We start from the raw sequence: 72,089 nt of genomic DNA, 5'->3' as shown, positions 1-72,089 counted from the left end.
GTACATATTGTTAGGATTGTAAGAAAATCCATGTGTGAAACATGAACATAAACGTGAAATTTCATCCATGAACATACAAACACCACATTACGATTACGGACTAACATTTTAGACTTGAACAAATCTGTTGCAATTCTGACGGACAATAAAACCTTTCCGAGTTTTGACAGTTTCATCTCACCAACAAATAAAAACATACACCAAATGACCTGTGAGGAGTGCTACCCGAACAAGCGTAACACAATACAAAAAGTCAGGGAATCCGGAAAGAGGTATCCTGCATGTTTTCAAGTTAAACGTCTCCATTCTCTATTTCTCCTCAGTTGAGTTTACTTCACATTTAAGTAGCTAATGTAATGGATTTGTTTGCCAGTGTAAGTCTAGATAGCACTAGCTGTATTATGCCTATACCAGTGAAGTTTCAGTCCGCTAGGTGTATCTCTACAGCATGGACATACCTCTGGGTGACGTGGACATCCCCATGCATACACCTTATCAAAATATGACCAATTCAGTATTGCACCACCCCATTCTATGGGCTCTGTCTGCAATAATAACCAATAGTATATACCAGGAATAATGAAACATAGAATAATAACAGTTGTTTGGGGAATCTATGAATTATATATGACCACTGGAGTCTTTGCCACTCAAAATATTTTTTTTATTGAATATTTTGATATTTATTTCATATCTCCACATTTTGCCAAATCATATTCTGTAGGAGTGGTTAATATGAATTTAAAATGTAATAATTTGACATCATTTTTATGAATCGGCTCATGAACATATGGACTTTGAAATGAACAAGGGAGAGAATAAACATAGGCTAAATCTCGACATGAGCTTATTCCCACACTTTACAATAACTCTGCTTCATTGGTCTTAATTAGTCTCCGTGTAGGCTATTCCCTACATCGTGACACTGCTGCCCAGGTGATGAGCTTGTGACCGCCATGCAGCACCACAGCACCATGCTCCTTCGGAAAAGCACCTCTCAGCCTCAGAAGATGCCCTTCTGGAGTCATGCAGACCAAGAGTCATTATACCCTCATGTAGACCTATTGACCTACTAGCCAAATAAAGGGCAGTGCATGCATGATGCGTGCAACTCGTCATTCCAACATATTTGAACATTCAATTCATCCTTCAGTCAGTCAGTACGTCATCCATTCAGTCATTTGTCTGAGTTGCAATAGGAACTAACTCAAAGAGAATAGAACAATCTTACCCATTTGTTTATTGAAGTGTGTATTCAAAATTATCTGAATTCTCCAAAGTCCTTTGGCCTATCACTTTAATAATTCAATGTTTAATTTAGGCCTATCCAAATAAAACATAGGCCTTCAACTTGTAAGCATTGTAATCTAGGCTATCATGTTGGGTACTGGTGTCTTGCGGAATAATTGTAGAACTCTATTTGTGTTTAATAACTGTTTTTATTATAGGGGTCCCTTTAAAAAGAGGCCCTAGCTCACAGGCCTCTAAATATATCCTCTAAATATATGTTAAACAAAATAGTTGAAGAAGCACGTGCAGTGGCTGATGGGGAAAACAGATCTGGCAATAAGAAAAGGCTATAAATAGCCTTGAACATTTATGACCCCTTGGCTATTTTACTCAGGACAGGTTATAGACCATACGTAATCAATATTTTGTTATGTCTCATTTATTGATATGGATATAGCCTCTGCGTGATGAGGTTGTGCAACGCAAACAGCTATAACAAGCCTACATATACAGTAGAGTGGAATTCACTAATACAACAGTCAAAATGCCTAATAGAAGGCCTACAGTCAATGCTCCCAAATACTGCAAAAAGTGTGATTCATTAGGTTACATGATCACCACAGTAGCCCCACGCGGCAATACAAATAAATTATGCAATTATATGGCCAGTAAATAACACACAACAACATGGCATATTTAGGTAGCTGCCCTCAGGCGGTTATTCTAGACGAGGCTCTTCTGTGTCTTTATCATTCTCACACAAGTCATTTGCTGAAGGCCCAAGACTATACACCTCCTATACACTCCTCCCTTCATATAGGCAGAAACTCAAACAGGAAGTACCAGAGGTGGGACCAAGTCATTGTTTTACAAGTCACAAGTACGTCTCAAGTCTTAGCACTCAAGTCCCAAGGCAAGTCCCAAGTCAAGACAGGCAAGCCTGAGTCAAGTCTCAAGTTAAGACCGTCAAGTATCAGGTCAAGTCTCTAAAGAGTCCTAAACTTTGAGTTTTGAGTCCTAAAGAAGTCATAATGTGCTCTTCACCAAATTTCATATTTTTAACAAGAGTAAGTTAGTATATTACATTTATGCAAATCATGAATGCTTTTAAAAATATCTATGTATTTATTACTTTCCAAATAAATGTTATGTTTCCATGGAAATACATGGGTAGCCATGAGAAAGACCCCCGCCCTCAACTATTGAGGACCGCTATGGGGCGCAATCGATGTAGGCTTGTACACAATCGCCCAAACTTAACCCACACACACACACTCTGTGTGGTTACAGTAGGCTAACGTATGTCAATGGTTTTAGGAACAGCAGTAACATCAGGAAGGATTTAGGCTACCAACTGCCTAGCCAGTTGTAGCTCAATCTTGGGTGCAATTATCACGTTCCTGCACTGACTGACCGTGTGGAGGCTCATTGATTTAGCCTACTTGCTACACTAGTAAATTATATAGCTGTTGGCTATATTAGCCACGACTTACCGTTCTTTGTGCAGCTTCAAATGTTGAACAAAGTTGGAAATTGTTGCGCCTCCGTCTGTAATTTTCTTCCCGCATGTTTTGCAAGTTGCAATCCGTTTTTTTTGTTGATACAGCGTTGTCTTTATATCTGAAAATTATAATTTTGGGTAGCATCTTTCCAAGGGCTTCATCTGAATTCACCCGCAGACGTTCCTCTGCACTGCCACGCACAACTTTTTCTCACCTGGCACAATTTGATTGGCTGCTGTCCGATTCAAACTGTAATCCATTAAATGAAGAGTTGATGTGCTGCACACTTTTTTTAATAACATAATTTTAAATATTTGGGTTTGGGGAGTGTATCAAGTCAGGTTGAGTCAAAAGGCTCAAGTCCAAGTTAAGTCACTAGTCATTGGTGTTAAAGTCAAAGTCGAATTGCAAGTCAACACCTCTGGGAAGTGCCCATGCTAAGCACTATTCAACGCTGGTCTGACCAATCGGAATTCACGCTTCAACATTGTTTTGATCACGCGGACTCAGAGAATAATATTGACGTATACGCCTATTCGGTGAGTTTATAAGGAAGTGTAAAGAAGATGTTGTACACACTGTGACTATTAAAACCTACCCTAACCAGACACTGTGGATAGATGGCGGCATTCGCTCAAAACTGAAAGCGTGAACAACCTCATTTAACCATGGAAAGATGACTGGGAATATGCCTGAATACAAACAGTGTACTTATTCCCCCAGCTAGGAAATCAAACAAGTAAAATGTCAGTATAGAGACAAAGTGGAGTCGCAATTCAGCAGTTCAGACACGAGACGTATGTGGCAGGGTCTACAGACAATAACGGACTACAAAAGGAAAAGCAGCCAAGTCACAGACACTGACGTCTTGCTTCCAAACAAACTAAACACCTTCTTTGCCCGCTTTGAGGATAATACAGTGCTACCGAAGCGGCCCGCTACCAAGGACTGTGGGCTCTCCTTCTACGTGGCTGAAGTGAGTAAGATATTTAAACGTGTTAACCCTCGCAAGGCTGCCGGCCCAGACAGCATCCCTAGCCGCGTCTTCAGAGCAAGCGCAGACCTGCTTGTGTGTTTACGGACATATTCAATCTCTCCATATCCCAATGTGCTGTCCCCACATGCTTCAAGATGGCCACCATTGTTCCTGTACCCAAGAATGCAAAGGTAACTGAACTAAATTACTATCGCCCCGTAGCACTCACTTCTGTCATCATGAAGTGCTTTGAGAGACTAGTCAAGGATTATATCACTTCCACCTTACCTGTCACCCTAGACCCACTTCAATTTGCTTACCGCCCCAATAGGTCCACAGATGATGCAATCGCCACTGCCCTATCCCATTTGGACAAGAGGAACACCTATGTAAGAATGCTGTTCATTGACAATAGCTCAGCATTCAATACCATAGTACCCTCCAAACTCATCATTAGGCTTGAGGCCCTGGGTTTCAACCCCGCCCTGTGCAATTGGGTCCTGGACTTCCTGACGGGCCACCCCCAGGTGGTGAAGGGAGGAAACAACATCTCCATTTCGCTGATCCTCAACACTGTGGCCCCACAAGGGTGCGTGCTCAGCCCCCTCCTGTACTCCCTGTTCACCCATGACTGCGTGGCCATGCACGCCTCCAACTCAATCATCAAGTTTGCAGATGACACAAAAATAGTAGGCTTAATTACCAACAACGATGAGACAGCCTACAGGGAGGAGGTGAGGGTTCTCGGATTGAGGTGTTTGCAAACAACCTCTCACTCAATGCCAACAAAACAAGGATATGATCATGGACTTCAGGAAACAGCAGAGGGAGCAGCCCCCTATTCACATTGACGGGACAGCAGTGGAGAAGGTGGAAAGTTTTAAGTTCCTCGGCGTACACATCTTGGACAAACTGAAATGGTCCACCCACACAAACAGTGTGGTGAAAAAGGTGCAACAGCACCTTTACTAGAGTAGAGAGAACAGATTATTTAGATATCTAACTTTATTTAGGTTTCTATGCGACACAAAGTGCATCTATTCGACAGAGAATTTGCGATAACGTTAGATGAATTCAAAATACAAATATAGCCACATCGTTAAATCATCTAATAAAAAGATTAATCGGGTTTCTTTCCTTCTTCCTAAAAACCAACTCATCACTTGACGCAGAGTAATGCCATCATAGGTAAATAGTGATATGTAGTGTTTCATTATTTTTTTTAACTAGGCAGGTCAGTTAAGAACAAATTCTTATTTACAATGGTGGCCTACCAGGGAACTGCCTTGTTCAGAGGCAGAATAACAGCTTTTTACCTTGTCAGCTCAGGGATTCAATCCAGCTACCTTTCGGTTACTGGCCCAACACTCTAATCCCAAAGTGTCAGCGAGATTGAATTTAATACAAGCAGTGTCCAACAATTTATAACAACAACAACATTTGTTACAGCTAGGGGAGGATCATGCAAAAACAATAAAACATAGTTTGTCTGTTTTGTGTTTCTTTAGAAACACACATTACAAGTACTTCTAATTGTTTCTTGACGAAAACATACAGTTGAAGTTGGAAGTTTACATACACCTTAGCAAAAAACATTTAAACTCAGTCTTTCACAATTCCTGACATTTAATCAGAGTAAAAATTCCCTGTCTTAGGTCAGTTAGGATCACCACTTTATTTTTAGAATGTGAAATGTCAGAATAATAGTAGAGAGAATGATTTATTTCAGCTTTTTTTCTTTCATCACATTCCCAGTGGGTCAGAAGTTTACATACAATCTATTAGTATTTGGTACCATTGCCTTTAAATTGTTTGACTTGGGTCAGACGTTTCAGGTAGCCTTCCACAAGCTTCCCACAATAAGTTGGGTGAATTTTGGCCCATTCCTCCTGACAGAGCTGGTGTAACTGAGTCAAGTTTGTAGGCCTCCTTGCTCGCACACGCTTTTTCAGTTCTGCCCACAAATCTTCTATAGGATTGAGGTCAGGGCTTTGTGATGGTCACTCCAATACCTTTACTTTGTTGTCCTTAAGCCATTTTGCCACAACTTTAGAAGTATGCTTTGGGTATTGTCCATTTGGAAGATCCATTTGCGACCAAGCTTTAACTTCCTAAATGATGTCTTGAAATTTTTCTTCAATGTATCCACATAATTGTCCTCCTCATGATGCCATCTATTTTGTGAATTGAACCAGTCCCTCCTGCAGCAAAGCACCCCCACAACATGATGCTGCCACCCCCGTGCTTCACTGTTGGGATGGTGTTCTTCGGCTTGCAAGCCTCCCCCTTTTTCCTCCAAATAAAACAATGGTCATTATGGCAAAAAAGTTATATTTTTGTTTCATCAGACCAGACAGACATTTCTCCAAAAAGCACGATCTTTGTCCCCATGTTCAGTTGCAAACTGTAGTCTGGCTTCTTTATGGCGGTTTTGGAGCAGTGGCTTCTTCGTTTCTGAGCGGCCTTCCAGGTTATGTCGATATAGGACTTGTTTTACTGTGGATATAGATACTTTTGTACCTGTTTCCTCCAGCATCTTCACAAGGTCCTTTGCTGTTGTTCTGGGATTGATTTGCACTTTTCTCACCAAAATACATTAATTTCTAGGAGACAGAACGCGTCTCTTTCCTGAGCGTATGACGGCTGCGTGGTCCCATGGTGTTTATACTTGCGTATTATTGTTTGTACAGATGAACGTGGTACCTTCAGGCGTTTGGAAATTGCTCCCAATGATGAACCAGACTTGTGGAGGTCTCCAATTTTTTTCTGAGGTCTTGGCTGATTTCTTTTGATTTTCCCATGATGTCAAGCAAAGAGGCAATGAGTTTGAAGGTAGGCCTTGAAATACATCCACAGGTAGACCTCCAATTGACTCAAATGATGTCAATTAGCCTATCAGAAGCTTCTAAAGCCATGACATCATTTTATGGCTGTTTAAAGGCACAGTCAACTTAGTGTATGCAACCTTCTGAACCACTGGAATTGTGATACAGTGAATTATAAGTGAAATAATCTGTCTGGAAACAATAGTTGGAAAAATTACTGGTGTCATGCACAAAGTAGATGTCCTACCCAACATGCCAAAGCTATAGATTGTTAACAAGAAATTTGTGGAGTGGTTGAAAAATGAGTTTTAATGACTCCAACTTAAGTGTATGTAACTTCCGACTTCAACTATATGTCCCCTCCTCTCAATTTCAAAACTAATTTTCAAAGAATATCATTCCCAACCTTGGTCTCACCCTATGTGATGGTAATGATATACCAAGTTAAAAATGGACCAACAGATGTTTCGTGTGCTCAGTGGCACAGCTAGCGTCATTAGTTCAATGCCTCTTTAGGTGCCGAGGGTCACATTCGTTCATTCACAGAGGTGAACTTGGAGTGGCTGGCAGGCAGCGGAGGGCTCTGGCCTTTTTAGAGTGTACATAGGGGCCAGAGAGACGTACACATAATTCACTTAGGGAGGGCAAGGGAGACACTGAAGAGCCACTGAGACATTAACATCATTCACAGAGTAAAATGGGACGTTGGTGTTTACTGTTAATAGTGTGAGTGATGGTGTGCGTGCCTGCAGGCACAGGTTCTTTCTGTTTTAACAGGGTTTGTACATGCATACAAGTGTGTAAGATACTATGTTTTTGTGTATATTAGTAGAATATGTGAATATTTGACTCCAATTGTATGTTGAGTACTGAGCCTGAGTATATAAAATTGTCAAATAGTATTTATTACAGACAGTGAATGTGAGTACCCCTCTACAAATGCATTTGCAATAGTGTGTGAGTACGTTTGCCTGCATCTACCTATATATATTAATATATCCCTTTGTTTACGAATATATGTTTCTGTGACTTGTAGTGTAGTTGTCTGTGTTACCTCAGTGTGACTAGCCCTGTGCATGTGTGCCTCAGTGGGAACGACCGTGCTGGCGTTTCTCAATGTGTTTCTCTGCCAGCTCCTCTTCCTGTACTCAGGGAACCTGTGCTCCAGCAGAGAGGGCCTGGCAGACACAATAGCCTCCCTGGGAAAGGGAAGAGGGACGGGAAAGGCAGTGGGGAGAGATGGAGGAGTGACTGGGAGGGAGGTAGACAGTGGAGCGAGAGGTTAGGAGGGAGAGAGGCAGTGGAGAGAGAGGTTAAAGTGAGAGGTTGGGAGGGAGAGAAGCAGTGGAGAGAGAGGTTAAAGTGAGAGGTTGGGAGGGAGAGAAGCAGTGGAGAGAGAGGTTGGGAGGGAGAGAAGCAGTGGAGAGAGAGGTTAAAGTGAGAGGTTAGGAGGGAGAGAAGCAGTGGAGAGAGAGGTTACAGTGAGAGGTTGGGAGGGAGAGAAGCAGTGGAGAGAGAGGTTAAAGTGAGAGGTTAGGAGGGAGAGAAGCAGTGGAGAGAGAGGTTAAAGTGAGAGGTTAGGAGGGAGAGAAGCAGTGGAGAGAGAGGTTAAAGTGAGAGGTTAGGAGGGAGAGAAGCAGTGGAGAGAGAGGTTACAGTGAGAGGTTGGGAGGGAGAGAGACAGTGGAGAGAGAGGTTAGGAGGGAGAGAGGCAGTGGAGAGAGAGGTTAAAGTGAGAGGTTGGGAGGGAGAGAAGCAGTGGGGAGAGAGAAAACGGGGAATTGAGTTTGTGGAGTGGAGAGGGGCCGAGAGAGGAGGAGAGGAGGGAAGGGAACAGGGGAAACAGAGGCAAAATGTTGAGAAGATAGGGGGTTAAAAGGAAGGGAATTTGCACGTTGAACAATTTGATGACCTGAATGGTGCATTAAATCTAGATGCTCATCCAGACTTTTCTTCAATCCCCCAACACCCCTGACTGCCTCCCACATGCAAACAGAACCCCTGCTTCCCACAGTGTGAAGTTACAGCTTGGAGGGAACATCGTTTTTTTTTCTCTTCATTTTACCTTTATTTAACTAGGCAAGCCAGTTAAGAACAAATTCTTATTTACAATGACAGCCAACCCCGACCAAACCCTAACCCGGACGACTCTGGGCCAATCGTGTGCCGCACTACGGGACTCCCAATCCCGGCCGGTTGTGATACAGCCTGGAATCAAACCAGGGTCTGTAGTGACGCCTCTAGCACCAAGATAATGTTTGGGCTCCCAACTGCTGCGCCACAAGGGGGCCCAAAGATACCGAGAGAGAAAGAAAGTTTGTGTTGACAAAGAAGATAGTGTATGATTCAGTCAGAATGGAGAAGTGACTCATGACTCCAGGGAGAGATAAAAGCTGAAAAATGTGTTTTAGAGATTTATGTTGTATGTGTGTGGACAGGTCAATATCAGTCGAGTGAGAGGTCCAGATTAGAGATTGGGGTCTAAAAGAGTATTGAACATTTTGGATTGAGAAATATAGACATACAGTAATATAACTCAAATTCTTTGTAACACGAAGAAAGACAGAGAGAAGGGGAAAGAGAGAGAGCGACTCACTGAGCTGAGAGTGTATATAGTATAGGAGAGAGTCAGCTAGGGTAACAATAGAGCTTGGCGAACAAACAGGAACCCTCTGTTTCCTGAGCCGAAGACCTAGTCCGTCATGTGTTATGTAGCCATGAGATGGTTGTAATGAGTGTCTGTGTGAGTAGGGTGACTAACAGTGTGTCGTAGTGTGTGTGTGTGTGTGTGGACATTTTGCGTATAATGCGTGTAGTTGGAATATACAACTGGGGTGTGTGAGGTGAGTGAGTGTGTGGCTGTGTGTGTGTACTCAGTCAGCGTGACCTGTAAAATGGGACAGCACTTCTGTACCCTCATTGCCCTAAGTCAAAGCACACCTGTTTCAGCTGCTGCTGTGAGGGAAGAGCAGAGCAAAAGTGGCTGCAATGAAAAAGAAAAATGTGCTTCTGTCATTCTCTTTCTTTCGGCCTCCCCTCCCGCCATCCTGTCATAATATATCACATCAGTAGGCCGATGTGATGTACAGTGGCCTGCTTTTTTTCACTTGGGTATTGTTTGTTATACCTTAATAGCTGTCATTACAAATGGCCTTTGTGGAGTATCATGTTCCCCTAGTACACTACGTCGTTCCCCCTCCAACCAAATCCATAGTTGTTGTTGTGTGTTTGATCAAATGCCTGGTGTCAGTGGAACAGCATAGCCACATCAGCTCGATGCCCTTCCAGAGTGCAGTGTCCTTTAACATTATAATGTTTGACGTGAGAACTAATTGGCACATGATGCTACAAAAACCTCTGGCTGAACAACAGTGCACGAGATCAGGTGATACAATGATTTTAATGAGGGGAATGTGGGTCACTTCACTGTACCAGAACAGCATGGGTTTGATGATGTATGTGGGTGTGTCCCAAATGGACCCCTATTTCCTACATACTGCACTACTTTTGACTAGAGCCCTATGGGCTCTCGTCAAAAGAAGTGCACTATATATCAAATACATTTTTTTGTCACATGCGCCGAATAAACAGATGTAGACCTTACCATGAAATGCTTACTTTACAAGCCCTTAATCAACAATGCAGTTCAAGAAATAGAGTTAATAAAATATTTACTAAATAAACTAAAGTAAAACATGTAATAAAAAGTAACACGATAAAATAACAATAACGAGGCTATATACAGGAGGTACCGGTACCGAGTCAATGTACAGGTTAGTCGAAGTAATTTGTGCATGTAGGTAGGGGTAAAGTGACTATGCATAGATAATAAACAGAGAGTAGCAGCAGAGTAAAAATGTAAATAGTCTGAATTTAAATAGTCTGGGTGGCCATTTGATTAATTGTTCAGCAGTCTTACGGCTTGGGGGTAGAAGCTGTTAAGGAGCCTTTTGGAGCTAGACTTGACGCTCCGGTACCACTTGCCATGTGGTAGCAGAGAGAACGGTCTATGACTTGGGTGACTGGAGTCTTGGACAATTTTTTGAGCCTTCCTTTGACATCGCCTAGTATATAGGTCCTGGATGGGAGGAAGCTTGGCCCCAGTGATGTACTGGGCCGTTGCAGCGCCTTACGGTCGGATGCCGAGCAATTGCCATACCAGGTGGTGATGCAACCGGTCAGGATGCCCTTGATGGTGCAGCTGTAGAACTTTTTGAAGATCTGGGGACCCATGCCAAATGTTTTATGTCTCCTGAGGGGGAAAAGGTGTTGCCGTTCCCTCTTCATGACTGTCAGGGTGTGTTTGGACCATGATAGTGTGTTGGTGATGTGGACACCAAGGGACATGAAACTTTTGACCCGCTCCACTACAGCCCCATCGATGTTAACGGAGGCCTGTTCGGCCCTCCCTTTCCTGTAGTACATAATCAGCTCCTTTGTCTTGCTCACATTGAGGGAGAGGTTGTTGTCCTGGCACCACACTGCCAGGTCTCTGACCAGGTTGTCTCATTGTTGTGGGTGATCAGGCCTACCACTGTTGTGTCGTCAGCAAACTTAATGATGGTGTTGGAGTCGTGCTTGGCCACGCAGTTGTGGGTGAACAGGGATTACAGGAGAGGACTGAGCAAGCACCCCTGAGGGGCCCCAGTGTTGAGGATCAGAGTGGCAGATGTGTTCTTGCCTACCCTTACCAACTGGGGACGGCCCGTCAGGAAGTCCAGGATCCAGTTGCAGAGGGAGGTGTTTAATCCCAAAGTCCTTAGCTTAGTAATGAGCTTTGTGGGCACTGTGGTGTTGAACGCCGAGCTGTGTCAATGAATAGCATTCAAAAGGTGTTCCTTTTGTCCAGTTGTGAAGGGCAGTGTGGAGTGCGATTGAGATTGCTTTATCTGTGGATCTGTTGGGGCGGTATGCAAATTGGAGTGGGTCTAGGGAATAGTGTGCCAATTGGATATGGATGGAATTGTCTGTCCTGATAATCTTTATATATATTTGTATTTTATATTTGTCAGTTCTTTTTTTAATTAAGTAGAAGCTCAGGTTTGTTAATATGACCATTGTAGGACAGTGATTTTTTTACCACTTGGATAATGTGCAGTATTCTGACCTGATGGCTAATCATATATACAATCGAACATATCGATTTGCAGCCTGTTCTCATAGACTAGACGTATTATAGTAAACGTAAATTTGGGGCACTCAAATTAGAAAGTATTCACACCCAGGGGTTGTAAACAAAATAACTTTCCAATCGATCCCACTATTTTTTTCATTTCGTTCCACTTTTCCCTACAGCAAAATAAAGTTCTGAAACAGTTTGAACCCCAAAAAAGTACCTATTTACATCGTTCCCTTCTGTTCCTTTTTAACCTGTGAAATCAATAGTTTTTTACATTTAGCTCATTCACTTCACCAATCAGTGCAGATGCACTCTTAGAAAAAAAGGTTACTTGGCTGTCCCCATTAGAGAACCCTTTTTGGATCCAGGAAAATCCCTTTTGGGTTCCATGTAGAACCCTCCGTGGAAAGGGTTCTACATGGAACCCAAAGGAGTTCTACCTGGAACCAAACATTGTTCTTCAAAGGGTTATTCTATGGGAACAGCCAAAGAACCCTTTTAGGTTTTAGATAACACCTTTTTTTCAAAGAGTGTAGAGCAGCAGTCAAGCTAGTTGTTTACATGCGTGATGGGACAAACAAGTGTAGCCTGAGAGAGAGTGAGAAGGAGAGTGAGAGAGAGTGAGAAGAGAGTGAGAATGAGGCTTGAAGAGCTAGGCATCTTGTTATGACATGCCTTATCTGAATTAGGTCCACAGAACTATACCTAGGAGGAGCAGCTTCTATGGAGGAACTTTGAACTTTTGTGGAAATTCTGAATCCAGATGTGTTTTTTAGACATACATAATATTGGGATTACTCCGAATATCACACCTGGACATTTCCTGTGGCTGGATATTTTATTTATTAAACCATTGTTTTGAACAGGGAAGACATATTGAGACCTATGTCTCTTTTTCAAATACACACTGTATAATACAACATAAATATACACATCATATACCTGTCAAGCCCTGGCCATAGAGAGGCGTTTATTCTCTATTTTGGTTAGGCCAGGGTGTGACTAGGGTGGGCATTCTATTTCTTTGTTTTTGGCCAAGTGTGGTTCCCAATTAGAGGCAGCTGTCTATCGTTGTCTCTGATTGGGAATCTTACTTAGGCAGACTTTTTTTTTCTTTTTCACACCTGTGTTTTGTGGGTAGTTGTTTTATGTATAGTTTATGCACCTGATTCGGTTTTTCCACTTTGTTATTTTGTTCAAGTGTTTTGGTTAATAAAGAATCATGAACACTTACCACGCTGCGTTTTGGTCCGATCCTCATTACGACGAGGGCCGTGACAATACCTAATATATACAGAACGAGTCAAAGGTTTGGACACACCAACTCATTCCAGGGTTTTTCTTTATTTTTACTATTTTCTATACTGTAGAATATTAGGGATGACATCAAAACTAGGAAATAAGACATATGGAATCAAGTAGTAATGACAAAAGTGTTAAACAAATCAAAATATATTTTAGATTTCAGATTCTTCAAAGTAGCCTCCCTTTGACTTGATGACAGCTTTGAACACTCTTGGCATTCTCTCAACCAGCTTCATGATGTAGTCACCTGGAATGCATTTCAATTAACATGTGTGCCTTGTTCAAAGTTAATTTGTGGAATTTCTTTCCTTCTTAATGCGTTTGAGCCAGTTGTGTTGTGACAAGGTATGGGTTGTATACAGAAGATATCCCTATTTGGTAAAAGACCAAGTCCATATTATGGCAAGAACAGCTCAAATAAGTAAAGAGAAATGACAGTCCATCATTACTTTAAGACATGAAGTTCAGTCAATGCGAAAAATATAAAGAACTTTGAAAGTTTCTTCGAGTGTAGTTGCATAATCCATCAAGCGCTATGATGAAACGGGCTCTCATGTGGACCACCACAGGAAAGTAAGTCCAAGAATTATCTCTGCTGCAGTAGATAAGTTCAGGAGATAAATGCTATACAGAGTTCAAGTAACAGACACATCTCGACATCAACTGTTCAGAGGAGACCTTCCTTGTCGAATTGCTGCAAAGAAACCAATACTAAAGGACACCAAATAGAAGAAGAGACTTGCTTGGACCAAGAAACACGAGGAATTGACATTCCACCGAGGGAAAACTGTCCTTTGGTCTGAAGAGTCAAAATTTGAGATTTTTGGTTTCAACAGCCGTGTCTTTGTGAGACGCAGAGTAGGTGAATGGATGATCTCTGCATGTGTAGTTCTCACTGTGAAGCATGGATGAGGTGTGAAGTTGTGGTGGTGCTTTGCTGGTAACACTGTCAGTACTTTATTTAGAGTTCATGAAACACTTAACCAGCATGGCTACCACAGCATTTTGCAGCGATACGCCATCCCATTTGGTTTGTGCTTAGTGGGACTATCATTTTTTTTTCAACAGTCAGTACAATGACCCAACACACCTCCAGGCTGTGTAAGGGCTATTTGACCAAGAAGGAGAGTGATGGACTTCTGCATCAGATGTCCTTGCCTCCACAATCACCCGACCTCAACCCAATTGAGAAGGTTTGGGATGAGTTGGACCACAGAGTGAAGGAAACACAGCCAACAAGTGTCCAGCATATGTGGAAACTCCTTCAAGACTGTTGGAAAAGCATTCCAGGTGAAGCTGGTTGAGAGAATGTCAGGAGTGTCCAAAGCTGTCATCAAGGCAACACTTTTTTGGTTACTCTATGATTCTATATGTGTTATTTCATAGTTTTGATGTCTTCAACTATTATTCTACAATGCAGAAAATAGTAAAAATCATGAATGAGTAGGTGTGTCCAAGCTTTTGACTGGTGCTGTATATATTTGTTTGTTATATGACATTTATTTAAATTGACTTACTGAAATTCAATAGACATGTCCCTCAGAGGTTCGCAGATCAGGTATATTTCCCCGGGAAGCTCACAGTAAAAGTCTGGACTGAGCGGGTCCATGTACTCTTCGGTCAGATGGGAATTTCCCTCATGCCTTCACCCGGAACTCGCCACCAGTATTCCCTCGCAGATCCTGTTCGTAAATTCAACACCAGGGACAGTGAAGTCAATATTAAATTATTCACTCTTTATTAACCTTTAACTGGAGAGGTTACAACAAACACACGTACAAGTCTGCCACAAGCTCCGCCAGGGTGGTCCCTTCATTCCTCTGATATACAGTGCCTTCGGAAAGTATTCAGACCCCTTTCCTTTTTCCACATTTTGTTACGTTACAGCTTTATTCTGAAATTGATTAAATACAAAATGTTCCTCATCAATCTACCCACAATACCCCATATTGGCAAAGTGAAAACAAGTTTTTAGAAATGATTGCAAATAAATAAATAAATTACCTTATTTCCATAACTTTTTAGACCCTTTGCTATGAGACTTGAAATTGAGCTCAGGTGCATCCTGTTTCCAATAATCATCCTTGAGATGTTTCTACGTCTTGATTGGAGTCCACCTAAGGTAAATTCAATTGATTGAACATGATTGGGTAAGGCACACACCTGTCTATATGAGGTCCCACAGTTGACAGTGCATGACAGAGAAAAAAACAAGCCGTGAAGTCGAATGAATTGTCTGAAGAGCTCAGACACAGGATTGTGTTGGGGCACAGATTTGGGGAAGGGTACCAAAACATTTCTGCAGCATTGAAGGTCCTCAAAAACACAGTGGCCTCCATCATTCTTAAATGGAATACGTTTGGAACCAGCAAGACTCTTCCTAGAGCTGGCTGCCTGGCCAAACTGAGCTATCGAGGGAGAAGGGCCTTGGTCAGGGAGGTGCCCAAGATCCTTATGGTCACTCTGACAGAGCTCCAGAGTTCCTCTGTGGTGATGGGAGAACCTTCCAGAAGGACAACCATCTCTGCAGCACTCAATCAATCTTTGACGAAAGCCACTCCTCAGTAAAGGCTCATAACAGCCCACTTGGAATTTGCCAAAAGGCACCTAAAGGACTCTCAGACCATGAGAAACAAGATTCACCCATCCCTACGGTGAAGCATGGTGATGGAAGCATCATGCTGTGGTGATGTTTTTCAGGGACAGTGACTGAGAGACTAGTCAGGATCGAGGAAAAGATTAACAGAGGGAGCAAAGTACAGAGATATCCTTGATGAAAATCTGTTCCAGAGCACTCAGGACCTCAGACTGGTGCCACGGTTCACCTTCCAACAGGACAACGACTCTAAGCATACAGCCAAGACAATGCAGGAGTGGCTTTGGGACAAGTCTCTGAATATCCTTGAGTGGCCCAGTCGGAGCCCAGACTTGAAAATAGCGTGCAGCGACGCTCCTCATCCAACCTGACAGAACTTGAGAGGATCTGCAGAGAAGAATGGGAGAAACTCCCCAAATACAGGTGTGCCAGGCTTGTAGCGTCATACCCAAGAAGACTCAAGGCTGTAAACACTGCCAAACGTACTTCAACAAGGTAATGAGTAAAGAGTCTGAATACTTATGTAAATGTGATATTTCATTTTTTTTTATATATATAAATTTGCTAACATTTCTGAAAACCTATTTTTGCTTTGTCATTATGGTGTATTGTGTGTCGAAGGATGAGGGGGAAAACAATTTAATCCATTTAGAATAAGGCTATAACATAACAAAATGTGGAAAAAGTCTAGGGGTCTGAATACGTTCCGAATGGACTGTAGATGAAGTTTACCATTTTTAACAGATTGACCAATGGTGTTTCTATAAAAATTGAAGAAACAGGCCCCAAAATCGACCCCTGTGGTACAACTTTATGTATTTAAAAAATTCAGACTTAACCCCAACAATCACGGTGGCCTAAGTTCTGTTACTAAGATAATTAATCATGAAACGATGAACAGAAGTCTGAGCTCAGGCCTATCGAGGACAACTTATTCAATAAAACAGCATGATCAACAGTATCAAAAGCTTTTGATATGTCCACAAACAGAGAAGCACATTTCATTTTAGTGTCTAAAGCATTGACAAGATCATTAACAACTAAAGTGGTTGCTGTAATAGTGCAATGCCCAGGTCTAAACCCTGATTGGTTAACAGACTAAATACATTTCTCAGAAAAAAATATATCAAAGTTCTACATTTATCAAGGATTCATGAATCTTAGCTAGACAAAGAAGCCTTGAAATGGGGCGATAATTATTAAGGTCACTACTATCCCGTCTCTTATGGAGTGGCAGGACAAGAGCTGGTTTCCATATTTTTTGAATATTTCCTGATAACAATGTTAAATTAAAAATGTGGGTTATTGAGCCTGTAAGGATCGACGCTGGTAGACGAGAAGTGGGTACAGGGAGTGAGCATTTAATAAACAACGGACATGGAACAGGACAGGACAGCGTCTGGACATGAAAACATAAACATATTCATTCTGACACCGGGAACCAATGGAGGAACAGAAAGATATAGATGGGGCAATCAACAAAGTGAAGGAGTCCAGGTGAGTCCAGTGAGCACTGATGTGCGTAATGAGAGGGAGAGCAGGAGCAGGCGCCCCCCTCTAGGGGCGGCGCCTAGACAGCCTGACGGGCCAGCCGGGGCATGGGCGCTGGACAAGACGGCAGGGGTGTAGAAGCCCCACGAGCTGGCAGAGGCGTGGGAGCCTAGCGAGCCTGGCGAGCCGGCTGAGGCGTGGGAGCCTGACGAGCCAGCTGAGGCGTGGCAGCCCAACCAACCGACTGTGGCGTGGGAGCCGATTGGCCGGCTGAAGCATGACGTGGGGTGGGCGTCTGCCGAGCCAACCTAGGCAAGAAGACCTCTCGAGCCAGCTAAGACGTTGAAGCCCGGCAAGCTAGCCGAGGCACCCCCGTTTCCATCTGCGACGTCACCCGGACCAGACGTCACCAACCAAAACAAAATTCCCCAAGCTCCCTAATGCTTCCTTCAGTGGTGTCAGCATTTTGTAAGGTTCTACGCTGGTAGACAAGAAGCAGGTACAGGCAGTGAACATTTAATAAACAATGGACATGGAACAGAACAGTGTCAGGACATGAAAACATAACAAGATTAATGCTGACACCGGGAACCAATGGAGGAACAGACAGATATAGATGGGGCAATCAACAAAGTGAAGGAGTCCAGGTGAGTCCAGTGAGCGCCGATGCGCGTAATGATGGTGACAGGTGTGTGTACTGAAAGGCAGCCTGGTACCCTCGAGCTCCAGAGAGGGAGAGGGGGAGCAGGCGTGACAGAGCCATCAATGATTGGCACTGCGCAGTTAAGCAGACCAGGATCCAATTGGTCGGCCCCTGTGGATTTCTTGTTGTCTATTGCTAGCAAAGCTTCCAGGACTTCCTTTTCTACAAATAGCCTAAAAGAAAAGCTTTGACTATGGTTTCTCTGATCATTCAGCAAGTTTCCCCTATCAGCATCCAAGCACAAAATCAGTGTGAATAGGCTTAGAAGTTATTTCAAAGAGATCAATGATTGCATTTTTTCCGCAATGATGTCAGTGTCTGAATTAATATGTTGTGGCAGAGAAGAGGAAGTAGAACCCTTCAGGGATTTGACATTTTTCCAGAATTTAGCTGTGTTCCCATTACAATCCAAAAGAGCTGTTACATAATAATCAGATTTAGCCTTTCTGATTTGTCTTGCAAAATGATTTCTCAGTTGCTTAAAAGCTTGCAAGTCCGGGCCTAAGCCTATGTTCCTGGCCTAGACCCAAGCATCATCTCTTTCATGAATGACTTCCGATAATTCCGGAGTGTACCATAAATTCGATCACACTTTCACAAAATGTATGAGTAAAGGTCAATCAGATTTGTGATCATAATCCCTAGCTGTGTATTGCCGCTTTCCATGTTGTCTGTAGCTTGTGAGGTGTGGAAACACTTTGTTGCTTTTATGAATTTTGTCTTGCTGCTTTTTGTTCTATGTTGCTCTGTCTGTATGCTATGTCTTGCTTGTCCTATGTTGCTCTGCGTGTGCCCATAGCTGAAATACAATCAAGATCACTGAAATAAAGATCATGTTAAAGATATTGTTCACTAAAGTCAAAAGAATTCATATCAAAAAAGGGCAAAGAGGGACTAACAGTACAGATAGATAGCAATAAAAACGGAACCATAGAAGCACATAATACGTTATAGGAAAAACTAAAAGAAATGGAGTAATATATTATAAAAGATAAAGCGAACTGAATGGAAATATAGGGAAAATGCACAAAATAATTGTTAAATCTTTAACATAGAAATACTACCCCAAATAATTTACTGAAACTTGTTACAAATTACGGAGTCACCCATGATTCACCAAGCAATATTTTGAGAAGAAGCAATGTATTTTAAGCATATGTCTTCGTTTCAGTGTCCTTCATCTCCACTAACCGAAGTTAATTGTAAGTATTTTTTTTCCTTTTTTAATAATGTAAAATTAACATCTGTACAGAAAGACCCATGTGAAGCCAATGAAACCCTTTAAGTCTGGGAAACCTCCAGGACTGGATGGCATACGAGTTGAGGTATATCAAACCATTTTTTATGTACTCAGAGGACCGTTATTAGCATGTTTTAACCACTCTGATAAAAATGATAGATTAGCAGATGCTCAACAACGACGACCGCGCTCGGCGGTCGTCGTCGTCGGCCTACTAGCTGCCACTGATGTTTTTTCCTCCCCCCCATTGTCTGTTTATTGGTTACACTTGTTACAACTGTTGTGACTAGGGGGCAGTATTTTCATTTTTGGGAGAAAAAAAAACGTTCCTGTAGTAAACGGGATATTTTGTCAGGACAAGATGCTAGAATATGCATATAATTGACAGCTTAGGATAGAAAACACTATAACGTTTCCAAAACTGTAAAAATATTGTCTGTGAGTACAACATAACTGATGTTGCAGACGAAAGCCTGAGAAAAATCCAATCCAGAAGTACCTCATGTTTTGAAAGCGCTGCGTTCCAATGCGTCCCTATTGAGCAGTGAATGGGCTATCAACCAGATTACTCTTTCTCCGTATTCCCGAAGGTGTCTAGAGCATTGTGACACGCATTTTTGAAGAATACCCGTAAGCGGCTACATTGCGCAAGTGGTCACCTGATGCTCCCAGAGAGATTCTCGCATAAAATACATTACTCCAATCGGTCCTACTGAAAAACTAATTGTCCCGATGGATATATTATCGAATAGATATTTGAAAAACACCTTGAGGTGTTTAAACAACGTTTGCCATGTTTCTGTCGATATTATGGAGCTAATTTGGATTATTTTTTGCCGTTTTCGTGACTGCAATTTCTGGGCGATTTCTCAGCCAAACTTGAAGAACAAACGGAGCTATTTCGCATACAAAAATAATATTTTGGGAAAAAAGGAACATTTGCTATCTAACTGGGAGTCTCGTGAGTGAAAACATCCGAAGCTCATCAAAGGTAAACAATTTAATTTGATTGCTTTTCTGATTTCCGTGACCAAGTTACCTGCTGCTAACTGGACAAAATGCTATGCTAGGCTATCGATAAACTTACACAAGTGCTTGTCTAGCTTTGGCTGTAAAGCATATTTTGAAAATCTGAGATGACAGGATGATTAACAAAAGGCTAAGCTGTGTCTCAATATATTTCATTTGTGATTTTCATGAATAGGAATATTTTCTAGGAATATTTATGTCCGTTGCGTTACGCTAATTAGTGTCAGGCGATGACTACGCTCCCGCATGCTGGATGAGGAGTCACTAGAGGTTTTAATTTGTTTATTAGTTGGGCTTTATTAGCCAGCCTGCTCTTTGTGCAGGATTGTTCTATGTGTACTTGTCGTGCACGCATGTATGTCACGGCTGTTACGTGTACGTGAGCTGTTTTTTTGGATACAGTTTAGTTCCAATGTGGTTTGGGGTATTTGTGTTGTGTGCCGTCTGCTTTTTCACCTGGTTGGTGTATTAAAGATGTGCCTACTTTGAACTCTCTGTCTCCTGCGTCTGACTCCTTCATCCACTACACCCCGGACATTACAGAATCCCGCACCGGTAAATATGGAGTCAGCAGGAGCAGCGGCCAACCCCCTCCCATCGATGGAGGAACGTGTTCTCCACCACACCACCGTCCTCCATCGGATCGGATCCGCCATGGACCAAGTGATGGAGAGAATGGACCGATGGGAGAGGAGTGGTCTCCTCTCTCCACCTTCGGCTTCCCCAGCTCAAGACTCCCTTTCTCCTCTCTCCCCATCCCCCGACTCCAGCGCCCTCCGTCTTGCGCTCGCGAGGGATTATGATGGAGCGGCGGCGGGGTGTCAGGGGTTCTTACTCCACTGGAACTGTACCTGGCGACCGTGAGACCCACTCCCTCGGGAGCGGAGAGGGTGAGTGTCCTCGTCTCCTGCCTGACGGGTCGTGCTCTGGACTGAGCAAACGCGGTCTGGAATGGCCCAGACTCAGCGAAGGAGCACTACCCAGAGTTCACCCGCCGCTTTCGTGCCGTGTTTGACCACCCTCCAGAGGGCCGAGCGGCGGGAGAGCGACTGTTCCATCTTAGGCAGGAGAGGAGGAGCGCCCAGGATTACGCGCTGGAGTTTCGGACCTTGGCCGCTGGATCTGGGTGGAACGACAGGGCCCTTATCGACCACTATCGGTGTAGTCTCCGGGAGGACGTCCGCAGGAAGCTAGCGTGTCGGGACACCGCTCTCTCCCTAGATTAACTAATTGACATGTCCATCCGGCTGGACAATCTGCTGGCTGCCCGCGGGCGTTCGGAGAGGGTCCTGTGCGTTCCACCACCCAGCACCCCCTCTCCCATTCCGATGGAGTTGGGAGGGGCCGTGCCGAGGGATACCGGAGGAGGAGGACACACGGCCGATCGGTGCTGGGGGGGTCCGTCTGGGAGTCGAGATGGCAGGCGGAACACTTCTCGGTCTCCCCAGGTGAGTCAGCACCAAACTCACCCAGAACCCCCTGTTGGTCACATGTTTGTCTTGATTTTCTTTCCGCCGTGCTTCACGGTTGGGACAGTGTTCTTCGGCTTGCAAGCCTCCCCCTTTTTCCTCCAAACATTACAATGGTCATTGTGGCAAAACAGTTCTATTTTTGTTTCATCAGACCAGAGCACATTTCTCCAAAAAGTACGATCTTTGTGTGCAGTCTGGCTTTTTTATGGTGGTTTTGGAGCAGTGGCTTCTTCCTTGCTGAGCGGCCTTTCAGGTTATGTCGATATAGGACTCGTTTTTACTGTGGATATAAATACTTTTGTACCTGTTTCCTCCAGCATCTTCACAGGGTCCTTTGCTGTTGTTCTGGGATTGATTTGAACTTTTCACACCAAAGTACGTTCATCTCTAGGAGACAGAACACGTCTCCTTCCTGAGCAGTATGACAGCTGCGTGGTCCAATGGTGTTTATAATTGAGTACCAATTGTTTGTACAGATGAACGTGGTACTTTCAGGCATTTGGAAATTGCTCCCAAGGATGAACCAGACTTGTGGAGGTCTACAATGTTTATTCTGAGGTTTCTTTTGATTTTCCCATGATGTCAAGCGAAGAGGCACTGTTTGAAGGTCGGCCCTGAAATACATCCACAGGTACACCTCCAATTGACTCAAATGATGTCAATTAGCCTATCAGAAGCTTCTAAAGCCATGATATCATTTTCTGGAATTTTCCAAGCTGTTTTAAGGCACAGTCAACTTAGTGTATGTAAACTTCTGACCCACTGGATTTGTGATACAGAGCATTATAAATTAAATAATATGTCTGTGACAATTGTTGGAAAAATTAATTGTGTCATGCACAAAGTAGATGTCCTAACTGACTTACCAAAACTATTGTTTGAAGAAATCTGTGGAGTGGTTGAAAAACGAGTTTTAATGACTCCAACCTTAGTGTATGTGAACTTCAGACTTCAACTGTATATTTAAATGCCTGGAATATTTCAATTCTGGAGAATCTCTTACACAGTGGGTTAAAGTTATATATAGTAACCCTAGGTGTAAAAATACAATGGGGATACAACCATACGAGCTCTGCAGATTTCGATATGAAGAGGCAGAGTCATTAGATTGTTTGTTTTGTTACTGTCCATGTGTAGCTTGTCCAAATTTATCTTGTTCAGGACTGGCTGAAGAATTGCAACATTTTCCTGGAGCAAACTCTGCAAATAGCACTGCTGGGTGATTTAAAAAGTCATAGTCAATCAATCAATAAAATAATAATACTCTTAGCCAAAAGGTTAATCTTTCATTTACTGTCAAAGCTATGAGAATAGAAAGGTTCAGAACTTTTGTGAAATATCACTCCATAGTTGAAAAATATATGGCAAATAAAAATCTAAACTGGATGGTGTTCAGAGAGAGATGGGAGGGGTTGAAGGTAGCTGAAGGATGGGACTGGATGGTGTTCAGAGAGAGATGGGAGGGGTTGAAGGTAGCTGAAGGATGGGACTGGATGGTGTTCAGAGAGAGATGGGAGGGGTTGAAGGTAGCTGAAGGATGGGACTGGATGGTGTTCAGAGAGAGATGGGAGGGGTTGAAGTTGGCTGAAGGATGGGACTGGATGGTGTTCAGAGAGAGATGGGAGGGGTTGAAGGTAGCTGAAGGATGGGACTGGATGGTGTTCAGAGAGAGATGGGAGGGGTTGAAGGTAGCTGAAGGATGGGACTGGATGGTGTTCAGAGAGAGATGGGAGGGGTTGAAAGTAGCTGAAGAATGGATCTAAAAACAAGCAAAATATAACTATTGTAAAATATGCTGTCCGTAAAATATATATAGTAATATAAGCTGGAAGTAGAAGCCTAAGTTTAGTTGTCTATTAGTTTACTCCAATTAGTGGAGGGGTGGTAGGGTTAGGGGAACATAATACAGGAAAATATATTACAAAATATATATATTTACAAAAACAACCAACCAGATGAGGGTATCCACTTCTGCATGGGTTATTCATTGGTAGTGATATATTGGTCTGCAAGGTCACTAGTATATCTGTAATTCATATCTAAATAGGGCATTTTCTGTTCAGTGATTTGCGATCCGCTTACAGGGAAAGGGGCACATGATTCATATTAAACTAACTACCTGGAACAGATTATATTAAACTATGGTACATTGATTCAAATAGTTATCCAATTAAACCAATATTGTACATTTAAATGTATATTTACATTCATATTCACATTTACATAAATAGTGTAGGGATATGAATGTATTATAGACCTCATATACAACCTTATGAACTAGACGTGTGAATGGGAAAGGTCTACTTCTGACTGCCCCTCAGTATTACACTGACAGCTGATTCTGGTGGTCGCAGGTGTCTCTGTGTGTGTGTGTGTGGGGGGGGGGCGTGTCAATCAGTAGAGAGGCTGATTGGATTGTACTGCTGGACTAAGTCGACCTGCCCGTCTATCGCTTTAGTCTGGACACTGGGCATATTGTGCTCTCCAGCCCCCCCTTTACCTTCCAGAAATCTGACCTCTGAACCTTCAGCCCCAGAGGCCCCTCAGGCACCTGCCAACCTCTGACCTGTGAACCTGGGGAGCATTTGAAGAGGGTCAAATGTTGACTCTGTAACAGATAGGGCCAACAGTCCCAGACTACGAAGAGACAGCTCAGACTGTTTTTCTCTTCTCACAGCTCAGACTGTTTCCCCTTCTCACAGCTCAGACTGTTTCCCCTTCTCACAGCTCAGACTGTTTCCCCTTCTCACAGCTCAGACTGTTTTTCTCTTCTCACAGCTCAGACTGTTTTTCTCTTCTCACAGCTCAGACTGTTTTTCTCTTCTCACAGGTCAGACTGTTTTTCTCTTCTCACAGCTCAGACTGTTTTTCTCTTCTCACAGGTCACTTGTTTTAACCACCCCTCCCTCCCTCATCTGTCTTAACCCTCTCTATACTTTGGTATTTTTCTCCCTCCCTCCCTCCCTCCCTCCCTCCCTCCCTCCCTCCCTCCCTCCCTCCCTCCCTCCCCTCCCTCCCTCCCTCAATGTCCCTCCCTCTCCCTCCCTCCCTCCCTCCCTCCCTCCCTCCCTCCCTCCCTCCCTCCCTCCCTCCCTCCCTCCCTCCCTCCCTCCCTCCCTCATCTGTCTTAACCCTCTCTATATTTTGGTATTTTCCCTCCCTCCCTCCCTCCCTCCCTCCCTCCCTCCCTCCCTCCCTCCCTCCCTGCCCTCCCTCCCTCCCTCCCTCAATGTCTGTCTCTCCCCTCCCTCCCCTTCGCTGCCTGTCTCTCCCCTGATTATTTCTCTTCTTTCTCTCACTCTGTCTCCATCTCTCAGGGTGCGTGTCATGTGACTGCTGATGGCTACACACCTTCAGGGCTGGGATGTGATGTATGCACAGCTGCTCCTGACAGAGCGGTCCTGGAAACGTGTGGTTTAGAAACCCCTTGTTGACACGCGGGTTTACCTCGGTTTTCGCTTTTCAGGGACCTGGAATTTTAACAGCTCTGAGACTGTAGGTGGAGGTTCCAGTCAGCACAGGGTGTTTGACCGGGGAGGGAAAGCCATTCTAAAAAAGTAGCTAACTGCCTGCCGCAAATGTAAACAACAGGTGTCAACTAACAGCGAAATGCTTACTTACGGGTCCTTCCCAACAATGCAAAGAGAATGAAAATAGATAAATTATAGAAAAGCTAAACACATAATAATAAAAGTAATAATAGACACACAATGAGTAACGATAACTTGGCTATGGCAATGGCAATTTGCATATAGTTTGACGAGCAGGTGTCCACATACTTTTTGGCCAGTGTATATTTATAGAATATTATATGAATCCTATAAATAAAAAGGCCAATTTGGGTGCAATCAATTAGCTTAATTTATCAGATATCAAATTATAATACAACAAAATAATGTTGCAGGATTGCTAATCTTATCCGTTTCTAACTACAGAAACAATTGAAGAACAATCTGAGATGGTGGGTGTCATGGCTTGCTGGATTCCTACACACTTGATTTACAGTGCCTTCAGAAAGTATTCATACCCCTTGACTTATTCCACATTTTGTTGTGTTACAGCCTGAATTCAAAATTGATTGAATATATTTTTTTTCTCTCATCCATCTACACACAATACCCCCATGATGACAAAGTGAAAACATGTTTTTAGACATGTTTGCTAATTTATTGAAAATGTAATATGGAAATATTTCATTTACATACAGTAAGTATTCACACCCCTTTGCTATGACATTCCAAATTAACCTCAGGTGCATCCAATTTCCTTTGATCATCATTGAGATGTCACCTACAACTTCACTACAACTTCACCTGTGGCCAATGAAATTGTTTGGACATGATTTAGAAAGAAACACACCTGTCTATATAAGGTCCCACAGTTGACAATACATGTCAGAGCAGAAACTATGAATTCTAAGGAACTGTCTGTAGATCTTTGATATAGACTTGTGATGAGGCATATATCTGGGGAAGGATATAAAACAATTTCTAGAGTGTTGAAAGTTTCAAAGAGCACAGTGGTCTCCATCATTGGGAAATTGAAATAATATAGAACTACCCGGACCCTGGCTGTTCGACTAAACTGAACAACCGGGCAAGAAGGACCTTTGCCAGGGAGGTGACCAAGAACCCAATGACCGCTCTGATAGAGCTACAGAGTTCCTTGGCTAAGATGGGAGAACCTGACAGAAGGACAACCTTCACCACTTCACCAATCTGGGCTTTGTGGGAGTGGCCAGATGGAAGCCACTTCTGAGAAAAAGGCACATAACAGCATGCCTGGAGTTTGCAAAAAGGCACTTGAAAGATTCTGAGAGCATAAGGCAAAGATTATGTGGTCTGATGAGCCAAACATGTTACTATTTGGCCTGAATGCAAAGCGCTATGTCTAGAGAAAACCAGGCACAACTCATCACCTGTCTAGCACCATCCCCACCATAAAATATGGTGGTGGCAGCATCATGCTATGGGAATGCTTTTCAGCGGCAGGGACTGGGAGACTGGTAAGGATAGAGGGCACAATGAATGGAGCCAAACACAGGCAAATCCTTGATGATAACTTGCTTCAGAGTGCATATGACCTTAGACTGGGGCAAGGATTTATATTCCAATAAGACAATGACCCCAAGCATACAGCCAAAGCAACACTGGAATGGCTTCAGAACAATAATGTGAAAGTCCTTGAGTAGCCCAGCCAAAGCCCAGACTTGAAACCCACTGAAAATCTGTGGAAAGACTTGAAAATTGCTGTTCACTGCCCTTCCCCATTTAACTTAACAGAGAATGAGAGAATTTGGAAGAATGGGAGAAAATCCCCAAATCCAGATGCGCAAAGCTGATGCAGACATACCCAAGATGACGAAACTATAACCACCACCAAAGATGCTTCTACAAAGTATTGACTCAGTGGTATGAATATTTTTGGTATTTAATTTTCAATAAATTAGCAAGCAATTCTAAAAATGTTTTTACTGTCATTATGGGATATTGTGTGTAGGTCGGTGAGAAAAAAAAAGAATTTAGGCTGTAACACTTTATTTTTTATGTGGAATAAGTTAAGGGGTATGAATGAAAAGTCTAAGTCTTTGAGGACGATGCCACAGTTTAAGTCAGCAATATTGTAACATCCCACTTCATGGATATAGGGATATAGCTACTGCAGCGAGACCAATGCCGACGTTTTTATGCCTGCCTACATTCATATTGCAAGTTCATCTTTATTGTGAAACACTAACATCAGAGTTTGTTTGGAGAAAACAGAAATATGGAAAAACAATCCAAATGGCTTAGGGAGTGTAAATGGTCATTGAATTAGCCATGTCCCTCCACCCATGATCGTAGTGCACTAGCTTACACTAAGTGGCCATATGGACTGTCACCCCTCATTTATTACAGTGAGTGAAGATGGCCTCACAATGGCTTCTCATTTTTAATTAGGTAGCCAGACAGGAATATATTCATTCTGCTGATGGATGAAAGAAGCACTGAATGTTTCAACTGTATTTCTAGCCAAAGGCCTATTTTTAGTGTGAAATTGTTTTATATTTATGAAAAATTATCATTTGTAACAATGGGTAATGTGAATGTTACAGCATGCCAAAGGTGAAAAGGAGAACAAATAGAATTGTGTTACTATGTAACTTGTGAACATGTTGGGTAGCAATTCATTCAAAGCATTTACATTGCAATCAAAGTGGGACAGTTGGTGCCATGTAGGTGGTATGGAAGGCTACTGTTTATACTGGATAATAAAGGGCATTGTCTATACGCATCACTGAGAACCTCCATTACAGCAAAGCATGGTAATGATGACTTTAACTTTTACGACAGGTTCTCAACAAACAATGAAATATAGGCCATGTATACAGACAGTAGCCTGGTCATAGATCTGTTTGTGCGCTTGCCCATTCCATTGCTGCTGACTGGGAGTTGTCATAATAGCACAAACAGACTGGAACTCATGCTATACAGACAGTATTTAGTACACTGGGCCTTAGAATGATATTGGCTTAGAGGGTATAGTTAAAAACAAATCTTGTACAGATAGTGGCGTTACCAGACTCAACAACCAGAATGTGCACTGTGGGTCTTCCAGATGGCAGGCTGCAGTACAGCTCTTCCAGATTGGATCTCACAACCAGACAGGCATTCATCAGATAATTTCAAATGACTTTTCAAGTCCTCCCCCCTGTACATGTTACATGATGTTCATGGAGATTAAATATCGGTGGTAATTCCTCTGAGGTATTTAAAACAAGGCTCATGCTGGGTGTAATACTCACTGGGAGGATAATGTGGTCCTGCTGCATTTGGTGTTGTGGCTGCATACCTAAAGTCAGCCTTAACCAATCTGTTACAGATTTAGACGGAATCTAACAGAGGTACAACTCCCAGAGCCCCAAGTCCAATGGGTATATCCTCTGGCGTGTTGACGTTGATGTTCTCCGTATCCATCGGGAAAAGGGGGATACCTAGTCAGTTGTCCAACTGAATGTATTCAACTAAAATGTGTCTTCCGCATTTAACCCAACCCCTCTGAATCAGAGAGGTGCGGGGGGCTGCCTTAAATTGACATCCACGTCTTCGGCACCCAGGGAACAGTGGGTTAACTGCCTTGCTCAGGGGCAGAACGATAGATCTTTACCTTGTCAGCTCGGGATTCGATCCATCAACCTTCCGGTTACTGGCCCAACGCTCTAATGATTTTGCCGTGCACGGTGATCGAACAGGTTTCCTGTTATATTCATCAGAGGTGTAGGGAGGTTGAACATTTCAATTATACAGATTAACAAAATATGCACGACAGTTTTCATACCTTGGTTTTTGTTGTGAATGTGAATGAAAAAAACTGTTTTGATAATGGTTTTCATACACATACCTCATCCATAATGTAATGGCCTATGGGATATTAATTTATGAGGTAAGGAAGGAGGATGGTAAATGTGATCTGCACAACATACAAATTGAAATACCTTTGTACGCCTCCTTGTCTGTATACCTACAGACACAAAAGTGAACAGTTCAGTCATCTGCCCCCAATACAGCTAACCATCAACTTATTCTTGTAGTCTACATATTCTTGCCTTTTTGTTGATTGATATCTGTTGAATTGTGTCCATTTTCTGTTTTAGAAAGATTTGCACAAATATGAAAAGAGAGATGGTATAATAATAAAACAATATCAATTTAGATCATACAAGAGACAAACCTTACCTTAAATTGAGATCTTTACATTTGTAACTTAAGCGCCTGCACCTGCTGTCCTTCCAAATCCAAGTGTTTCAGTTGGGCAGTTAGGTTCCTGAGAGAACCCCCACCAACTAAGGCGGTTCCTCAATGAGGTTCTTGGAAGAACCTTTGGGGGGGCCATTTTCGGTGCCAAGAACCCTAAGGTTCTTCAAATAACTTTAAGGATCTTAGAAGAACCCTTGTTGAACCCCTCATTTTTTAGAGCGTAGGCAGTCTGTACCTGTGTACAGAGGGAAGGAGCTGGAATTCAGAATGGAGTGGATGGGTAGAGTCAGCCCCTATTTTATTTGCCTTCTGGAGGGGCTCTGCTCAGGTGGATAGATGACAGCTCTTGCTGTTGCTGCCCCATGATTTAGCAGATGTTCATTTTATTTATGATTCATCAAAACATGTCATTTCTCACTGCAGCCAAGTGTTAATATTTCTTTAAATATAGCATTTTACAGTCAGAATTGTGTTTTCATTAAACGTGGAATTTGTTAACATTTTTGTGTAGTCTAAATTTGTCATCCATCTTCGGCATTTAGGCAACTTCAAATCAAATCAAATTTTATTTGTCACATACACATGGTTAGCAGATGTTAATGCGAGTGTATGGAAGCAGACCTGTATTTTTCCTTCCATTCAACTACAATAAAGTGTAATAGACATAAACCATATTGTTTATAAAAGGCTGGGGTAGCAGCATAGCCTGGTTCCAGATCTGTGTGTGTGCTTTAGTCAAGTCTACAAAACGAGGCAACAGTGTGCTTTAGGACCATGCAGACGCATCTGAGCGGTAAGGTAGGCTGTTTGGAGCATTTATCCGGCTGAATAAAAAATATATATATATCCATCCCCCACTTCTAAATCCAAGTGATCAGGAACCAACAGGTGGCTCCTCCACAACACTAAAGTATCTGACAATGGTCCTTTATTTAATTCACCATATAATATACATATTTTTTTATCCCGAAGATTGTTTGTTAGGCAGTGCTGATTTTTATGTATCAGGGTTTTTATGCATGTTTGATAAAGTGAAGTACATTCCTTCATTGCTGCTGTCTGTCCACAGTACATACTGAATATAGGACAGGGGGAAACTATTAATTGCATTTCCTTGATTCCTCGCGTCCTCTCTCTCCTTGCGTCCTCTCTCCCTTGCATCCTCTCTCTCCTTGCCTTCTTCTTAAAACCACTTGGTCACGCCCCTGGCTTTCTCATCCAATGGGTTTTGAGAAGGGGGCCAGGAGAGAGGATGCAAGGAATTAAGGCAAATCAGTTGAGATTCTCGCAAGGTATGAATTAGGTTTACTGTTAGAGTAATTCATGTTCTACTGCCACCCAGTGGTCAAGGAGAAGCACTGCACAGATACTGGTCAAATCAAATTATATGTATTTACACCAGATGACAAAGGATGCTGTTTTGAAGCTGCCACACCTCCATTGTTGGTAGATTTAGAAAGCTATAGAAATGTATTAATATCTACATTAGTTTTTGCCACGTTTATTCTATTACAGACACCTTAATGCATATGTTTATATAATGTAAGCTAAACATAAAAAAAATATAAAAACATTTCCTTAAAGTAACATTTTTATAAAATACTAATATTACTGTCCCCACTTCAAAAAAAATACTTAATATACATGTAATTTTGTCCTTGAAACATTTAATTGAAATACTCTAGAATTCCATTCATTCCTATTGAGGACTGCTCCTTCTGAGGAGTACCAATATGTCAGTCTGGTGGCTTCAAAGCCTCTCATTGACAAATACATACAAACACATCTAGTGTTTTACATACACCATTAGACAAAACAAGTGCAGTAGTCACCCCTCTGCAATTATTAGGTCCCCCTCACAAAATAGGTTTCTAACCTCAAGCGTCTTAACCTGGATAAATAAATGTTTAAATTTTTTTTTATAGATACACTATGAAACTACATTGAGTCTCATAGGAAAGGGCTCTAAACTTATGTAAATAAGGTAGTAAATATATATATATATTAGTGCATTCGGAAATTATTCAGACCCCTTGACTTTTTCCACATTTTGTTACATTTACAGCCTTATTCTAAAATGGATTAAATTGTTCTTTCCCGTCATAATGACAAAGAAAAACTGTTTTTTTTTTAGAAATGGTTGTAAATTTATAATAAAAATAAATTCAATATCACAATTACGTAAGTATTCAGACCCTTTCTCAGTACTTCGTGGAAAGACCTTTGGTTGCGATTACAAACTTGGCACACCTGGATTTGGGGAATTTCTTCAATTCTTCTCTGTAGATCCTCTCAAGCTCTGTCAGGTTGGATGGGGAGCGTCGCTGCACAGATATGTTCAGGTCTCTCCAGAGATGTCAGATCGGGTTCAAGGCCGGGCTCTGGCTGTGCCACTCGAGTGCATTCAGAGACTTGTCCCGAAGCCACTCTTGCATTGTCTTGGCTGTGTGCTTAGGGTCGCTGTCCTGTTGGAAGGTGAACCCTCTCCCCAGTCTGAGGTCCTGAGCGTTCTGGAGCAGGTTTTCATCAAGGATCTCTCTGTACTTTGTTCCATTCAACTGTCCCTCGATCCTGACTATTCTTCCAGTCGCTGCGGCTGAAAAAAATCCCCACAGCATGATGCTGCCACCACCATGCTTCACCGTAGGGATGGTATTGGCCGGTTGATAAGTAGTGCCTGGTTTCCTCCAGCCTTGACGTTTGGCATTCAGGCCAAAGAGTTTGATCTTGTTTTCATCAGACCAGAGATTCTTGTTTCTCATGGTCTGAGTCATTTAGGTGCCTTTTGGCAAACTCCAAGCAGGCTCTCAGTGCCTTTTACTGAGGAGTGGCTTCCGTCTGGCCGCTCTACCATAAAGGCTTGATTAGTGGAGAGCTGCAGAGATGGTTGTCCTTCTGGAAGGTTCTCCCTTCTCCACAGAGGAACTCTGCAACTCTGTCAGAAGGACCATCGAGTTCTTGGTCAACTCCCTTACCAAGGCCCTTCTCCCCCGTTTGCTTTGTTTGGCTGGGTGGCCAGCTCTAGGAAGAGTCTTGGTGGTTCCAAACTTCTTCCATTTAAGAATGGAGGCCACTTGGGACATTCAATGCTGCATCTTTTGTTAGTACCCTTCCCATGATCAGTGCCTCAACACAATCCTGTCTCAGAGCTCTGCAGACAATTCCTTTGACCTCATGGCTTGGTTTTTGCTCTGACATGCACTGTCAACTATGACACTTTATATAGACATGTGTGTACCTTTCTAAATCATGTCCAATCAACTGAATTTACCACAGGTGGACTCCAATCAAGTTGTAGAAACATCTCAAGGATGATCAATGGAAACAGGATGCACCTGAGCTCAATTTTGAGTCTCATAGCAAAGGGTCTGAGTACTTATGTCAAGGTGTTTTTGTTTTTTAATAAATGTGCAGACATTTCAAAACTTGTTTTTGCTTTGTCATTATGGGGTATTGTGTATAGATTGAGGGGGGGGAAATGATTTAATCAATTTTAAAATAGAGCTGTAAACATTACAAAATGTGGAAAAATGGTAGGGGTCTGAATACTTTCCAAATGCACTGTACATATATATTTTACTGTACTATTAGTATATATATACTGTATATATACACTGTACTATTATCATAAATATCAAGGGTCTGTTTTGACATGAAAGTACTTTCAATATGAATTTAGAGAGTTGGAGAATGTTACATGATGAAGCAAATTAACTGAAGCTGGTTTGACTACTACTACTACACATAACAATAAGGAGGTCAGGTTCTCATTTTCAGAATTAGTCTTTATTTAGCGTAAATTGTTTGTCTGTTTTTTAAATTTATTTTTTACAAACATTCTGCCAGCAGGTGAAGTCTACATTTGCTTGCGTCCCAAATGGCACCCTATTCCCTAAATAGTGCACTACTTTTGACCAAGCTTTGGGCCTTGTCAAAAGTAGTATATATGGAATAGGGTGTCATTTTGGAAACAACCTACATTTCTAGAAAGCTTATCATTCATAAGTACTGTTCATGACTTACAATCAAGCACACTTTGAAATAATACAAAATATTCCCTAAAAGACAGTTATAATCAGCAAATGGTGGTCAATATGATTATCAGACATGTGAATTATTTTAACTGCAGTCTCATTCCTACACACACACACAGTTAAACGTTGGATTTCAGTATTTCCTCATGACATGTTATCCTCCTAACTCAATCTACTGTCTACTCAATGACAACAGTATTTAGACCAGATTATTCACTTTAGTTGGGGTTGTGATGGAGTGAGTGGGAAGATTTCACTAACAGTCAGGAATTTTTTTCCATTGGAGATACACAGACGTACAGTAGATGTGTAAATAGTTTTAGTACAGTGAAAGGGGGAACTGTTACATGATCAGAAAACTAAGAACATCCAATTAATTTCTGGATCTCGAAGTCATTTCCACATGGGAGACCAGGTAGGTGCAATTAATTATCAGGTAAAACGGAAAACCAGCAGTAGTCCGGACCTCGTAGGGTAAGATTTGAATACCCTGGACATAGATGAACACACAGACAAACTGTTTCTCAGTCATGTTCTTTCTAAAATAAATATATGTTCTTGCATATATACATATATACCGTAAATATATACAGTATAGTGTGGTTAATTGGTTAATAGAGCAAGCGTCAAAGATAGGAGACATTACATAATTGCTGTGTGTGTAAATTGCCAGCCCCTACTTAAGCAATTTAGCATTTCTGGCAAAATAAAATGTGTAAACCAAAAAGTATGTAATAAAGTTAAATACATTTGCATATCGGTTGCAATAAAAACTAGTTTTTTTTCATACAAATGAGATAAAAAAACAAAAACAAAATTAGGTTACTAACTTTTTGCTCTGGCCAAGTAAATAGCTTACAATTAACTTTACATTCTATGTCCAATCAATCACCTAATATTAAGGCTGAGATTCAATGCGCCGTTTAAAAGGCAATGTTACTGCGTTTGCAGAGATCACATTCAGGGTAAACGCTGTAGAGGTCGGCTCAATTGGAAATTACCTTTAAAATGTAAAGCACGTGCTACACCATGGTTTCAAATTTAATCGCAGCCTAGTTATTCAGATTAGTGACACGTGATTGGATGGTGACCCTCCTGACTGGAGTCTGGTCTGCCATCCGATAGGCCACCAACTCCTGTAACTGTAGTGCCCCTCCGCCAATAAAAAAGAAAGCCGGGCAAACAGGGCCGGAGCAATCGACAGGCCCTTCCCACAGAGGACGGAGCGAGTGGGCATCGTAGAAAGTGACGCGACCCTTCTCAAAGTCAAGGCACACCCCAAGCCTGGGAGGCAGGGGGTAGGTGAGGCCCGTAGGCGAGGAGGCAGGGCTGTTGCCGTTGGCGATGGTGGGGTTGCGGCGGGGGTTGGTGCCATTGCAACCATGGTTGTTGTGATGGTTGGGAGCCTGGGGCAGGAAGATCTTGCCCATGCCCATGGTGAGGAAAGAGAAGGGGGGAGGGGATTCCAGGGAATCCTCTGCCCCACTGTCATGGCCACTGTCTGGGTCATAACTACAGGGGGAGGTAGAGAGAGAGAGGAAGAGAGAGAAGGAAATAGAGAGAGTGCGGAGTCATACACACACACACACAACTAGGGCCCGTATACATAAAGCGTCTCAGAGTAGGAAGGCTGATCTGTTCCCCCTCTCCATGTAATCTTATTCATTATGATGTAAAAGGATAAACTGATCCTAGACCAGCACTCCTACTCTGAGATGTTTTTTTTTGTTTTAATACAAGCCCTGATAGTCTCTCCTCAACCAATTTTCCATTGACTACTTCCTGTCCACCCTGCACTTTATAGCCTCATCCTTCAGCACCACTCACCGGGGACTGGCCATGTCTTGCGGAAGGTGAAACCACTCCTGTAGTTTGGCCTCTAGGCCCACTCCCACCTGTGGAACAGAGAGGCAATGAAAGGGGGCAGCAACATACAGTGGGGGACGAAATTACTGGCACCCTTGAAAATATGAACAAAACTATGTAGAAATAAATAATTAAAATACTATATTGTATGCTATTTATTTTTTATTATATTCTTGTATACTAATACAATTACTCAGTAATACATAGCTTTTTTATGTATCTACAGGTGCATTTCGTAAACATATTCGAACCCCTTGACTTTTTTTCCACATTTTGTTACGCACAGCCTTATTCTAAAATGCATTCAATAGTTTTTCCCCTACTAAATCTACACAAATTACCCCATAATACCCCATTTTTACAAATGTATTCAAAACAAAAAACTGATCAGATTTACATAAGTATTCAGACAATTTACTCAGTACTTTGTTGAAGCACCTTTAGCAGCGATTACAGCTTCAAGTATTGGTTATGACGATACAAGCTTGGCACCCCTGTATTTGGGGAGTTTCTCCCATTCTTCTCTACAGATCCTCTCAAGCTCTGTCAGGCTTGATGGGGTGTCATCGCAGCACAGATATTTTCAGGTCTCTCCAGAGATGTTAGATCAGGTTCAAGTCAGAGCTCTGGCTGGGCCACTCAAGGACATTCAGAGACTTGTCCCGAAGCCACTCTTGCGTTGTCTTGGCTGTGTGCTTAGGGTCCTTGTCCTGTTGGAAGGTGAACCCTCGCCCCAGTCTGAGGTCCTGAGCGTTCTGGAGTAGGTTTTCATCAAGGATCTCTATGTACTTTGTTCCATTCACCTGTCCCTCGATCCTGACTATTCTTCCAGTCGCTGCGGCTGAAAAACATCCCCACAGCATGATGCTGCCACCACGCTTCACCGTAGGGATGGTATTGGCCAGGTGATAAGCAGTGCCTGGTTTCCTCCAGACCTGACACTTGGCTTTCAGGCCAAAGAGTTCAATCTCGGTTTCATCAGACCAGAGAACCAATCTCGGTTTCTCATGGTCTGAGAGTCCTTCAGTCGCCTTTCGGCAAACTCCAACCAGGCTGTCATGTGCCTTTTACTGAAGAGTGGCTTCCGTCTGGCCACTCTACCATAAAGGCCTGATTGGTAGAGTGCTGCAGAGATGAGAACCTTCCAGAAGGACAACCAACTCCACAGAGGATCTCTGGTCAGAGTGACCATCGGGTGCTTGGTCACTTCCCTGACCAAGGCCAATCTCCCCCGATAGCTCAGTTTGGCCGGTCAGCCAGTTCTAGCATCGGTGGTTCCAAACTTCTTCCATTTAAGAATGATGTTCTTGGGGACCTTCTCAAATCTGCAGAAATGTTTTGCAACCCTTCCCCAAAATCGGTGCCTTGACCAAATCCTGTCTGAGCTCAACGGACAATTCCTTCGACCTCATGGTTTGGTTTTTGCTCTGACATTCACTCTCAACTGTGGGACCTTATATAGACAGGTGTGCCTTTCAAAATCATGTCCAATCAATTGAATTTACCACAGGTGTACTCCAAAAAAGTTGTAGAAACAACAAGGATGATCAATGGAAACATGATGCAACTGAGTTCAATTGAGGGCCTGAGTACTTATGTAAATGTGTTTAGTTCTAATAAATTTGAAGGGGTCTGAATACTTTACGAATGCAATATATACGGTTGAAGTCGGAAGTTTACATACACTTAGGTTGGAGTCATTAAAACTCATTTTTCAACCACTCCAAATTTCTTGTTAAAAATCTATAGTTTTGCAAAATGACACAATTCATTTTTCAAACAATTGTTTACAGACAGATTTTTTCACTTAAACATAATTCCAGTGGATCAGAAGTTTACATACACTAAGTACACTAAGTTTACATACATACACCGCTCCATGAGCGGTCACTTTTGTGACATAGCCTGCCTTCACAAGGTTATGAATCTCTCGGTTATGAACTTCAGCAAGCTCAGGATTCTTCACCAGGCGTCGCTCAGTTCCACGCAGTAGTGGGAGTACAGCCCGTGTTGTGGTTGCCAGAGGAGGATGGTTGGGCACCCGTAGCAGTGGGGTCGCGTACCTCTGAACGCCATCCAGTTCAGTGGTGGTGCACCTCTCTAGGAGGTCTAATGCATCAGTCATGTCTCGAGCGGGTGACCTCCTGTAGCTTCCGGTTGGAGAAGGTGTCCATCTTCCAGAGCATCTCTACATTCCGAAGGAGGTCAGTGGCTGCACAGGGGGATGGAGCTGGATTGCTTCTGGTGAAGAGGACTTGCTGTGACTGTACAGCTTGGGTGGAGAGAAGTAGATGGGCTGGACCTTGCACAGCCCAAGGATGTATGGACAGCAATGGGACCTCCTTCTGGTCCAGCTCGTATAGGCTCAGTCGGGGTGACGAGATGTGGGTGGTCTGACCCAATCAGGATAAGTGGCGCAACTCTGGCCAGGTTAGGAAGAGGCAATCCTAGTAGATGAGGATATTGTTTCTGTATAACACTTACCGGGCAGGAGTGCTCTGGGAGATTCAAGCAATCTGCTGTGAAGGCATTGGTGATGTTATAGGCCACATCCCGGTTCCCTGAAGGTGAAATGCTAAAGGTCACAGCAGCACCTTTCATTTAGATAACATCATGTCGCACCGTTCCGAGATTAAGGGTCTCGGGTGTCCCCTCCAGGTTAAGCTGACGGGTGGCCGCCGTGAGAATGATAGTTCTTTCTGACCCATCATCTAGAACATCGAATGTATCGATGCTTCTCCCTTCACTTTGCAGAGTGACCTTGACCACCTTCAACATGACCCTTGGAGACCGGTTCTGCTGGTCGAGGTACACCTCCTTTGCAGCTCCTACAATGAGCATACTCTGCTCTTTCTGTGTTTAGGGAATTACATCATGCAACACGGTGAGATGGATTTCCTTACAGCGATTGCAGAGTTTCCTCAATGTGCAGGTCTCCGCCTTATGGCTACAGGAACACTTGTAGCGTCGCTCGCCTGAGGTGATCCAGGCCTTCAATTGAGTTTGAGTGAGCTTTTTTACCCTGGGGCATGAGCCAAGGAAGTGCCCCTTACTATTGCAATATGGGCAGTAAGGCTGGAATTTGATGTTCTTGCTCTTGAGGGGTCTTCTTCCCGGGTTCCTCCCTGTCGTCACTATTTAAGTACATGGTAGTGGGATTTGGCCTTTTCTGTCCCTCCTGGCGTTCAAACTCCTTCCTTCCCCCGGTGGCTATGGCTGAGATTGGGGCCTGGTGAGCGATGCTCTTTGCCTTTGCCTTCACCTCCAACCATGCAGCCAGGTCTCAGAGCATAGGTGCTTCTCGAGCCCTCTCTCAGGATGCCCTTGTTCAAACAATGTTCAATGAAACCGTCTCTGAGGTACACTGGAAGTTTGCTAAGAAGCTTGTCCACGTGGGAACCATATTTCAGCTCATTCCTGTCTTCTCCTCCAACAGATTGGAGCATCGAGGTCAGGGATTGGAGATATGTTCAGGATGTTTAGTTCATTCTGGACTAGCTGGCGTGGCTCACCAAAAGGACAAATTCACTCTCCTTTCCGCTCTCAAAGTATGGCAGTTTGGGTCTGGGAATTCCATAGACTGAGGCTACTAGAAGTTTCATAATGTTCGCTCCCTCTTCTGGTTGCGTGAAGGATAAACCCGGGACTTCTGATGAGCCCACTGTGGCCTCATTGGGCAGATCCCCTACTGTCCCAGACAACAGCCGGAATTGGGTGAGAGCGCTCCCACCTGATGTTTGAGGACTGGCCTGGCCCTGGACGAGAGGAACGATTTGCCGGAAAGGCGAAGGAGTGATGCTTTGTCCAGCTGGAGGAATGCTAACTTGTGTCACTGGCATAGAGGGCGTTGGTGGAGCGGCCTGTCCCCCGTGCTCCATGTTGGCTGTTGACCCCGGAGCCTCCGGGGACTGTGTGCCATGCTGTACCAGATGGGCAGATTGGGAAAGAAAGGCAGATAGGTCAGGTCCATGTGGAGGGGTGGTCAGGTCCATGTGGAGGGCTGTTCGTTCCTCTCCAGGAAGGAGGAGACCATCCGTGCCTCCTCCAATTCCCTTCTGGCTTGACGGTGCCGGCACTGCTGTGCCAGGTCATTGGCAATGAATTCCAGTTCCTGTAGAGCTCTATGGGCCTGCACATCCAATTGGTGACATCGTTCGTCAGCCTGTCGTTCCTCCTCAGTCTGACGCTCAATTTCCTCCAAAGCTAATAACTGTATCCTCTCTTGTAGGACAGCGGTCTGTGAATCGCTGAGAGCTAGTGAATGGCAGCTGCCATGGCTACTTCCAAAGGGGTATGCACTGGTCGAACTCCCACTCTGTCTAGAGTGCCTCAACGTTTTCCCATTAGTTAAGGGGTGAGCGGAGCCGGTCCTTGGCTCAGAGGGGATGGTTGATGCTGAAACGTACAGTTGATCCATCACCACTTTTAGCTCTGATGGGCTTGCCCTTTGATGTCAGAAACTCGACCACATAATCCTTAAGATAACCAGGTGCTTGCCTTGTTCTTCTGGTGCTGCTGGTGGTTGAGGATGAAGTCATTGTTGCTTTAGGCTTAGCTCCTGGATATTTCCTTTGTTCCAAGACCCTTCCCTCAGTTGCTCTCTCCTCCTCTTCCTTCCAGTGGAGACAATTCTTCCCTCTCCTCCTCCATTTCCTTTTCACCTGTCTTTGGTTCAGTCATCATCCAGCTCGAAGGACCATTGAAAGATTAGTGGAATCTGTGTGGGTAGCTGGACAAGTAGGATGACTGACAGTGAAGGTGAACAGGTGGTCACGTGTCAGGTGACAGAGGAATGGATGAGACTGAGGCAGGAATTCCTTTAACCATAAAGTGGTATATTTACTGGGTCGTCTGTGCTGCATAGAAAGGAAACAAATAACATGTATCCGATCAAATTCATCATCCCAAAGATCATATCATAGCAATCATTCATGATTAACATAATTAGGCTAGTCAACAATCTAGTTAATTTAGAAGTCAATAGTAATCATCCGTGAGTCATTTAGGCTCATAACTATTTATCATAAATCATGAAAGAATACAAACAGTGGTTATTCAATCTATAATCCCCATTAGTTTGATATCAAAGTCTATCAGTTAGCAAACAATGACGTTTCTCATTTCAATTGTCTTCATGTAAACAATGTCCTTACATATTAACCATATCGATTGCATAATTGGCCTATGAGGATCCGTAGGGCCGTGATCAATGACAATTCACATTACACAATATGTGCGCTCCAAGCCGCGCTCCACGGTAATAACTATAAACAATAACTGATGGCCCACTTTCCGGATCCCAACAGATAGTTCAGATGAAAGATAACAGAGTCGGTGGACTTACGTGGATTCATGGATGCACAGAACTTCTGGATCAGATGGAGTTAAGGAAGAGAAACCAGTGAGCTCAGGCAATGGCAATTTCCTCCTTTTATGGAGTTGAGATCTGTCGGACGTTTCCACCTGACCTAATTAAAGTGCCCCTGGCCCAGCTGAGTAAGTGGCAATGAATTAAAGAATTATTCCACCAACTCCATGGGCCTTTTCTACACCTACAAACCTGACTTGGTTACACCAGCTCTGTCAGGAAGAAATTCAAAATTCACCCAACTTATTTTGAGAAGCTTATGGAAGGCTCCCCGAAACGTTTGACCCAAGTTCAACAATTTACAGACAATGCTACCAAATACTAATTGAGTGTATGTAAACTTCTGACCCACTGGGAATGTGATGAAAGAAATAAAAGCTGAAATGAATAATTCTCTCTACTATTATTCTGACATTTCACATTCTTAAAATAAAGTGGTGATCCTAACTGACATAAGACAGGGAATGTTTCTAGGATTAAATGTCAGGAATTGTGAAAAACTGAGTTTAAATGTGTTTGGCTGAGGTGTCTGTAAACTTCTGACTTCGACTGTGTACATCCCCTTTATCTGCTGGATTCGGGTACTGTCTTGATGGAAATAACTTTCTCTGGTGTGATTATGTGTCGGTATATTAGTCAAAAACCTGCTTGCCTCTGCCACGAGGCTGAAACTTGGCCGCAAGGGGATGTTCCAGCAAGACAATAACCCCAAGCACACATCAAAATCAACAAAGGAATAGTAAATTGACCACAAAATCAAAATCAACACCTCCAGACGAGAGGGCCCAAGGCCCGATCCAGGATCTGAGTGGGTCTTGATCCAGAATTCTAGATACTGTCACAGGTCTGGGTCGGCTCTGATATGATTGTCAAGGTTCTCAAGGAAGGTGTAATTTTAACTGACTTCTCCGAAAGGACCTGTACAGATCCGAAAGAGACTGCTGCAGTAGAGGAGCGAGAGACCTTGTATAATTTATGCTGCTGCTCTTTTCAAGAGTGGCGCGTGTAGCTTGTTATTGTTGTTGGCCCACTATAAGTCATCAAAGTGCAATTGGGCTACAGTCATAGAGCCTCAATGTAGCAAAAGTTAGGAGATATCTAATCAATGGAAGATGGAATTAAAATGACAGAATTAAAAGTTAGGGTGAAGGACAGGCTACAATAACCAAGAGCTAACAGGTAGGCTGCTATACTTAATATTCTAAATGGGGTTGTTGTTATTTGTAACTGTAGGACGAGAAAGAGCATGCAGCCTCAATTAGCCTAGCAGCCTCAATTAGCCTAGCCTGCTCCCCGAGTCACTCGCTCACAGTATCAAGGCCCCTCCCCACCTGCTAGAGTGGACATCTCTCTCCCTCTCCCTAGCGCTTTATCAGCTCTGGTTAATGAAGTAGCTTAAAAAGTGACTTTTCTGCTTCCCTCATTCGGATCGGACAGGGTTTGGATCTGACCAGGTCTATACGGAACGGGTCTAGTGGTCCTCGGGTTCGTTCGGAACGGGTCACTATTATAAAAATTTATTTTTGCATGTCGGTTCCGGGTGGAAAAGCCCCAGGTTCATTTCAGAAGGGGTCCAAAAGTTGGACCCGTGAAGACCTCTACTCCAGACTTGAACCCCATTGAATACCTGTGGTTCAAATTGAAGAGGGCAGTCCATAAGCGCAGACAAAAGATAATGGACTAAAATCCCTCCAGTCCAATAGTTCTCCAATCTCATAAAACATTTTAAGCACAGTGCTATCTTCACAAGCTGAGATATTGAAATTTATTGAAAACAGGGGTGCATAATAATTTTTATCATTATCTTTTTGAGAAAAAAAGAAATATTACTTGTTAAACAATCTCTTTCTCCGAGCAATTATATTAGTATAAAATAATATAGTTTCCAGATTTTCTTTTGTAGCATACAATATAGCTCAGCATTTTCTTGCTCATCAAAGGTGCCAATAATTTCACACATACATTTTCATACACGTTTTTGTATATAGTATTTTGTATATAGTTTTGTGTATATATACAAAAAAAACACATAAATACACACCATACAACACAGTAAGGGCCCATTCTAAATCGTCCTCTAAGGGTTTCCCAACTGGCGGCCCACGGGCCAAATGGTTTTATTTATACGTTTTGAGATTTTTATTTATAAATATATATAGAGATTTTTTTGTGTGTGTGTGGGGGGGATTTTCATTGTTGAACATAAGACTGTAAAAAATCCAGGATATCAGCTCCAAGTGATTTTCATTTAAGAAATCTGTTCCCAACTATTTTCATGCATACCAGAGAGACGTGATCATATCAAAATCAAATCAAATGTTATTTGTCACATGCGCCGAATACAACAGGTGTAGGTAGACCTTACAGTGAAATGCTTACTTACAAGCCCTTAATTAACCAGCAATGCAGTTTAAGAAAATACCCCCCAGAAAGTAAGAGATAAGAATAACAAATAATTAAAGAGCAGAAGTAAATAACAATAGTGGGGCTATATACAGGGGGTACCGGTACATAGTCAATGTGGAATCAATATACAAATGTAAGTAAGGTTTGAAATGGTTATGTTTTAGTATCTGTTTGGGCTTCTTGCAGATCAATTTGCAGTCAAATGATTTGTAACTATGATCCGGCCCCCCAACCATCCGCACAAGACAAGAAAAACTCTGCCTACGGCTGAATCTAGTTGCTGATCCCTGCCCTATGCACCTGTGGAGATTTGAAAGGATTTGATTGGTATAAGCAATACGGGTTAACTTCCACCTAGCAGAGGGCAAATCCTCTCAGATCTCCACAGGTGAATATGACACTGGCCTAATGGGACGATTTGGGATTGGGACAAACTCTCCTCCCAGTCATTCCACTTACTTTGACCAGATAGGAGCCGGGCTCCACTGAGCATGCCCAGTAGTGCCTGCCCTGGGTGATGGCCACGTCGCCTACCAGGAGGTCTGCAGTCAGGTGACAGGAAGTGAGCGCTCGGTCGGCGGCCTGCATCAGGGACAGGCCGGGAACACTCCGGGCACAGCGCTGCTCCTTACTCACCACCAGCCGGTCGGCATGGAGACCCCAGCGAGAGTCCAGGTAGAAATTTAACACTGAGAGAGAGGAGGCCAGGGGAGGATAGGGAGATGGAAAGGGGGAAAGAAAGAGGGAGGGTGGAAGGAGGAGTGCATAAGTAGGAAGGAGGGAAGAGGTGGGTTTTGATGAGATAGAGTAGAGAAGTGAAGTAGGAGAGAGGGAGGGAAGACGATAAGGGCACAGAGGAGGTAAATACAGGGTAGTGCTGAGCAATTAGTGCTTTTTGAGGTTGGTTCGATTATTCAAAAATAGTCACTTTTTTATTTTGATTTCGATAAAAGAAATTGACATGAAATGCAATGTGCATTATGTGGGCTGATTATGTAGAGCTGCTGCCTATGCTGTCTGAGAGAATCACTATTTTAGTCATTTTTCAAGGTAAATAAGGCATACTTTTATGACGGCTCAATACCAACAATCAATCACTTAGAGCATGTATTTACAGGCTCGTGAAGAAACTGCTTTCTGTTCCTCTTCATTGCACGTTCTCTCTTGTTTCAGTCTCTGTGTCTGCTCCGCACAGACCAGACAAGTTCAAGCGGGCACGCAATGGATTATGGTCATTGTAGTTAATTATCAGGTTTTCTGCGCTAAACAATGTAGAATATTTGCCTGTTGAAAACTAAAACTCCCTACTACATCGCACAGTTCAGGCTTGATCTGAGTTATCTATACAGAAACCGCACATTGAGCTCACAGAACAAAACAGAACAAAGTGGAATTCAAAATAATTGAACCGATGTCGGTCAATTAGTTGTTTAAAAAACAAAAAATAACAGATATTTCTGTTAATCGAGCAGCACTAATACAGGGATAGAGTAGTAAGATGCAGTATATTCAGAAAGTATTCAGACCCTGACCTTTTCCACATTTTGTTATATTACAGCCTTATAAATTGTTTTCCCCTCATCAATCTACACGCAATACCCCATAATGACAAAGCAAAAACAGTTTTTCAGAATTGTTTGATAATTTCTATTTAAAAAAAAACCTGGAAATATCACATTTACATAAGTATTCAGACTCTTTACCCAGTACTTTGTTAAAGCACATTTGGCCGCGATTACAGCCTCGTCTTCTTGGGTATGACGCTACAAGCTTGGCACACCTGTATTTGAGGAGTTTCTCCCATTCTTCTCTGCAGATCCTCTCAAGCTCTGTCGGGTTGGATGGGGAGCATTTATTTCTGCACAGCTATTTTCAGGTCTCTCCAGAGATGTTGTTCAAGTCCAGGCTCTGGCTGGGCCACTCAAGGACATTCATAGACTTGTCCCAAATCCACTCCTGCGTTGTCTTGGCTGTTTGCTTACAGTCATTGTCCTGTTGGAAGGTGAACCTTTGCCCAATTCTGAGGTTCTGAGCACTTTGGAACAGGTTTTTATCAAGGATCTCTCTGTACTTTGCTCTGTTCTTCTTTCCCTCGATCCTAACTAGTCTCCCAGTCCCTGCTGCTGAAAAACATCCCCACAGCATGCTGCCACCACCATACATCATTGTAGGGATGGTGTCAGGTTTCCTCCAGATGTGACGCTTGGCATTCAGGCCAAAGAGTTCAATCTTGGTTTCATCAGACTAGAGATTCTTGTTTCTCATGGTCTGAGAATCCTTAAACTCGAAGCAGGCTATCCTGTGCCTTTTACTGAGGAGTGCTTCCATCTGGCCACTCTACCATAAAGGCCTGATTGGTGGAGTGCTGCAAAGATGGTTATCCTTCTGGAAGATTCTCCCAACTCCACAGAGGAGCTCTGTCAGAGTGACCTTTGGGTTCTTGGTCACCTCCCTGACCAAGGCCCTTCTCCCCTAAGAGCTCAGTTTGGCTGGGCGGCCAGCTCTAGCAAGAGTCTTGGTGGTTCCAAACTTCTTCCATTTATGAATGATGGAGGCCACTGTGTTCTTGGAGACCTTCAATGCTGCAGAAATGTTTTGGTTCCCTTCCCCAGATCTGTGCCTCGACACAATCCTGTCTCGGAGCTCAACGGACAATTCCTTTGACCTAGTGGCTAGATTTTTTATCTGACATGCAGCGTCAACTGTGGGACCTTATATAGACTGGTGTGTGCCTTTCCAAATCATGTCCAATTAATTGAATTTACCACAGAGGTACCCCAATCAAGTTGTAGAAAACATCTCAAGGATGATCAAGGACGCACCTGAGCTCAATTTTGAGTCTCATATCAAAGGGTCTGAATACTCATGTAAATAAGGTATTTCTGTTTTTAAATGAATGAAATACTGTTTTCGCTTTGTCATGATTTGGGTATTGTGTGTAGATTGATGAGGGGGAAAAAACAATTGTATACATTTTAGAATAAGGCTGTAATGTTACAAAATGTGGAAAAGGGGTCTGAATACTTCCCGGATGCACTGTATTAGAATCAGGGCAACAAAGAAAGAAGAGAGGCTTAACAGAGAAGAGGGATAAAGAACTGTCATGCAACTCCTCTGGAATGAAAAAAGGAGACATGGACTAGGAGAGAGGGAGTCAAACTGTCTTTCAACAACAAACTAGAAATGAATAGAAAACAGTCAAAGCAGAAGGTCAATCAAAGGAGAAGGAGATGCATCTTTCCTAAATTGGTATTATTAATATTCACGAGGGAAACATAGCAGAATAGAATCATTTACCAAGGGAGACATTGACCACGCAGCACTTCCCAGACTCATTAGCATAGATCTCAATCAACCAAATCCATTTGTTAAGCCTCAGGTTTTTAACAAATAGCAAACCTCATCAACACACTCTTGAGATCTCATTATGGAGGGAGAACGAGGGTGGATGGGGGGAAAAGATATGCATGGTATAAATGTAAAAAGAAGTAGAGAGATATGTGCGAAGCAACAAGAGGAAAAATGAGAAAAGAGTGTCGATGCTCACATTAACAGGCAGAGGGAAAGATGTGGATTGAGAGAGTGGACCTAGGAGTGGAATGAGAGAGCTGAGGAGAGATGTGTGAAGACAGTGTTTAGAGGAGGGGTTGGATAGAGAGATGGGATGGGAGGAGAGTTGGATGGGAATGGGCAGAAAAATAGAGAAATTAGTCATTAAGATGATCTCTATGGATACTGTTCTAATGCATATCAGTTATACCAATACTGATGAGATCATGTGTGTGTGTGTACCTATAGAACAGTGTATAGACCTCACCTGGTGCTGGCGGGGTGTGTAGGTACACCTCCTCACTGTACTCCCCGAAGCCTGCCTTGTTGCAGCCTCTCACCCTCAACACATACACACTGTCCATCTCCAACCTGTCAATCACAGCACTGGTTCCGCCCACCTCCTCCAGCCGCTGCCAGCCCCAGCGGGCCGCAGCCAATCGCCCTTGGATACCACCCCTGGCTCCGCCTCCTGGCACCACCCCCCGGCGACGAAACTCCACAGAGAAGTGCCAGGCGGGGGCGGATTCCTGAGGCAGCCGCCAACACAGGAAGAGCTGGTCATAGGCCAGGGTCTTTTGGGTGTCAATAACAGGGGCCAGAGGGGCTGATGGGAAAAAACATTACAGCTGTCAGTCAGATGTTGGATACAAAAATATACTCTCTGGCTTGATTACATATGCAATACTACCAAATGTTCACTACAGTTTGCTAATGCATAGTTGAAGATACAGTATGATTCAGTAAAACGACATAATTAATGGCAGACTCATCGAGATGATGTTGCCATGAGCAGCACCGCAGATATTCAGATGAGCGCGATGCAACACTTTGCTCTCACACAGCCACACAGAGTATCTGCGCATGTGCACGGGTGCGCTTCACACTTCTACAATGTGATAGCTACAGGACAAGTTTAACCTTGCGCTTTAACGCTCTTAGTTGTTGCGGAAATTGACCCACTCTGCTGTTTATCTTGTGCATTTATTTCATCTTGCTGAGTCTACCTTTAAATTGAATTACCACCAAAATGTTACATGATTGTATTCTGTAGTATGTCATTTCTCTTATATCCTCTCTTTTGCCTCCTAAATCCCTTTTTCAATACTCTGGCTCTAACCCTGCTCTCTGTTTGACTATTCCTTTATGTCTCTATAGCCCTCTCCTCCATCCTCCGCTCTCTCTGACTGACTCCATCCCTCTACGTCTCCCTAGCCTCCTCCTTTATCCTCTATCCTCCGCTCTCTCTGACTGACTCCATCCCTCTACGTCTCCCTAGCCTCCTCCTTTATCCTCCATCCTCCGCTCTCTCTGACTGACTCTACCCTCAATGTCTCCCTAGCCTCCTCCTTTATCCTCCTCTCTCTCTGGCTGGCTCTATCCCTCTACCTCTCCCTAGCCCCCTATCCCCTCATTTATCCTCTCCTCTGTCTCACCCTGGATGAACTGCAGGTTTGTGAGGAGTTTGAGCTCTTTGGAGACGTCCAGCTGGAAGTGTCTGAAGGAGGGATCAGCAGCCAGAGAGAAACACTGCAGCCCCTCGATGGACGTGGATAACCTTGGAGAGTGAGGAGGGGGAGAGAGGGGGGGGAAGAGACTTTTAGAATAGTTGTTTGGGAGTAGATAACAAGTCCGAGGAGGGAGGTATGCACTACGCAGACTTAACCACTTTATTATTAGGGTAATACGCAATTAGAGTAACTTTAATTGATAACAGATAGATTAATCTTGGTTAATCCAGAACTAAAGTCTCACGTAATTGGTCAGCTGCTTGATTACATTTTGGGTCCATGCATGTTAAGAGAAGGGACTAAGAGACGCTAGAATAAGGGGCAGAACCGGAACGAGGAGCTCCAACGTCTCTCTTTGCAAGTTACGGGCCGAATGCCCCCTCCCCTTCCGAATTCCAAAAGATGCTAATACCTGCGAAATCGTGATTTGACCAAATGACCAGTTACAAAAAACCCAAACACCGGAACTACCACTGCTTGTTATCCCACGCAACCCATTCCATTCCCTACAGATTCTATGGTACCAGTTGTGTTTACATAGACCTGTCCACGAGAGATTATAGATACTGTAGATTAATGAGACTACATACTGTAGCAGTCTACTGTCTACCTGTATAACTACATGTCTCATGCCACTAATCCCGTGTCAGTCTAACAAGCCATCATTGGAAACAGTGAACACTGGTTGGAGCACAACGACACAGAACACCATCGCCAAATCCACGCCACGTTCTCTTTCACAAACAGGTCTACTGGCTCCCTCTTGTGGCCATTTGTCATTTTGCTGATGCCGTGGGATGAGCAGTGAAAGCATACACAAGAGGGAAAGAAGAATAGACAATAGACATTGATTGAAGGACTGGGTGAGAGAAAATAGAACAATAAGAGAACAGAGAAACAAACAAAGAAACAAAGAAAGAAACAAACAGAAAAATCAACAAAACTAGGGTGTTAAAGAGCCCTGGGTATTCGTCCAAAATAGAACCCTATTCCCTACAGTGCACTAATTTGGATCAGAGCTCTATGGGGAATAGGGTGCTAATTGTATAAGCTTCCACGCTGTCTGCTGCCCAGCCAGTCAGACCTGTTGTGTGTAAAGTACCTGCTGTGTGTCTGGCGCGCTGCCTGGACGAAGCAGGGCGGGTCCGTCTCCTTCAGCAGCTCTTGGGAGAACGCCATGAGGCCTGCATGCTCTAGCAGGCTCCGCCTCTCCGCCACCTGGCCCGCCAACGCCTCGCCCCGCCTCTGCCGTGCCCCCTCCAGGGCCTGAGACAATGAGGCGTGGCGCTCAGCGAGGAGGGCGGTCAGGTCTCTCACGCTCTGAGACAGCTGCTCACGTGCCGCTACACTGTTCGCCTGTGGACAGACAGCAACACACAGGAGTAGGACCGTAGAGATATAATGTATTTCAATCAATATTATTCCAGGATAGTGTTCTATTTCATTCTGTGGTTAAGCCTGGCTACGCTGTTCAACAGTCAGACAGCAACACACAGGGAGGTTAGGAGGACCACAGAGATGATGTATTAGACAGCAACACACAGATTAGGACCATAGAGCTACAGTGGGGCAAAAAAGTATTTAGTCAGCCACCAATTGTGCAAGTTCTCCCACTTAAAAAGATGAGAGAGGCCTGTAATTTTCATCATAGGTGCACTTCAACTATGACAGACAAAATGAGAAGAAAAATATCCAGAAAATAACATTGTAGGATTTTTAAATGAATTTATTTGCTATTTATGGTGGAAAATAAGTATTTGGTCACCTACAAACAAGAAATATTTCTGGCTCTCACAGACCTGTAACTTCTTCTTTAAGAGACTCCTCTGTCCTCCACTTGTTACCTGTATTAATGGCACCTGTTTGAACTTATTATCAGTATAAAAGACACATGTCCACAACCTCAAACAGTCACACTCCAAACTCCACTATGGCCAAGACCAAAGAGCTGTCAAAGAACACCAGAAACAAAATTGTAGACCTGCACCAGGCTGGGAAGACTGAATCTGCAATAGGTAAGCAGATTGGTTTGAAGAAATCAACTGTGGGAGCAATTATTAGGAAATGGAAGACATACAAGACCACTGATAATCTCCCTCGATCTGGGGCTCCACGCAAGATCTCACCCCATGGGGTCAAAATGATCACAAGAACGGTGAGCACAAATCCCAGAACCACACGGGGGGACCTAGTGAATGACATGCAGAGAGCTGGGACCAAAGTAACAAAGCCTACCATCAGTAACACACTACGCCCCCAGGGACTCAAATCCTGCACTACCAGACGTGTCCCCTTGCTTAAGCCAGTACATGTCCAGGCCCGTCTAGAGTTTGCTAGAGAGCATTTGGATGGTCCAGAAGAAGATTGGGAGAATGTCATATGGTCAGATGAAACCAAAATATTACTTTTTGGTAAAAACTCAACTCGTCGTGTTTGGAGAACAAAGAATGCTGAGTTGCATCCAAAGAACACCATACCTACTGTGAAGCATGGGGGTGGAAACATCATGCTTTGGGGCTGTTTTTCTGCAAAGGGACCAGGACGACTGATCCGTGTAAAGGAAAGAATGAATGGGGCCATGTATCGTGAGATGTTGAGTGAAAACCTCCTTCCATCAGCAAGGGCATTGAAGATGAAACGTGGCTGGGTCTTTCAGCATGACAATGATCCCAAACACACCGCCCGGGCAACGAAGGAGTGGCTTCGTAAGAAGCATTTCAAGGTCCTGGAGTGGCCTAGCCAGTCTCCAGATCTCAACCCCATAGAAAATCTTTGGAGGGAGTTGAAAGTCCGTGTTGCCCAGCAACAGCCCCAAAACATCACTGCTCTAGAGGAGATCTGCATGGAGGAATGGGCCAAAATACCAGCAACAGTGTGTGAAAACCTTGTGAAGACTTACAGAAAACGTTTGACCTCTGTCATTGCCAACAAAGGGTATATAACAAAGTATTGAGATAAACTTTTGTTATTGACCAAATACTTATTTTCCACCATAATTTGCAAATAAATTCATTAAAACCTATGATTAAAATTACAGGCCTCTCTCATCTTTTTAAGTGGGAGAACTTGCACAATTGGTGGCTGACTAAATACTTTTTTCCCCCACTGTACATGAGCATATGATGTCTACTGTGGTAAACAATGCTGTCTATGGTGGTGTGGTCAGTAGCATCAATAAATTAGCCAGCTAACTTGCTTAAATATTATTATATATTATTGTCCGCACAGTGAAGCTCATATGAATTGGCTTTTTTTTTTACAAAAGAAAACTTGGTCTAATTGACTCAACATCCAAAAACACATATCTAAGGTAAACTTTCTTAATTAATAAAAAGTTATTTCTGGTTGTTTATCAAAGTTAGCCCTGCTTTGTGGTATACCCCTCTGGTGGGTTATTTCTGGATCTCTGCAGACTGCAGTATTATTTAGTTACCTCTGTCTGAGTGGTGGCACTCTCCAGCTGTGAGATCTGGCCCAGCACTGTCTCCTGGTTGGACAGAATGTAGTTCATCTCCTTGGTAATCTTGTCCTGTCAAATAAACAAAGAGTTAAGGCCCTGACCAGACTTAATCCTAATGCACATCAGTAGCTCTGTATTACCCTACATTTGAACTGTACTCATCTCTTACACACTGGATGATCTAAACCCACAGTTCAATGGCGACTTACCCCTTTTCTGTCATGCACTGTACTACTAGACTAACGACCAACCATTGAGGGCCAATCCCCATTGCGTGTGATATCCACTAATGCAATTGATTATAACAATATTGCCATTTAGGTACTTTTATTCAAAGCAGCTCAGGTATTACATACATTATCCAGTCAATTCCACAGTAAAAGGCCAATGCAGGAACCATGCTACAACCAATTAAGCTATTGCATCCGGATGCCTACCTTGAGTGTCTGGTATGCCTGGGCGACTGGCGCCACCTTGTGCCCAGCGTGGACTCGGCGCAGCTTGCAGAGCGGGCACAGCAGCCGCTGGCACGTCCTACAGTAGAAGTGCAGACGCTCCTGGTCATGCTCCGGACACGACAGAACCTGGAGGAGGAGAGACAAGAGGGGTGAGAAAGGAGAGAAGAGAGGTTTGAGAGAGGGATGAGAGAGAGGCAGGCCTCACCTTGGGCCTGAAGTTGAGGGTGGGCTGGACGTGTTCGTGCTGGGCGCGAGGAGTCCCCCAGGGGTGGTAGAGCTTGAAACACTCGTTACAGAAGCTGGCTTGGCAGTCGGCGCAGCCCTTAGTGGCCTCCAGGGACTGGGGAGGCTTGCAGAACTGACACATCACAGCCACACTGCCCAGGCTCACTGTGTGTCTGTACCTAAGAGAGGGGGGAGAGAAAGATAGAGGGGAATGATTAAAGGAAGGAGGGTAGGGGAGAGAGAGAGAGAGCTAGAGAGAGCATGGGCGAATTAGGGCAGGATAGTAGTAGATAGGGGGTGGGCGAGGTTGGAAAAGGCGAAAGAAAGAGAGACAAAAATAAGAATGATGGATGGAGAGAACAGGGCCAAGAGAGAGAGGGGATGGGTAGACCGGGTGATAAATAACATAAAAGAGGTTACTCTACATGGGGAAAATAAGCTTTTAGCAGTTACACTGCAATAGTCCAGTGGAAGTACAGTGTCTTTCTGCTACAGTAGGTTGCTGCAGTGTGTTGCAGTCTGGGAGCTCTGCTAATTTCCTCTCTAGGTCAGCTCCATGCTGATTAACAAGAGTGGCACCCTATTCCCTATATAGTGCACTACTTTTGACCAGGACCCACACTATTTTTGACGAGGGTGCTATTTGGAAAGCAGTACTTGGACACATTCTCTCACTGTGTGTGTGTGTGTGTGTGTGTGTGTGTGTGTGTGTGTGTGTGTGTGTGTGTGTGTGTGTGTGTGTGTGTGTGTGTGTGTGTGTGTGTGTCACGGGTGAGATCTGAACCGACTGGAAAACTGTCGTCTTCAACAGACCAAGAGGAAATTCCTTCCCGACGGTGACACTGATTTTGCAGGCAGGGTGAGGCTTGGCAATATGGCCAAAATATCATACAGTATCAAGGTATTTTATGTTTTTGAATGATAAAAGTTCTAAATTTGCTTTACGAGAAGTGTGTTACCATAAGATGGCAACACATACATTCTAAGCAATTTCAATGAGTCTTTCTCCCTTCTGATTGTTTTATACTGTTCAATTCAACTTAAAACAAAAATAATTTTCAGCATTTTCATAAATTTCTGCATTTCCTGCACTCATTTGAGATCATTTCCACACTGCCACGTAGGGCTGTACGATATGGGCAAACAATTTTAAATAAAATGTTGCAGTTGCGATTTAGAGCAAACCATTTGGCTGAACTGTTGGAATAATGGAAATAGAATGATTATTCTAATTCCATAGTTAGACTATAATAGTGGGCACTTTGAATACAGTGTTGTTCGACATGACAACGAATAAAAATGCCAGGGAGGAGTTATTGTGACAGGGTAGGAACCAAAGTGATGGTCAGTGTTTCATAGGGGACCCTACAACCTTTGGTTATGTTTTCTCCTAGATACTTCATGTAGCTAACATGTACATGCTTCGCATATTCCTCTTGGATTTAGAAGATGCTGTTGCACAAACGACATGCTGATTTAGGTCGCACCATCCCTGGTATTATCAGGCTGTATAGCTAGTTACATTTGCTCTGACTCAGTACATGTATTAGCTAGCCAGCTAACTAGCAATTAGCATTAGTGGCAATTTAGGCCCAACCTGCTAAGAAAAGACAAACTAGCCATTTGCAGATGTAAGAAACACAAACTAATAGTGTAATTATAGAAAGCTAGTGGATTTATATTAAGAAGCAAAGTGAAACCAGCATCGTTGTCATCATTGTTGCATGTGCTGCATTGACCACTGAACGCAAGTGTCTCGTGGTCGAGAAACAACAAATGAGCTCCTTGAGTGACAGGGTGAGGGGCTAGGTCTGTGTGGAAAGCAGCATGGAGAGAGATGACTATAAAAATTAACGTTACACATGGTGTATAACATTTAACAAACCAAACATTCAATATCCGTTATAGAAGGTAAAGTAAAAACCCAAACCAGTCTGTGCATCAAAATACGGTATACCACCCAGCCCTAAGGCAGGGCTACATCGTTCCTTACAGAAAAAACAAGATTTCACAAGTGGCAAATCACATTATTTCATGTGAAATTTCACATGAAAATCATGTGAAAATGGGTTCATGGAACACTTTACATGTGATCACGTGTTTTCACATATGTAGTTTCATGTTATCACATGTTGTTTTACAGGTTATTACATTAACTTCACATAAGATCACATGGGATCACATAAAATGTATGTGTCTTTTCAGTAACATCTCACAAGACCAAGACCTGTGCATAGTGCATGTGTGCGTACTTGCGTGTATAAATGTAAGTGTGTGTGTGTGTGTTACCTCTCTACAATGCGCTCCAAGGTGAGGTTACGCAGGCAGTCAGTCAGGCCCTTCTCTCCCAGCTCTACCTCTCTCCCACAGGGCGGGCACGGAAACAACAACGCGGGGGGCGGTTCCTTACGCCGTCGCCCCGGCGACGGATACGTCCCAAATCCTGGACAAAGGGTGACAGAGGGGGAGAAGTCAGTCAATGGGATGAGGAGAGAGGGATGGGTAGTGGAGGAAATAGAGAGAAAGAGAGAATGACTTGTGTATTCCCAACGCATCCCCAGACTAGTCCTATTAATCGTCACTTGACATTGAATCTAAAAGACACATACACGCACACACTCTCTCTCACGTGCAAACACACATTTACACAAACACACACACATTACCTGAACGTAGCACGCGGTCGATGGGTCGATGGTCGGCCTTGCTGGGCATGGGCCTGCGTGCCTGGCGGGGAGAGCGGGTGTTGGGGGTGGAGGCAGGAGAGTTGGGCTCGGGTGGCAGCTCCGGAGGAGGGTAGCCATTTTGAACCAGGACCTCTGAGGCACACATCAGGCAGACGCTGTGCTGACATGGCAGGACCACGGGCTGCTTGACGATCTCCTTACACACTGGGCAATGCAGCTCGCACTCCATGCTCTTCACGTTAGACTGGGGAGGAGGGAGAGGTGGAGAGGCAATGAATCACAGAGGTAGGGGTCCTGTGTGGCTCAGTTGGTAGCACATGGTGCTTGCAATGCAAGGGTTGTGGATTTGATTCCCATGGGGGACCAGTCCAAAAAACTATGAGAATATGTGCACTCGCTACTGTAAATCACCGGTCACTTTGATATTCATGGGTCACTTTTACTTTGATATTCAAGGGAATGTTAGGGTTAGGAGTTAGGGTTAGGAGCTAGGGTTAGGTTTAGGGTTAAAAACTTCTTAGGGCTAGGCCCCTTTTTTTCTCCACGTCCTGTCTGAATGACGTGCCCAAAGTGAACTGCCTGTTGCTCAGGCCCTGAAGCCAGGATATGCATATAATTGGTACCATTGGAAAGAAAACACTTTGAAGTTTGTAGAAATTTTAAAATAATGTAGGAGAATATAACACAATAGATAAGGTAGGAGAAAATCCAAACAAAAAACAACCTGAACTGTTTTTGAGAGAGAGACATAAAAGCATCCTCTTAGAATGGCAAGTATAAGGTCATTTTGGAAATAAGCCAAAATTAGCCAAGCCAATTTCTATGGCTTCCACAGGGTGTCAGCAGTCTATGTTCAAGGTTTCAGGCTTGTAACTTCATAAACGAATAAGAAATGTCAGTTTTAGTACAGGAACACAGTCTTGGAAATTCGTGTTTGCGAGCGCAATGAAGATAGGACGCACCTGCTAGAATCGGTTACCTATTGAACATACTTCTTTCCGTAAGAAACATTATAGTTTGATTACATTTTAGGGTATCTGAGGCGTTTTCGGATTCCTTTATCTGCATGTTGAACGAGTGGACTATTCAAATCAATGGCGCCGACTAAACTGACTTTTTGGGATATAAAGAAGGATTTCATCTCACGAAATGACACTACATGTTATAGCTGGGACCCTTTGGATGACAAATCAGAGGAAGATTTTCAAAAAGTAAGTGAATATTTGATCGCTATTTGTGAATGTATAAAACCTGTGCCGGTGGAAAAATATTTTGATATGGAGCGCCGTTCTCAAACAATAGCATGGCATGTTTTCGCTGTAATAGCTACTGCAGTTAGATTAACAAGAACATCCATAATTTTTCTGATTATTTATTTGAATTGAGCGCCCTCCAGTTTCACCAGAAGTTGTCCCCCAATTGCTAAAACAGATCATAATGAGTAAGATTACATGGACAGGGGGGACCTGATCCTAGATCAGCATTCCTACTTTAAGTGAAGGAAATGAATTAATGAATTAATAAAATCACCATGTCAACTGTAGCAGAATCAGTAACCTAACTGATGCATCAGGGTAGCCTAGTGGTTAGAGCATTGGACTAGTAACCAGAAGGTTGCAAGTTCAAATCCCTGAGCTGACAAGGTACAAATCTGTTGTTCTGACAGTTTCATTCAGAAAGTATTCAGACCCCTTGACATTTTGTTACGTTACATCCTTATTCTAAAATTGAATACATTTGTTCCCCCTCATCAATCTACACACAATACCCCATAATGACAAAGCAAAACAGGTTTTTAGACATTTTGTCATATTTATTAAAAATAAAAACTTATTACAAATATTACATTTACATAAGTATTCAGATTCTTTATCAGTACTTTGTTTAAAGCACCTTTTGCAGCGATTACAGACTCAAGTCTTCTGGGGTATGACGCTACAAGCTTGGCACACCTGCATTTGGGCAGTTTCACCCATTCTTCTCTGCAGATCCTCTCAAGCTCTGTCAGGCTGGATGGGGAGCGTCGCTGCACAGCTATTTTCAGGTCTCTCCAGAAATGTTAGATCAGGTTCAAGCCTGGGCTCTGACTGGGCCACTTAAGGACATTTAGAGACTTGTCCTGAATCCACTCACAAGTTGTCTTGGCTGTGTACTTAGGGTTGTTGTCCTGTTGGAAGGTGAACCTTTGCCCCAGTCTGAGGTCATGAGTGCTCTGGAGCAGGTTTCATCAAGGATCTTCCAATACTTTGTTCTGTTCATCTTTCCCTCAAACCTGACTAGTCTTCCAGTCCCTGTCATTGAAAAACATCCCCACAGCATGATGCTGCCATCACCATGCTTCACTGTAGGGATGGTCCCAGTTTCCTCCCGACGTGACGCTTGGCATTCAGGCCAAATAGTCCATTCTTGGTTTCATCAGACCAAAAAATCTTGTTTCTCATGGTCTGAGAGTCTTTTAGGTGCCTCTGGCAAACTCCAAGTGGGCTGTCATGTGGCTTTTACTGAGGAGTGGCTTCTGTCTGGCCACTCTACCATAAAGGCCTGATTAGTGGTGTGCTGCAGAGATTTTTGTCCTTCTAGGAGGTTCTCCCATCTCCACAGAGGAACTCTGGAGCTCTACCAAAGTGACCATCGGGTTCTTGGTCACCTCCCTGACCAAGGCCCTTCTCCCCTAATTTCTCAGTTTGGCCAGATGGCCAGCTATAGGAAGAGTCTTGATGTTTCCAAACTTCTTCCATTTAAGAATGATGGAGGCCACTATGTTCTTGGGGACCTTCAATGCTGCAGACATTTTTTTGGTACTATTCCCCAGATCTGTGCCTGTCTCTGAGCTCTACGGACAATTCCTTCAACCTCATGGCTTGGTTTTTGCTCTGACTTGCACTGTCAACTGTGGGACCTTATATAGACAGGTATGTGCCTTTCCAAATCATGTCCAATCAATTGAATTTACCACAGGTGGACTCCAATCAAGTTGCAGAAACATCAAGGATGATCAATGGAAACAGGATGCACCTGAACTCAATTTCGAGTCTCATATACCAAAGAGTCTGAATACTTGTGTAAATAAGGTATTGCTGTTTGTTTTTAACACATTTGCAAAAAAAGTAATTATAGGGTATTGTGTGTAGATTGATGAGGGAAAACATGTTTATTTAATCTATTTTAGAAAAACAAAATGTGGAAAAAGTCAAGAGGTCTGAATACTTTCCAAATGCACTGTAAGTGGTCTATTTTCAAAACTCTAAGTACAAAACTCTAAACTGATAACACTTGTAATGGCCCCTATCTTTTTAAAGAACTTTTGATTGTGCATTCATTGGGGTTGCACATATCTTTCACACCTGAGTCATTCATGCAAAATCACCAATGTATCAGATAATGACAGGTTCGCCACTTAGTTATTTAAACTACTATTTAATCCAACAGCAAAACAACAGCAAAATACAATATACACATTGTGAGCAAGTTCGGAAAAAGGTCAGTCTTACGTTTTCATTATCCTTATACAGTACAAACGTAGGACAAATCATCAGAAATATGGTGTATAATTAAAAATAATAATAATAATAACATGTTTTATTGTCACATGTACTATGGTATTGTATGTCATTTCTGCCCCTTGCAACATTTTACATGATCACCTTTTCTATGTGTTTCTATACAGTATCTCCTATCTCTCTGCTCAACAAAATGAATCAGCTTACAGTGAGTGTATCAATGAAATTCAGATAATGAGTGGAATATATTGTTATATACAGGTATTTCAGCAGTGCATTGTACTCTGCACTATGTACTCTGCACTTCCAAATGGTAGCACATAAAAGTAACTCTTTCCACATTGTCCTATTGAAGCACACTGGCTTCTGGAGAATGATCACATCCATATACAGTATGATTTCGTTTTCCCTTGCCTTTATATGTTAACTAGGCACTACATCAGTTTAGTTCAGTAATTAAGTTATGAGCAGTTTGATTAAGTGATAATGAATTGTAGTGTTAACAAATTATAAGAATATCATATCAAATGTAGGCTTAAAGTGAATGTTGCATTTTGAAAAGCAGATAATTAAATTGAAAATGCATCCAAATTGAGTGATTAGAGTGATTTGTTGCAGTGAACAAGTGACTGTGAATTCGTTTGTTGTACTTGGTCAATAAAAAAAATTGATTCGAGTTTTGAAACATGATCTGTTTAGATTTAAATTTTTGTGCTTTTGTGAAAATGCACCAAAGTTATCTTTTTAATATAATGTATAAGAAGCCAAGCCCTTCACACACACACATCACATCACATCATAAAACACGCAGATCTGAAGGTCAAAGAAAGATCATTTATAATTTACCAGCACGATATGGTTTGAGTCACACTGTCTCTATGTCATTCACCAATGTCAACTCCGTCCTGTTCTTTCTTGTTCTACTCGAGCAATATGCTAGCCAGGTTATGCTACACTGGCTACAATCCACTGACGTCTACAAATGATTTGTCCACATAGGACCTGCATTCCATGTTAAAAGCCCAAATTGCTTCGCAATGCAATATCTGTCACCGGCTTGGTTTCCAGAACACGCGTTGTGATACAGCGCAATTCTTACCTTCAGCTGGAATCTAGGCGCCATGATAGGAATGTTTCTTCCACGATAATCGGAGCGGTGCTCTCGGAGAGATGACACTAGAAACTGAAAGCGGGGGGATTTCTGCCCAACTACAAGGAGGTGTGACATGGGAGATTTGTGAGATGTTAATTATTTTAAAGACGACCTTTTAATTCCTGTTGATATAGTGCTTAAAAAGTGATTGTCAGTCTTTCATTGTTCTCTTTGTTGAAAACTACAATAGCCTATGCGCTGTGCGATCTTAGGTACCCTCGTTTTTATTTGATCTCCCCCTATGCAGCACAAGACCGCACCGCGTGCCTGCATCCCGTCTCCATGGTAACAAGCATCCCTGGTACCTGCACATCCTACAAGCTCGCACAAAACGTGTGGCATTTTATTTGGACGGCTTCTTTGTTTGTTTCCAGCGTGTCAAGTGTTGCATTCGAATAAGCATAGGGTCTACATCTTTAACGCATGTTTGTTGTCCACAAAAAAATCACCAGGTCATTATAGCGCACCTTATAGTTCTAAAAAAAATGTGCACCAAAATGGGTAACGCCTCTAATAGGCCTATGAGTGATTCAATACATTTAGGCATCCACATATTTACAGGTGAATTTAATGGGAAATTATGGTAAAGGCTACAGTGTTATTTAAAACATAAATAGGCCTTTCTGTTTCCTTTTGGTCTACGTTGAAGACTATTAGCCAACATAACGAATTCATGACCAGGTAGATGAATGGGGTGGAATAGGAATATATATATTTTCGTATGCTATAGATAGGCCTACATCACTTTTTTTTCTAAATATTAATGTGTGACAATGAGCCCTGTTAAATTTATTATTATGAAATAAGAGTGGTCGGACAGGTGCAAATTGGGGCGAATCAGACACCTGAAAATAAATAGTTAGCTTACTGTCTGCATCATTAACCTATAAAATGTCCTAGGGCCTAGGCTATTAGGAGACTACAACGGGGAAACAACAAAACATGTAAACACAAACAATACACTGACACAACCACACACAGGCTAGTCATACTAATACGAACCAGAGCGTCCATCATTGAAGAAGTGAGCGTTCAATCCGACTGTGCCTCCTTCGGTGAATGATACCCCTACCGTTATCATAACAATAACAACAGGTGCCATGAAGGCGAAAATTGCAAAATAGATATTCATAAATCCTGATTCACCATTTCCACAATAAGATTATTGGAACTGGGCGCAGGCGCGTGAGGCTACAACCCATAAAAAACGTTAACAATAGAAAAATGAAGCCAAATGGTAGAGAGGCATTTTATTTAAACGAAATAAATGTAAACGGTCATGAAAATGCACACACCATCCCAAATGCTGCCAGATTATTCGCTTGGTAAACTACTCCCAGCCCAGACATTTCTCAGCCTTCCTTTATCGTATCGCATCAACCTCGGATATTCAGCCACGATTCTGGGGTTTCTGTCTCTGCTATGCACTGTAATAAAGGGGCGGATGAAAAGGACTACAGTAGTCGGAGCATGCGTAATAAACCCTGTTACCAAAAAGTGACCACCCCAAAAAATGTGAAAATTAATGAATAGGCCTACTTTACATAAAAAAGTATACTGCTTTATAAACATAATACAAAAGAACACTAGTGTCTAAAGCAATATTGAAGGCCTTTTTTGAGAACATGAGTTAGCACAGCTGGGACATCTATAGCACAGCTGGGATTGCTTTTTTTTCCATTCAACCTTTTCACTCCGGACGCTTTATCTGGACATGGTTCGTCAGGACCTCCAACAGCCGAAGCTAAGTAGTAACATTAACATGATGTCTTCTAATTGCAGTCGCTGTACTCATAATATACAGGAGAACGATCGCCTTATGGCGAGGATAGAAGTGCTGCAAGCCCTGCTTCAGACGCAATCGTTAGGCAAGGGTAATTTAAGTGTAGGAAAGGATGAAACAGCGTCTGTGCCACCAGTAAGTACAGATAGCAGTATAAATCCCCTTGCACAGTCCCCACAGACGGACAACTTTGTCATGGCTTCTGGAGGGAAATGCTGTAGGAATGCTCAACCGGTGTCCCTTATTCAGCCGACAGAAACTTTCAACCGGTTTTCCCCATTAAGCAGCGAGTCGGAGTCAGAGGCCGAGCCTTCTCTGGTCTCTACCCCTCCTGTCTGAGACGCCGAAGCCTCCCACCATTAGCTCTGACAAATTGAAAATCCTAGTCATTGGCGACTCCATTACCCGCAGTATTAGACTTAAAATGAATCATCCAGCGATCATATACTGTTTACCAGGGGGCAGCGCTACTGAAGTTAAGGCTAATCTGAAGATGGTGCAGGCTAAAGCTAAAACTGGCGAGTATACAGACTATAGGGATATTGTTATCCATGTTGGCACCAATGATGTTAGGACGAAACAGTCAGAGGTCACCAAGCACAACATAGCTTCGGCTTGTAAATCAGCTAGAAAGATGTGTCGGCATTGAGTAATTGCCTCTGGCCCACTCCCAGTTGGGGTGAGTGATGAGCTCTACAGCAGAGTCTCACAACTCAATCGCTGGTTGAAAACTGTTTTCTGTCCCTCCCAAAATATAGGATTTTTTTTAGATAATTGGCCCTCTTTCTGGGACTCACCCTCAAACAGGACCAAGCCTGACCTGTTGAGGAGTGACGGACTCCATCCTAGCTGGAGGGGTGCTCTCATCTTATATACCAACATAGACAGGGCTCTAAATCCTCTAGCTCCACAATGAAATAGGGTGCAGGCCAGGCAGCAGGCTGTTAGCCAGCCTGCCAGCTTAGTGGAGTCTACCACTAACACAGTCACTGTAGTCAGCTCAGCTATCCCCATTGAGATGGTGTCTGTGTCTCGACCTAGGTTGGGCAAAACAAAACATGGCGGTGTTCGCCTTAGCAATCTCACTGGAATAAAGAGCTCCTCCATTCTTGACATTATTGAAAGAGATTGTGATATCTCACATCTCAAAATAGGGCTACTTAATGTTAGATCCCTCACTTCAAAGGCCGTTATAGTCAATTAACTAATCACGGTTCATAATCTTGATGTGATTGGCCTGACTGAAACATGGCTTAAGCCTGATGAAATTACTGTGTTAAATGAGGCCTCACCTCCTGGTTACACGAGTGACCATATCCCCCGTGCATCCCGCAAAGGCGGAGGTGTTGCTAACATTTGCGATAGCAAATTTAAATTTACAAAAAAATATATGTTTTTGTCTTTTGAGCTTCTAGTCATGAAATCTATACAGCCTACTCAATCACTTTTTATAGCTACTGTTTACAGGCCTCCTGGGCCATATACAGCCTTCCTCACTGAGTTCCCTGAATTCCTATCGGACCTTGTAGTCATAGCAGATAATATTCTAATTTTTGGTGATTTTAATATTCACATGGAAAAGTCCACAGACTCACTCCAAAAGGCTTTCGGAGCCATCATCGACTCAGTGGGTTTTGTCCAACATGTCTCTGGACCTACTCACTGTCACAGTCATACTCTAGACCTAGTTTTGTCCCATGGAATAAATGTTGTGGATCTTAATGTTTTTCCTCATAATCCTGGACTATCGGACCACCATTTTATTACGTTTGCAATCGCAACAAATAATCTGCTCAGACCCCAACCAAGGAGCATCATAAATCGTGCTATAAATTCTCAGACATCCCAAAGATTCCTTGCCCTTCCAGACTCCCTCTGCCTACCCAAGGACGTCAGAGGAAAAAAATCAGTTAACCACCTAACTGAGGAACTCAATTTAACCTTGCGCAATACCCTAGATGCAGTTGCACCCCTAAAAACTTTAAACATTTGTCATAAGAAACTAGCTCCCTGGTACACAGAAAATACCCGAGCTCGTAAATGGCGCCACACCAAACTGGAAGTCTTCCGACTAGCTTGGAAAGACAGTACCGTGCAGTATCGACGAGCCCTCACTGCTGCTTGATCATCCTATTTTTCCAACTTAATTGAGGAAAATAAGAACAATCCGAAATGTCTTTTTGATACTGTCGCAAAGCTAACTAAAAAGCAGCACTCCCCAAGAGAGGATGGCTTTCACTTCAGCAGTAATAAATTCATGAGCTTCTTTGAAGAAAAGATCATGATCATTAGAAAGCAAATTACGGACTCCTCTTTAAATCTGCGTATTCCTCCAAAGCTCAGTTGTCCTGAGTCTGCACAACTCTGCCAGGACCTAGAATCAAGAGAGACGCTCAAGTGTTTTAGTACTATATCTCTTGACACAATGATGAAAATAATCATGGCCTCTAAACCTTCAAGCTGCATACTGGACCCTATTCCAACTAAACTACTGAAAGAACTGCTTCCTGTGCTTGGACCTCCTATGTTGAACATAATAAAGGTCTCTCTATCCACCGGATGTGTACCAAACTCACTAAAAGTGTCAGTAATAAAGCCTCTCTTGAAAAAAACAAACCTTGACCCAGTAAATATAAAAAACTATCGGCCTATATCGAATCTCACATTCCTCTCAAAGATTTGAGAAAAAGCTGTTGCGCAGCAACTCACTGCCTCCTGAAGACAAACAATGTATACGAAATGCTTCAGTCTGGTTTTAGACCCCATCATAGCACTGAGACTGCACTTGTGAAGGTGGCAAATTACCTTTTAATGGCGTCAGACCGAGGCTCTGCATCTGTCCTCGTGCTCCAAGACCTTAGAGCTGCTTTTGATACCATCGATCACCACATTCTTTTGGTGAGATTGGAAACCCAAATTGGTCTACATTGACAAGTTCTGGCCTGGTTTAGATCTTATCTGTCAGAAAGATATCAGTTTGTCTCTGTGGATGGTTTGTCCTCTGACAAATCAACTGTAAATTTCGGTGTTCCTCAAGGTTCCGTTTTAGGACCACTATTGTTTTCACTATATATTTTACCTCTTGGGGATGTCATTCGAAAACATAATGTTAACTTTCACTATGCGGATGACACACCGCTGTACATATCAATGTAACATGGTGAAGCCCCAAAATTGCCCTCGCTAGAAGCCTGTGTTTCAGACATAAGGAGGTGGGTGGCTGCAAACTTTCTACTTTTAAACTCGGACAAAACAGAAATGCTTGTTCTAGATCCCAAGAAACAAAGAGATCTTCTGTTGAATCTGACAATTAATCTTGATGGTTGTACAGTCGTCTCAAATAAAACTGGTGGACCTCGGCGTTACTCTGGACCCTGATCTCTCTTTTGACGAACATATCAAGACTGTTTCAAGGACAGCGTTTTTCCATCTACGTAACACTGCAAAAAATCAGAAACTTTCTGTCCAAAAATGATGAAGAAAAATTCATCCATGCTTTTGTTACTTCTAGGTTAGACGACTGCAATGCTCTACTTTCCAGCTACCCGGATAAAGCACTAAATAAACTTCAGTTAGTGCTAAATACGGCTGCTAGAATCCTGACTAGAACCAAAAAAGTTGATCATATTACTCCAGTGCTAGCCTTCCTACACTGGCTTCCTGTTAAGGCAAGGGCTGATTTCAAGATTTTACAGCTAACCTACAAAGCATCACATGGGCTTGCTCCTACCTATCTTTCCGATTTGGTCCTGCCGTACATACCTACACGTACGCTAGTCACAAGACGCAGGCCTCCTAATTGTCCCTAGAATTTCTAAGCAAACAGCTGGAGGCAGGGCTTTCTCCTAGAGCTCCATTTTTATGGAATGGTCTGCCTACCCATGTGAGAGACACAGACTCGGTCTCAACCTTTAAGTCTTTACTGAAGACTCATCTCTTCAGTGGGTCATATGATTGAGTGTAGTCTGGCCCAGGAGTGTGAAGGTGAACGGAAAGGCTCTGGAACAACGAACCACCCTTGCTGTCTCTGCCTGGCCGGTTCCCCTCTCTCCACTGGGATTCTCTGCCTCTAACCCTATTACAGGGGCTGAGTCACTGGCTTACTGGTGTTCTGCCATGCCGTCCCTAGGAGGGGTGCGTCACTTGAGTGGGTTGAGTCACTGACGTGATCTTCCTGTCTGGGTTGGCGCTCCCCTTGGATGGGCCGTGGCGGAGATCTTTGTGGGCTATACTTGACTTTGTCTCAGGATGGCAAGTTGGTGGTTGAAGATATCCCTCTAGTGGTGTGGGGGCTGTGCTTTGGCAAAGTGGTGGGGTTATAGCCTGCCTGTTTGGCCCTGTCCGGGGGTATCATCGGATGGGGCCACAGTGTCTCCTGACCCCTCCTGTCTCAGCCTCCAGTATTTATGCTGCAGTAGTTTATGTGTCGGGGGGCTAGGGTCAGTCTGTTATATCTGGAGTACTTCTCCTGTCTTATCCGGTGTCCTGTGTGAATTTAAGCATGCTCTCTCTAATTATCTCTTTCTCTCTCTCGGAGGAGGACCTGAACTCTAGGACCATGCCTCAGGACTACCTGGCATGATGACTCCTTGCTGTCCCCAGTCCACCTGTCCGTGCTGCTGCTCCAGTTTCAACTGTTCTGCCTGCGGCTATGGAACACGGCACAGCCAGAAGAGGACTGCCAGCCCTCATAGCCTGGTTCCTCTCTAGGTTTCTTCCTAGGTTTTGGCCTTTCTAGGGAGTTTTTCCTAGCCACCGTGCTTCTACACCTGCATTGCTTGCTGTTTGGGATTTTAGGCTGGGTTTCTGTACAGCACTTTGAGATATCAGCTGATGTAAGAAGGGCTATATAAACAAATTTGATTTGATTGCAAATGTTCATAAACGCATGCAAAACAAATCGCTTCACCAACGTGAATCTTTGGTTGGGTCTTTTCCCCATTTATTAGCAGTAAAGACAAAACATATCAATAATTCCAAACAGACTGATTGAATTACTGTACATGCACAACACAGTAAATAAATAGCCTACACATCCTGTTTACTATCTCACATGCTCTGTGTAGCAGCATTCCTTAGATCTTAATAGCCTAATATATAATAATATATGTAATTTAGCAGACGCTTTTATCCAAAGCGACTTAGTCATGCATATATTTTATGTACGGATGGTACCCGGAATCAATCCCACTACCCTGGCATAGCAAGCGCCATGCACTACCAATTGAGCCAATTTCTGACAAGAGAATCCACCTGGGTGCATGTATTTGAGGATCAGTCTTATAATTGTTGCAGAGTTATGCAACTCTTTGCGTCTATGTGTGCATACGGGCATGCGCGTGGACACCGAGGAAGGCGTGTATGCAATTTACTCAATGAGATATGAGACATTATTAATGTGACATGCAGGCCTAATGCAATACACTGCAGAAAGCAGATAGAAGATACATTTTCCCTTCCAGGAAGCAGTTGCACATGCAGGCAAGGGATTCAATCAGGGTTATGTACTCCTTGAAGTCCACAGTGCCATCACCGTCGTGGTCTAGCATTGTCATCAGCTCACCCACGTCAGGACCACCCTTCTGCTCATGTCAATGTAATATAGGATCACAAGGAAGACACAATTACATTAGGATTTCTGTATTTTGTTGTCATTCACACTGAATTGCTGACACTTCACTCATGTCAAGAGAACATAATCAAGGGATTAGAACACAAGGAAGACACAATACATGAAAATGTCTTTACTTTACTGTCTTTGCTGTCATTAGTCCTAAATGAATGAGACTCCATGCAATAAAGAATCAGTCAATCACAATCAAACTTTATTTCAAGTGCATTTTTTATTAAAATCACAACACTTGACAATAAAAAGTAGCATTAGAATAGCATTCGCTGTCTCATGAGGGACCAGTTTCACAAACATAGATTAAGCCTAAGTCCTGGACTTTAAAGCTGGAATACTTAATTTTTGTTTCATTTGGTATGTATTCATTTGTGGATGTCATCACTCATTTTGTATATGTTACGAATTACAATTGGTATTATATGTTACAAGTTGCAAAACATACAATATGTTACGAATTTGCAAATGTATGATATGTTACGAATTTTAGCTATGTGGCTAACTTCAGCTAGATCACTAACGTTAGCTAGACTAGGGGTTAAGGGTTAGGGTTAAGGTTGGAGTTAAGTTTAGGAGTTAAGTTATAGGGTTAAGGTCAGTGTTAGGGGAAGGGTTAGCTAACATACTAAGTAGTTGAAAAGAAGCTAAAAAATAGTAAGTAGTTGAGGTGTTTCTAATTATCTAAAATGGTAAAGTTGTCCGGGATGAGACTCAAACTCGCAACCTTTGGGTTGCTAGACAATCGCGTTATACGCCCACCAAAGCACCCTCCTTTGATTTTTGCCTTAAGTAACCATCTGTCTTATGTAACCATACCAAATGTAACATATCATTCTAAATGGAGCTTATCAGTCTTACGTACAGTAATAATATGAAATGCTCTGAGACCAGGTCGGCTCGATAGAACAACAGAATATGCACTGTATTTCCTTTTTTTTATACCTTTATACCACATTGCTGTTTCCTCACTGCAGATTACATCTTTTTTTTAAAGCATGCTCAATGGACAATCTTAATTGAAAGTGCTTTTTAGTCCAGGATGATAAGCTTTAATGGGGGTCTGGGAAACTGGCCCGAGTTGTTGCATTGACTCACCCCAGTTATGTTGGGCAACTCCTCCTTGATGAGGTTGGTTAGGTTAGCTCTTTCTTGCTGAGGGTCTTAGCATCTCCACTGCCAGCGTGCTTGTGGAATGTCATGATGAGGGGTCCCAGGGAGGTTTCCAGGGGTGTGGGCTGTGCCATGGTGTCTGAGACTGACGGTGATCCTGGGGGTGGAAACTATTATAAGTAGACTACTAGGCAAGCAGCTTACATTTGGAATGCCTTATGTTCTGCACAGGAATAAAGTAAGTAAGTAAAGTACATCATGTAAGTAAGCGCTTACTACATGCAGAATATCCATGATAAATTGATAACAGTTTACTCAGACCTATGATACCACACAGGTAACTGACATTTCAACTCGTGTTTCGAATAATGCATGTAAATTCATGTCGGCGCTATTTCAAATATTTTTCTGAAAAAGTAGTGTGGGCCTAGTAAAGAACCAAATAATTATGAACAGTACATCTTTAGGAAAGAATCATTAACAGTCACACAGCTGTACCCTATGTAGACGAGTGTTCAAAATGACACATGCATGAAGAATAATGTGTTGTTTTCAAAAGTATTTTTAAATTTAAATCAATTCCTGCATTCTACCCTATTGATCAATGTTATATTTTACGCTTCAGTCTAAGCGGCCGATTAAACAAGGAATATCCACACTGTAAAAAAAATCATGTTATTTTTAGGTAGGGTAGACAAGGGATGGTTATAACACTTTTTGCATTTTTGTTCATTTTTCAGAGATTGTTTGAGCTACTATATTCAAAATGAGATACGAACAACTTACATCTGTCTGCTACATATTAGTGTAGGTATTATCTCTCTAAATCAAACAGACACGGTGTTACTTTGTCTCAAATGCAAGGAGTAAAATGTTACAATTTATCCCACCTCCCAGGACAGTGGTAACAGGGCTTAGGGTAAAATGTAACAGTTTGAAAAATTGCATAAATCATGACATGCAACAAAATATTTCAGGTATTTTTTGAGAACATGAGAACAACATTGCCATGTTTAACATTTTGTGTGGCATAAATAATAATACAAATCATAAAATGTGTATTATTTTTATGCTCCATTAACTTTTTTAACAAAAACATGTGTGTGTGCATGTGTGTGTGAGGGTGAGTGAATGAGTGAGTTTGAGAAAGACAGAGCGTGTGTGTTGTACATGTTCATTCAATCAGAGTCACAGTTGGGACAGTGGTTTGGTAGTCTTGGGATACAGGCTTGGTGGGCCCAACATTTATATTCCTATGACTGCACCCAGACCTCCTTAGGCTTGTTACAACTAACCATGACCCTTTGCAGTCTTCAGCTAGCTTAATTTTAGCTACATATTAAAACTCTAGCATTGCTGACTTACATAAAAAATATCTACACACACTGGCTATAAACCTGATATACGTTTGGTGAATCAAACTACAAAGCAGGTGATACCATCTGCAAAAAAGTACTTTCTTACCTCAAAATCAGATTTGTGATAATAAAATCTATCACCGGGTCTTACTTCTTCACATGAGGGTTGAGGATTAAACAGCATGTGCACAGTGAGTCGTGATTCTAATTTGTTCCTGATTGAAGATATTGAGAGTGTTACAATCAACCCATGTTACATCCATCCCCGGTCTCCCCTAACTTACTGTCAGCCAGTTACCTGTAAATTACTGGGGGGGGGATAAGTATAGTATGTTAGCCTACCATATATTCCAAATAGGTCTAAACTTTGCTTTAACAGTACAGGTAAATGGCAGACAGTATATTACCTTAAAAACAACAATACTTATTTTTCCCCCCTTTTTTTACAGTGCATGCTACGCTAAAATACACTGATGTAGACCAGCAATTTGTCCAAATAGCCTATTTCAGCGCAAATTGCTGTGCAATGCGACGTCTGTCTCTCACCAGCTTGTTTTCCAGAACAGCGCATTTCTTACCTTCACCTGGAATCTAGCCGCCATGATAGGAAGGTTTCTTCCATGGTTATCGGAGCGATGCTCCCGGAGAGGATAGAAACTGAAAAGGGGGGTATTTCTGCCCCGCCACAAGGAGGGGTGAGGTGGAGATTTGTCTGCATGCATCATCGTTAGCCTATAAAATGTCAGAGGCTATAACGGGAAAACAACAAAACATGTAAACACAGACAAAACACACACTGACACGACCACAGACACAGGCTACTCACGAACCAGAGCGTCCATCATTGAAGCGAGCGTTCAATCCGACTGTGCCTCCTTCGATGAATTACACATGATACCCCTACCGTTATCATAACAATAACAACAGGTGCCATAAAGGCAAATATTGCAAAATAGATATTCATAAATCCTGGAAGATCAGTTAATTTAGCTGAAGTAGGCCTTGCCCTAATAAGGAATCTGTTTTGCGCAGTAAGGTTGGAACTGGACGCAAGCAAGTAAGGCTATATACTACATTATAGGCCTGCAACCCAATAGAAAAATGAAGCCAAATGGAAGAGAGAAAATAAATTTGTAACGAAATCAAATGTAGGCACAACGATCATCCGATCACAAAAATGTACAATTCCAAGTGCTGCCAGATGATGCGCTTGGGGGGATCCTCCCCGCTCAGACGTCTCCCACCCTTCCTTTACCGAATCGCATCAATTTTGGCAAATCTACCACGATTCAGGGGTTTCTGTCTCTGCTGTTGCTGGCTGGTTACACTGTAATATAATGGGGTGGGGGTAAACTGACTACATAGCCTGAGCATGTGTAGCCTAATAAACCCTGTTAAAGTGGCCTCAATTACGTTGATATTTTAGGCTACAAAATAAATGACTGCTGTTCACCGGGGAAAAAACTGTGGGTTCGCCACTGTCAAGTGGGATTGCAAATATTCATCAACGCGTGCCAAAAAAAACGCTTTACAAACGTCGTTGGGTCTTTTGTCAATTTATTAACGGCAAAGATAAACCATTTTGTAGCGATCCTCCAGTATATGAGCCATGTTACAATTCCGACCGAGTGACTTAACCCTATTAGCGCGAGGGTGTTTGCCTCTCAACCCAGGCATGCACCAGGGTGTGTTTGCCTTTCTCTTCCCTTCCCCGCCGTTCGGTACACTGGTATCAGAAGTGGGATTTCTATTGGAGAAGCAGTTTATGCCAAACTTCATACTGTCGCCTACTATATTTGTTTAAGTCGTTTTTCTACTTACCCAGAGTCAGACGAACGCAGGTATAGACCTACCATTTGAATGTCTCTGCATGCAGTTTGGAGATGATTGATGTTAGCATATCCAGCCAACCCGTTATTTTAGCACAATTCCTGAAGTCGTTAGCTCCTCCCAAAAGCAGGGGAACAGACATTCTAACTACTCCAAACATGGGTGATTAGACATTTATAGTCTTACAAAGCTATACATAGTCATTCATATTTTATACATTCGTTAATTTCACTGATAATCATGAAACGAGAGTCTACCCACTTTCCCATTATTTCCCGTTGTCTCCATAGAGATGTAGGCCTAGAGAGTTCGCAACGGTGTTTTTCAATGGCGCTGCCTGTGCGCTCACAGACGCCATACTGGGACAGGACAGATAGCCTACCACGCTTTTGCTGATTTTGACAGAATTTCAGAAAGACACACTCATTAATTTACTAGCATAACCAATGCAACCATGTTAATACAATTTGATCTCAACTATCCTTATAGTACAAGGAAATGGTGTCACCGCATAATATTATTATTACATATTAATTAGCCTACTGGTACATATGTTATTAACACAAACGTTTATTCCTTATAAATTCCTCATTCTACAAAACAAAAACCATATTCACAAAACCATATTCCGAGCCGGTCACGGGTTCACCTCAGCCACGCTCAAGGTACTAAACGATATCATAACCGCCATCGATAAAAGACAGTACTGTGCAGCCGTCTTCATCGACCTTGCCAAGGCTTTCGACTCAGTCAATCACCATATTCTTATAGGCAGACTCAGTAGCCTCGGTTTTTCTGATGACTGCCGTGCCTGGTTCACCAACTACTTTGCAGACAGAGTTCAGTGTGTCAAATCGGAGGGCATGCTGTCCGGTCCTCTGGCAGTCTCTATGGGGGTGCCACAGGGTTCAATTCTCGGGCCGACTCTTTTCTCTGTATAT

At 42.9% G+C, this 72,089-nt stretch overlaps 1 protein-coding gene and 1 pseudogene across 3 annotated transcripts; both read right to left on the bottom strand.

The window, feature by feature from the left end:
* Window positions 1–33,002: 33,002 nt before the first annotated feature.
* LOC112266631 (tripartite motif-containing protein 46-like) lies at window positions 33,003–60,858 on the bottom strand. Of its 3 annotated transcripts, none has more exons than XM_024444296.1 (12): window positions 60,444–60,858; window positions 54,768–55,032; window positions 54,391–54,544; window positions 52,082–52,280; window positions 51,856–52,002; window positions 51,392–51,487; window positions 49,061–49,314; window positions 47,884–48,005; window positions 46,716–47,054; window positions 43,358–43,587; window positions 35,086–35,153; window positions 33,003–34,770 (listed from the first exon to the last, which is right to left on the bottom strand). In XM_024444296.1, the coding sequence occupies exons 1-12, from the start codon at window positions 60,456–60,458 to the stop codon at window positions 34,311–34,313; spliced, it is 2,349 nt and encodes a 782-aa protein (XP_024300064.1). In that variant the 5' UTR covers window positions 60,459–60,858; the 3' UTR covers window positions 33,003–34,310. The 3 variants fall into 3 exon arrangements, with proteins under 3 accessions (XP_024300064.1, XP_024300063.1, XP_042151689.1); XM_024444295.2 differs by lacking the exon at window positions 60,444–60,858 and adding an exon at window positions 59,388–59,549; XM_042295755.1 differs by lacking the exons at window positions 33,003–34,770; window positions 35,086–35,153; window positions 60,444–60,858 and adding exons at window positions 46,446–46,506; window positions 59,388–59,557 and having other exon boundaries at window positions 43,455–43,587.
* A 5,282-nt stretch (window positions 60,859–66,140) lies between these two features.
* Window positions 66,141–71,564, bottom strand: LOC112266632 (annotated as a pseudogene).
* Window positions 71,565–72,089: the final 525 nt, after the last annotated feature.

The sequence above is a fragment of the Oncorhynchus tshawytscha genome, linkage group LG13, assembly GCF_018296145.1.
Source record: "Oncorhynchus tshawytscha isolate Ot180627B linkage group LG13, Otsh_v2.0, whole genome shotgun sequence".
Taxonomy (NCBI): Eukaryota; Metazoa; Chordata; class Actinopteri; order Salmoniformes; family Salmonidae; genus Oncorhynchus; species Oncorhynchus tshawytscha.
This window is presented reverse-complemented; position numbering and strand designations above follow the sequence as displayed.

What these genes read in the sequence shown, in the direction of transcription:
- LOC112266631 (XM_024444295.2), bottom strand. Translation starts at nt 59,516, where the DNA reads ATGTCACACCTCCTTGTAGTTGGGCAGAAATCCCCCCGCTTTCAGTTT. An exon ending in GTGCCACCACTCAGACAGAG is followed by an intron (nt 49,315 to 51,391) that starts GTAACTAAATAA and finishes GTCTGTCCACAG; the next exon opens with GCGAACAGTGTAGCGGCACG. An exon ending in CCGGCTCCTATCTGGTCAAA is followed by an intron (nt 35,154 to 43,357) that starts GTAAGTGGAATG and finishes TCTGTTCCACAG; the next exon opens with GTGGGAGTGGGCCTAGAGGC.